Genomic DNA, 70,601 nt, shown 5'->3' on the forward strand with positions numbered 1-70,601 from the left:
CCTAGCAGTATGCCTAGCGCTGCCTGCTTGGGCCTTATCTGTATGAAGGGAAAGTCCTTTCAAGGAGGGGTAACCACTGTGCTACTCTACCTCAGTGGGTGCAGGTGTCTTACATGAAACAGTGGCACCTGACAGCGGCTTACAAAGCATGCCCTCAGCTTCCTCACCCTCACTACAAACCTCAGGGGTAAAGTCCGTTAGACAGCTTGGAAAAAGCGCCAGGGAAGGGCCTGTCCAATTTCATATGGAATTGGTGCACAAGCTGGTTCCAGAACATGGATCTCCTGGGACCCAGCTCTTTCTTCTCCATTGGAGGTGAAGGGGCTGTCACCATATCTGAAAATAATTGATGCCATCTCGATCAGTGGTTCTCACCTTGTGGTCCCTGAACAGCAGCATGAGCATCACCTGGGAATTTGGCAGGAAAGCAAATTCTCAGGCTCCACCCCAGACCTTCTGAATCAGCAACTCTGGGGGTGTGGTCCAGCCATCTGTGCTTAGCAAACCCGTTTGAGAACCTGAACCATTGGTCTAAAGCAATTATGCCTCTCTTTTTATTAAATAAACTTTTATTTGGGAATGATTTTCAATTTACAGAAAAGTTGCAAATATAGTACAGAGAGTTCCCATATACTCTGCACCCAGACTACCCCAATGTCAACATTTGTAAAATTATCTAAAATCCAGACCTCATTCAGATTTCCAGTTTTTCCATTAAGGTCCTTTTGTTGTTTTTCCAAGATCCAGTCCAGGATATCACACTGCATTTATGACTACATACCTTTTAAATTCCATTGGTCACCTCAGTCATCTTTCCCTGGGACCGAGAATGGGTGGGAAAGCTGTTGTCTTCATTACTGAGCAGGAGAAACTGAAGCTTGAAAACAGCAAGTGACCTAGTTCCCTTAGCAGGGCAGTGAGAGCAAGGCCCGCCTCACTCTGCACCCTTCCTCTATCTCTTCCCTTCCCCCCAGGACTCTAGGATTTCATTAGTCCCTTTGGAACGTCCCACCTGGCCTACCCATTCCCCCTAACCCACCAGTACAGATGATGAGAGATGCCCCTCCTAGAGTGGGCCCAGCCCTGGGAGAGACCACCCACTGCCCCATCACTTCCTTCCCTCTGCAGGGCCAGGACAGTGTCTAGTGTCTTAGTGACCTCAGCCTGGACAGAGCAAGGCTCTGTACAAGACAGAGAACAGTGAGAAAGAAACACTGTTATTTGCTTATCCAAAGTCATCTGTGATAGGTGGAAAAAAATGCCACGAATCCTGTGTAGTTTCTCTAAGAGGTTTAGTCTGTTTCCCCAGCCCTTGAATCTAAGCCAAACTTTTGATTTGCTCTGACCAGAAGGACTTAGCAGAAGTGACGTTGTACCAATTCTGACCTAAAACTCAAAAAAGCCTTGGAGCTTCTCCTCTCTCTTCCCCTTCCTCTTCCCCTCCCTCCACACACACACCTCCCTCCCTCTCCCTCTCTCTTTGAGCCCTGATGATATCATGAAAATAAGCCTGAACTAACCTGCTGGAGAGGACACATGGAGGAGAACCAAGTCACCCAGCCAATAGCCTACCTACTGCCAGACAAGTGAGTCAGGCTATCCGAGACCATCTAGCCCCATCTAGGGTGACAGCTGATTGCATACAACCCCATGAGTGACCCTAAGCAAGATCAGCAGAACTGCCCAGCTGAGCCCAGCCCAAATTGCCAAACCAAAGAATTTTAGGCAAATAAACAACTTGCTTTTAGCTGCCAAGTTCTGGAATGGTTTGTTGCACAGCAACGGCTAACTGATACACAATTCCTCACTTCTCTCTTGGTAATGGGATTCCAATATTACTTAGGAGGCAGTGTGCCAGTTCTAGGAGATGTGATATGATTGATTTACTAAACTGTGACAACTGTGTTCCTGCCGTCTTAGCTTTCTTTGCAGCTAGGGGTGGCAACTGTACCTGATTTGGGCCAAGGAGACCTAAGTAGAAATACACAGGGGAAGAGAGCAGGAAACAGACCTCTGAAAAAGGCCTGAATTTATGATAGAAGTTGACAGGTCCAGCTGGCTGGGCCCTTCCTCCTCCCCAACTCCGTTCTTCCTTGAACACAGTCATGATTGCTGGAGGTACAGCAGCCATCTTGTGACCATGAAGTGACTTGCAATGTGGGAAAGGCCGAAAGGATCACAGAGACGTGTGCCATAACCTTGCTGAGTTGTTAAACGAATACCATTAGCCGACTGTCTCCAGAATTCATGCTATGTGGAAAAACAAACTTCTCTTTGTTTAAGCCACTGGAACCTAGGCTTTCCTTTACTTGCAGATGAATGTATTCACATGATATGATATGTAGAGACAGAAATGCAAAAGGATCCTTGTCCTTGGGAATCTGGAGCCAGCAGCATGTGGCTCTCCAAACCCATCTCCTTTCTCATTTCACCCTCTCAATAATCCCTCAAGAGCAAACACACGACCCATTCTCCCCGAGGTGGGAAGTGGGGCTCCCACACTGTTCAGTCATGAGTCCAAGGTCTTACAGCTAAGAAAGAGGGTGCTTCAAGTTAGACCTGCCCCCCCAGGCACAAAGAGAATGCACTCCTGCTACACCTTTGCATGGCTCAGCCCACTGGAGGCCAGGTGTGTCTTCTGGGTTCGTGACAGTGGTGGTAGGTGCCAAGGAGGCTGTTACTGCAAGTCCGGCGTGGAAGCGCCCAGGTACACCCTTAGGTCCGAGAGGGTGGACTGGACAAGCTTGGCAGGGATGGTCTCTCGCTGCAGCTGCTGGTAGGCTGCATAGCGGTGGCAGCCCCCAAAGGAGTAGAAGTAGTCACCACCCTGAGCCCCTTTGATCCAGAGGACGTCGATGGGGGGCACGCTGTCTGGATCCTCCTGGAGAGAAGAGGGCGCAAGGTGAATGAGCGTGGCACAGTGCTGGACAGTTTGCAAAGCAGACTTTATTAACCTGGGCTGAGCTCCTCTAGGTGCTCACACTGGCTCGTGCTGGCTTGTGAGAGGCAACTGTTACACAGAGGCAACTGTGAGTTGGTTGACATCACCTTGGTAGCATGAAAATCAACCACGGTGAGAGTATTTACACCAGGGAAATGGGCAGATGCTACAAATCAGAGCTCCCCCATCCAGGTTGTTAACCATTTATCAGACCACATGTATATTATCTGTCACTGTTCTAGACTCTGGGAATAAGGTACAGACACAGCCCCTGCCTTCATGGGACTTTGGTCTAGTGGGGCAGATGGAATGGAGAAGTGAATGTTAGAGTGATAAATGCTATGAAGACAATAACACAGGTTGACGTGACAGGGATGGGGGTCCACAAGGCCTCTCAGAGGTGACAGTGGAGCAGAGACCTGAACACAGAGAAGTCCCCTAGGGAAGATAGAGAGGTGGAGTCATTTAAAGAAAGAGCCTGACTGCCAGGTTCAAATCTCAGGTCTGCCACTTAATTGCTCTGTGACCTTTGGCAATTCATATTTGTGCCTCAGTTGCCCGATCTATCAAACAGGGATAAAGATGACACACCCACCTCATAGAACTGTTGGGTTTAGTGAGTTAATAGACATAAACTGCTTCAAACAACACTTGGCACATGGAACGTGCTCAGTAATACACACTGTGTATTACCCGTGGGAAGGGCATTCCAGGCAGAGCGAACAGCAAATGCAAAAGGTCTGAGGCCAGAACAAGCTCACTGTATTGCAGGCATGGCAAGGAGGCCAGTGTGATCAGAGTGGACTCGGGGGATTGAGAAGTAGAAGAGGTCAGAAAGGTAGCAGGGGGTAGGCCCTGGAGCGTTTTATTTATCTTATTTTTTTCTTCTAGTTTTATTGAGATATAATCGACATACAGCACTGTATAAGCTTCAGGTGTACAACATAATGATGTGACTTACAAACATCATGAAGTGATGACTACAGTAAGTTTAGTGAACACCTGTCATCTCACATAGATACAAAATTAAAGAAATGGAAAAAAAATGTTTTCCTTGTGATGAAAACGCTTAGGATTTTACTCTCTTAACAACTTTCATATATAATGTACAGCGGTGTTCATTATGTTTATCATGTTGTACATTACATCCCTAATACTTATTTATCTTATAACAGAAGTTAGTACCTTTTGACCACCTTCATACACTTCTCCCTCTCCTTACCCACCTTCCGCCCCAGTCAATCACAAAGCTGGTCTCTTTTCCTAAGAGTTTGTTTGTTTATTTGTCTTTGAAATATAATTGACCTACAATATTATGTTAGTTCCTGGTACACAACACAGTGATTGGATATTTCTAAACATTTCAAAACAATCACCATGATTAAGTCTAGCTAATCCTGTCACTATACAAAGATACTACATAGTTATTGACTATATTCCCCACACTGTACATTTCATACCCATGACTCATTTACTTTATAACTGAAAGTTTATACCTCTTAGGCCCTGGAGTGTTTTAAACAGGGGAGGGTGACATGATCTGAAGAACATTCTAGAAAGTTGTCCTGGGCAAGCAGGCTTGATGAGTGGACAAAGGCAAAAGCAGGGAAGATAGAGGCGAGGCCTCAGCAGGTATTCACCAGAAGTGGCTGTCCTGGGTGAGGGCATGGAGGGGTCAGGGAGAGGTAGACAGGTTTGGGACATGTTTAGGGGGAAGATCCCAGGGGAGGGGTGAATGTGAGGAGAAGAGAAAGAGGAGAATATAAGTTGACTTCCTGTTACGGGCCTGAGCATCTAGACGGAGAATGGGTAGTCCTCTACATAGGGAAAGCCTGGGGCAGGGAGGGATGGGGTAGAGGGGAGACCGAATCAAGTGTGAGCTGCTAGAAGACCTCCCACCACTGGTTCTCGGGTGGTCTCTTACTGGGCTGCTTTGATGGATTCATTATTCCATTTATCCTAGAAATGATTAGTAAGCAGTAAGACCCAGCAGTTATAAGCTGGGGCTCTTGAACCAGGCACACCTGAATTTGAATCTCAGCTCCTACACAGAGCAGTGGGGCGGGGGGTGGGGGGAGTGTGGGCAGGGGTGGTAAGCAAGTGGCCTTGACACTGGGCATTGTTCCTCATCTGCAAAATGGGAACAGACACCCTACAGGCTGCTGATGAAGTCAGGGAGCTGATGCAAGTGAGGCGCAGAGCACAGCTTGCCCAGCAGTGGAGCAGCAAAGAGAGGCAGCTGTGCCAGGCAGGCCTTGTGCTGGGCACCAGGGGTGTGACGATGGGTGGGCAGAATAATGGCCCCCAAAGATGTCCATGTCCTAATCCCTGGGCCTGTGAATATGTTACTCACATGGCATAGGAGCTTTGCAGATGGAATTAAGTCAAGGATCTTGAGATGGGGAGATTATCCTGGGTCATCCAGACAGACCAAATGTAATCACCAGAGACCTTAAACGTGGAAGACAGAGGAACAAGAGGAGGTCTGATGTTGCTGGCTTTGAAGACGGAGGAGAGAGGTCATGAACCAAAAGTGTGGGTGGCCTCTAGAAGCTGGGAAAGACAAGGAAATGGATTCTCCCCTAGAGCCTCCAGAAAAGAATGCAGCCCCGCTGATACCTTGATTTTAGCCTAGCGAGACCCATTTTGGGCTTCTGAACTATAGAACTATAAAATAATAAAATCTGTCTTTGTTTTAAGCCACTAAGTTTCTGGTGTTCGTTACAGTAGCCACCAAAAACTAATACATAAGGTAACCAAAGAGAGGCCTGGTTTTTGCCTCACAGAGCATATCGTTCTGGCTTGGAAGACAGGTGTCTGAGGCCATTACAAGCCAGTAGGATCAGAGGTATGCTGGTGGGCATGCGGGTGGCTGGGGGCCCACAGGAGGCCCCTAACCCAGCAGGGGCTGTCAGGGAAGACACAGACACTGACAGAAAGAGCAAGAAGGAGTTAGAAACAGTAAAGAGATGAAAGAGTTTTACTGGCAGGGGAAAAGCTTGTGCAAAGGCCCAGGGTGGGAGAGTGCATCCCTGGCCAGATCCATCACAAACAGCCAGGCACCGTGCTAGTGTTATGGAAACAGTCAAGACAGGACAAAATCCTTGCTCCTGTGGAGTTCACATGAGAGGTGGAGGAGAGACAATAAAACACAAACAAATGTGTAATATAACTCAGGTGGACATAAGTGCTTCAAGGAGAAATACCTCAGGTTAGGGGGAGAGCTATAGAGGCCTGGGCTGATGGGAGGCGGGCACCTGACCCAAACGAGGGAGCAAGTCCTGTGGCTACCTGGCAAGCAGTTCCAGGCAGTGGGAACAGCAGTGTAAACTCTAGGACTGAAAGACAATCGGGCTAGCAGTAGAGGTGTTTGGTAGGTCACACATGGCCACCTTCCAAGGGTCTGGGGGAGGGGGACAAGATGCCATGCAGGCCTAACCTGACACACATGTCCCCTCCTTCCCCCAAATTTTCTGCCAGGATCACCCCAGCCTTCTTGAGCAAACAAGGCCCTCCCAGCAGACAGGACACCCCCAATCCCACTGCCACTGCCTGAAGTGACCACATAGGTTATCTCAGGATAAGGTGGTGGCCATGCATCTGGGCACTGGGGACAGGCTGTGCCACTTTCTAAAGTGCCTGACCTTGGACAAGTTGCTTGAATCCTCTTGTGTCTCATTTCCTCGTCTGTAAGAGAAACAGTAGTGGTATCCACCTCATAGGGTTGGCATGAAGAAGCTCAGGCACTTAAAACAGCTCCTGGCCACTTCAAGTACTATATAGGAGTCAGGATCGTTATTTTAATCATCTCCTCCAATCTCCTTGCTCAATGACTAAATCGAGGCCCAGAGAGGCCCAGCCACTTGCTCAAGGTCACACAGCAAATGCCGTGCTCCGGCTGAGGCTGAACCAGTCCCGTCTCGCGTCCAGCGCGACCTCCCTCCTTCGAAGCCCTCCCAGCGGCCGGCTTCCCCGGGGCCTCACCCGAATCGTGTCCACGAGGCTCTGCACCTTGGCTGGGTCCAGCACAGACGGCAGCGGCCGGATGAGCACGCTGAGAGGCACGTTGTGCACCGCGGTGATACAGCCCGAGTGGATGCTGCCGCCCTGCGCGCCGCCGCTCTGCCCAGCTCCCTCGGGCGCCCCCCGGCCAGCTCCGGCTCTGCCCAGAGCTCCTCCCGCGCGAAGACCCATCGCGCAGCCGCCGCCGCCTGCGCGGTCTCGCGACGCGCCGTCGCCTCTCAGGTCTTTAACACCGGTCGGGCCGTACCATTCCGCGCGGGCGGCGGGGGGCGCAGCCGCACAGAGCCTCTCTCCCCTGCCCCACAGTGGTCTGGCCCACCCCCGAGCGCCCCTGCGGGACCTTCGCTCGGTTCTCCCGGCGTTGCGGGACGCGTGCGGAGCTCCGGCTCTCCGCTGGGGGGCGCCTCGCCGCCTCCCCTCTGCCGCGCGGCGTCCCGGGAGTGGAAGCGCCCGGGGAGGCTGACTCAGGGTGAGTCTGCAGGTCGTGGGGCGGGAGGGGCGCGGGTGGCGCACAGTTCGGGGTTGACTCAGGGTCACGGGTGGGGGGGGCGGGGACACGGGTTGGAGGGTGCTGGACCTGACCAGCGAGGGTGAGTCGGCAAAACCTGGCTCTTGGCTGCCCAGCCTTTGGATCCCTAGTGGTAATAGTCGTGGTGATAATAATACCAATGACATTCGAAATACTACGAATCTGCTGAATCTGGTGCTGTGTCAGTCACTGTTCTAAACACTTTGCATGTACATTAACTTATTTAAACCTCAAAACAACCCTTCAAGCTAGGTATGATTATTATTCCCACTTTACAGATGAGAAAACTGAGGCACAGTGAATTTTTTTTTTAAGTGATTTGCCCAAGGTCATGGAGCTAGTAAGTGGCTGAACCAGGGTTCAAATCCAGGCAGTCAGGCTCCAGAGTGCTCTCTCTCTCTCTACCCACCGCTGGTTGCCTCGGTTCAGCAAAAGTAACTGTAACAAGGAGCCTTTTGGAATCATGTTGACAGTGTGTGGGCACTGCCCTGGAGTTCCACAATAATAGTCTCGTTGCATCCTCACAGCGCCACTAGGAAGTAGGTGTGATTGTTGAAGCACTTGTCCGAGATAGGGCCGCTGAAAATGAAAGTCAGATTATCTGAGCTCAGAGTCCCAGGCCACTGAACACCTGCTTACAGATGAGGACACCAAAGCTGCAAGGGGTGGTGGTGATGACTTAGGTCCAAACATGCTGACTACCACCCCCACTCTTCTGTTTAAAACTCTCCATCCCCTTGAGCCCAGGTTCAGCACCCAGTGTCCTCTGGAGCCAGAGGGAGGTAGGCTCCTGGTTTAAATCTCAGGTGTTTATCAGCATCTATGGCAACATTATGGCTTTGGCACAGATTGACCTGGGTTCAGATCCCATCTGGCCACTCACTAGCTGTGTGGTCTCAGGCAAGTTCCTTAACCTCTCTGAGCATCAGCCTTCTGTAAAATGGTTGTGAGGAGATTGTGAGGACACTCAGAGATAATGGCTGATAGAGAAGAGGGTTGGGGGTAAATCAGTGCTTACATAGTGGTAATCAAGGAAGGTGACTGGGGTACTTCCCTGGCCTTCCAGTGGTTAAGACTCTGCAGTTCCAATGCAAGGGGCGTGGTTCGATCCCTGGTCAGGCAACTAAGATCCTACATGCTGCACGGTGAGGCCAAAAAAAAAAAAAAAAAAAAAGGACGGTGACTGGTTTCATTACAGACACCCAGAGTGCTGAAGAAGAGGCTGTGTTGACTGAGAGCACCAGGAAATGTTCCCTGGAGGGGTGGTATTCACACTGGAAAATGGCTTGGTCCTGGAGAGTGAGAGGGAAGAAGCAGGTGATGGTTTAGGGTAGGATCTGGAATCACTTGAATGGCATGGATTTAAATCCTGGCTGCATCACCAACTAGCTGTGTGACGTGTGTGTGTGTGTGTGTGTGTGTGTGTGTGTGTGTGTGTGGTGGGGTACTCAACTTCTTTGTGCCTCGATTTCTCCTCTCAATTGCCAAGGAGAGTAAATGAGAATAACACATAAAGTGTTTAGAAAGGTACCTGGCATATAAAACGTGCTAAATAAAAGGTAGATAGGAGGGATATTCCAGCTAAACAGCTTGAGGAAAAGTGGGGAGGTGGCACAGCCCCAGACCTGGCTGAAGACAGGCAAGTCTGGTTTGGTGGTTCTTCTCACCCTGGTTGTCACGTGCATGGGGAATGCATACTCGCCTTCTCAGCTGGAGAAAAACCAGAGAAGTTATCCCTGGGGGCGGGCTGGGTGGCTGTTGTACTGGCCAGTTGCGGACACTTTCTGAAGCCTCTGCAAAATGGGGTAATGCTGCCCATCACTCAAAGTTGTTGAGTGTGATTTGGGAAGAAGCACATAATAAGTGCTCTGTGAATTGTGCAATACCCCATTTTGCTGTTGAAGATCATTCGTGTTGGGTTTTTAATCTCTTGCAAACCTTGGAATGCTGAGGTCATTATGAATTTGACTTGAACCTTTCTCTTTCTGCAGTTCCACAATATAACCCCTCTGAGCATCTAAACCATACTTTGTTTCAGGATGTAGAGCTAAGACCCACACCTCAGTCCCAGAATTATTGAGAATTAGAGAATTTCATCAAGAGGGAAATTGTCCCTCTTAGAACCACTTCCTAATTTCAGAAAGTAAGAAGAGGCAGGGGGAACAGCTTCTGGGATGGAAAAATGGAGATTTGTCCTGAATCTCTCATCATGGTATGCCCAGTGAGACCCCCACTCCTGGCAACAAATTCTGTATGTTGAGAGACCTATGATTCAACTCAAAATGGCTTAAGCATTAAGAAGACTTGTATTTTCACATAATTAAGATGTCTGGAGGTAGACATATCCAAGATTGGCGAAGAGGTAGTTGAACAATGTCAGGTTCTTCCCAGCTTTTTGTACCGTCATCCTCCATATTCTGGTTTTCATACTCAGCCTTGCCCCTCATGGTCTCAAGATGGTAGCTGTAGCTCCAAGCATCACATACAACAGCTTTCAAAGGTGGAAGTTAGGACATCGACATCCCTTTGTGCCTCTTTTTAAGAGTGAAGAAAGCTTTAGTAACCATCCCCTACCTCCCCATCCCCCTACCCAGGAGCCTTTTCTTCATGTCTCATTGGCAAGATTATATCACATTTCCATGCCTAAACCAATCCCTGGCAAGGGGAGTGGAATTACCCTGATTGGCTTAGCTTAATTGGCATTCACGTCTGTGCTCAAGAGGGTTTACCCTGCCCTGAAGTTCATGGCCTCTGATCCCTGAACAGAACTGGCAAGGCCTGGTGCTACAACCTAGTTTTCCTGTATGGTTCTTGGGCAGACCCCATGGAGGGGGAGAAGTGAAGGGAAAGAGGACCTGACCAATCAGGAGTTCTATTATATCGGCCCATTTGTCCCTAAACCAATGAGATGGAGACTTAAGCCTCGTGTTGGGATTAAGATGAGGTCCCTTCCACTGGGACTAATGTAAGCCTGGGACTGGAAGCTGGAGAAATTCTGGGATCTACACAATATCCTTTTGTTTTAGTTTGGATTCTCCTAAAAGTAGACCCTGAGACTAGGACTTGTGTGCAGGTAGTTATATTTGGGAGCTGCTCTAGTTATTATCACTGTAACATAAACTGATCCAAAATGTAGTGACATAAAACAACCATTTTATTATCCTCACAGATTCTGTGGGTCAGTTATTCAGACAGGGCACAGTGGGAACTGGTTGTCTCTTCTCTGAAATGTCTGGGCCATCAGCTGGGAGGTGACTCAGTAGCTGGGGGTGACTTGATGGCTGGGGCTGGAATCATCTGGAGGTGACTTCACTTACTCATGCATTGGACCATCCTGCCTATCAGCCAGAACACCTCCACGGGGCCTCTCCATGTGCCCTGGGCTTGCTCATAGCATGGCAGCTGGCTTCCAAGAATGAGTGTCACAAGAGAACCTGGCAGAAGCTTCATGGCCTTTTCCAGTCTAGTCTTGGAAGACATATTGGCATCATTTCTGTGGCATTCTGTTTGTGGGAGCTGTCACAACACCACCACTCCCCCCCACCAGGCTCAAGGGAAGGTACAGAGATTCCATCTCTTGATGGGAGGAGTAGCAAGGTTCTAAAAGAGCTTGTTTGCACCAGGGAGATACTGTTGTGACCATCTTTGGAAGACAGTCTGCTGTAGGAGGTGATCCCAGGAAGGACTGGGGAAGGGAGAAATGCCAATACAGGGGATTCTGATGAGCAGGTTAACATGGTGGTTAAGTGGGGCTTACTCTTGCTGGAGACTCTGAGAGGAAGCATCATGCATCAGAATCATCCCTCTGATTCACCCATGGTGATGTATTAGGAGTTTGTCAGTTTTTGTTGTTGAGTAATATCCCATTAGGAAAATGCCACCATTTGTTAATTCATTCTCCTGTAACAGACACCTGAGCTCTATTTTTTGGCTTGGAACATTCTTTATAGGTCTTTTTGTGAACATACGTTTTTAAATTTTTCTTGAATAAATAACTAGAGTTGGAACTGCTGGGCAAAAAAAAAAAAAAAAAAAAAAAGAATCATCCCTCTGACCGCCAGGGGGGGCTGTGTATTTTTATCCACTGACTCCTGTCCCTCACTGGTTGAGGGTGGCCTCAGGATGTTAAGCCATTGCCATTTATAGGCTGCTCTATACTCGGACTGAGCAAGCACCTGAGGACCTGGAGGAAGCTTCCTGCTTCAGAGGTGGCCCAAGGGAATAAGGGGCAGGACATCGATAAATGCTTTTTCTGTCCAAACCAGCCAGAGTCCATGTTTGTGGTTTGCAACCAAAGGCCCTAGTTACCTGCTCTCCCCGTCCTGCTCCTGGGCTCCCTACTCTTCCCCTTCCCTTTCATTTTTGACAAAGAATCTTATACATCAGGTAATCAGGTATGCAGAGGACTTTCCTGAGTGTTTGGAAAGAGGAAAGGATTTCTGTGCCACAAAAGGAACATTAAAGCTTATATTTCTCTACCCCTAAAATGCTCTTGTCCATTTCTACGGCTTGGCTTACAGAATTCTGCCATGTTGCTTGGTCCCATTCTTACTTTCTGTTTTCTCCTCCATCTCCTCTTTGTCCCCTCTACCAATCACTAAGTTCCTGTTCTTATTTTATGCAGAACGTTTGCCTTTTTCTTCTGCAGCTTTGGTACCTGCTGAGCATCTCCTTGGGGCCTTGAGGTGGCTTCACACTTTAACTGCTTCTCCTCATAGTCACAAGATGACTGCCAGTGCCAACTGGGGCAGCCTCCTTCTTTGTTCCTGTCAGTCAGCTCAGGCTGCTATAACAAACTACCTTAGACTGGCTGGCTTAAACAACAGACATTTATTTATCACAATTCTACAGGCTGGAAGTCTGAGATCAGGGTGCTGGCAGATTTGGTATCTGGAGAGAGCCCACTTCATGGTTCATAGATGGCCATCTTCTTGCTGTGTTCTCACACGGTGGAAGGGGTGAGAGAGCTCTCTGGGGTCTCTTCTTATAAGGGCACTGATCCTATTCATGAGAGCTCCATCCTTATGACCTAATCACCTCCCCAAAGTCCCACCTCCAAATGCCATCACGTTGGGTGTTAGTCTTCAACCTATGAATTTTAGGGGGACATAAACCTTCAGGCTATAGTAGTTCACATCCAGGAGAAGAGAGAGAGACCCTCTCCCATAGCGAGATGGAATTAAAGCTTTTCTCTTTGGTCTGATTGAGCTAGCTCGAATCACATGACTACCCGGGATTAATAATATTCTCCAGGAACATACCATGTGCCGAGCTGCTTAAGTATGGGTGCTGGAACCTGTCTCCCACTGGGATGACTGTGATTGGCTTGGAGGAGACCAATCAGCCACACCCCTGGGGTCAGCCTCCTTTGAGGCCCCGGATGGGTTAAGTGATAGGTGGATGTCTGAACAAATGTGAGCTTTGTCAATGAGGAAAGAGCAGAGCAAAGACCTGGGTGTCAGTGGCACAGCCCCTTGGCCCACCTTTGATTTCAACTGAAGTTGTTGTGGGAAGGCCCGTGCAAACCCAGACTCACCTAGCACCACTGGCTTCCCAGCTCAAGCTTGCAGTGTCTTCCATATTTTCCATCCCTGTGAGAGTCTCCCAGAGGTGTTGGCTGATGGGGACAGGAGCTGGTGGATAAAAGCCAGTCTTCCATTGTCATAGGTGGAAAATTGTGAGAAGCATGCCAGACCATTTGGACCTTTCTGGACCCTTCTCAGAGAATAGCAGTACCCAGCCCCATTGCTGCAGCAACAACCCCACTGACACACCCTCTGTCTCATTCTTCTTGCCCCCTCACTCCTGCTTCCTGGAATCACCTCCCAAATAAACCACTTGCACGCAAGCCTTTGCTACTGGGGAGCCAAAACTAAGGCAAAGGGGGAATTTCATGGGTCACCCCCAATAGTTCTGCACCTTGCCTGGGTTAAAATTACACACATCTTATTAGACATGTGACCTTGGGCCAGGCACCTGTCTGTGCCTTGGTTTCTTAACCTTCAAAATGGCCATGATAATGGCACCTAATTTGTAGAGTTGTTGAGAGAATGAAAAGAGGTGATGTAGGTAAAGTCCTTAGAACAGTGCCCAACACACTGTAAGTGCTCAATAAATATGACCTGTTTGATTACATTTTAAATTAATAATAGATCTCGAAGGTCTGTGTCTGCACTTCTAGACTAGTCTAAATGTATTTGCCCAGACCCTTGCTTGCAAGTGAAGAAAGCCAATGTGAATTAGCTTAATGAAAATGGAACACTTGGTTATGCCCTTGACTGTGGGGTGAAGGTGGGCCTCAGGGAAAAGTGGGTTCAGAGACTTTTTTCTGTTGCTTGGCGGAGGGATTACTTCCACATAACAGGAACGTGGCTGTCAACAGGGATTATATTTGGCTTTTAGTAAGAGAAGCCTGACAAGAGAGGCTTAAAACACCCTAATGTGTTTCCTCTCATGAAAGAGAAGCTGGAAGTAGGAAGTCCAGGGCTGGGGTGACTGCTCCACCGTCACTAGGGGCACGGGTCCTTTCTGTCAACTCCATCATTTTAGAGTAAGGTGTTTATTCTCAGCGTCACCTCCTGGTTCAAGACTGCTGCTGAAGTGCCAGCCTGGAAGAAGGTGGAGAAATGGAAAGGCAAAGGATATGACCTCCCTCCTTTTCAGGGTGCTGTCTCAGAAGTTCCACATAACACTTTCCCTTGCATGTCATTGACCAGAACTTGGTCACATGGCCACCACTGGCTGCAAGGGCAGCTGGGATATGTAGTCTTCATTCAATGTGGCAATGTGCTCAGCTAACAATGGAGTTCTCTTACTAAGGAGGGAGAGAATGTATGCTGATAAGTAGCTAGCAATCTGAGCCACAGCTCTCAAGTTACAGGTTTATGACTCAGAGAGAGGGAGAGAGGAAATTTCCAAGTTCTAGTCAGATGCTCACATCTGAACCAATCATCTATGGCTATGAGGGACAAAGACTTTTTTTTAAGCATAAGCCACTGTTATTATGACTTAAATGTGTGTAGTTCATTAAAAAAATAATTACTGGTTATCTGCTATTGGCTAGGTACTGCACTAGACCCAGGAAATTTAATGATAAGCAAAAAGACACTGTCAGTCCCTTTCTCATGAAGCTTGTAATCTAATGGGGGAGACAGAGAATAACCAAATAATCACACTGATTAAAGGGAAAGTGTGCATTGATGGTAAGTGCTGTGAACCAAGATCATGTGGTCCTTGGGGAAGTGATCATCCAGCTGAGAGATGAAGGATGAAAAGGCAATAACTAGTCAACAGTGGTGGTAATGGTAGTGCAAATGGAGTATGTTACTGGTGGTGAGAACAGCGTATGCAAAGCCCCTGTGGTAGGAGGGAGCAAAATTGCTAAACAGAGGTGGCTGGAACTCAAAGAGCAAAGGGGCTCATGGCTGAAGGTTCAGCTGGAGTGATGGAAAGAGTCAGATCAGTTAGGTCTTTGAAGGCTGGTTCCTCTCCCCCCTACCCCCACACACAGTGGGAAGTCATTGAAGCATTCAAACAAGGAAGAAGAATGGGAGTGACATGATCAGATCTGCATTTTTTAAAAGATCCCTGTGGTCACTGTGGAGAGAGGGAGGGAGGTGGTGGAGGTAGAATGGATCCAGAGAGACCAGTGAGAAGGCTGGTCCAGTTGTCCAGGTAAGAGATGATGGTAGCTATGGACTAGGGTGGAGACTGAGCAGACGAAGAGGAAAAATAAACAGAACCTGATGGATTGGATGGAAGGGTAGGGGAGACAGACGCAGGAGAGAACCAAATCATGGCTTCAGACTTGGGCTGGCCTATGGTACTTTTGGGATATCCATGTGGCAGTGGTTTGCAGGCAGATTTGCAGCTCAGAGAGGAGGTCAGAAATGAAAATGTAAATGTAAATTACATTACATTTATCACAAATGTAAATTTGCGAGTCACCTGCATGTGGGTGAAAACTGAAGCCATGGGTGTGATGAGATTGCCTCATGAGAATACACAGTGAGAAGAGGAGTCTGGGAGAGAACCCTGAGGAGCGCAAACCACGACAGAAGAAGGAACAGGAAGTGGGTTCCTGCCTTGGGCATAGGAAGGTGAGGCTGCAGAGATGCTGGATGGAGCAGCCAGACAGGGCAGAGGAGAGCCGGAGCTGCATCCTGGAGGGCTTCCTTTGAGAGGACTGTGAAAAGCAGACTGGACGATATGCTAATTGAGGTGCTCTGGGCTGCAGGTAACAGGGACACGGGTTTTCGTATCTGTGCTCTGCTGTCTAGGCTGTGGGCTTCATGCTAGAGCTGGTTCCCTTTAAGGTCACAAGATGACATATTAGATGTTTATAAAATGTTGATCTAGAGTGGGTTCTGTTCCCTGGACCTGAAACAAATGTAATTGATGCAACAGCCAATTAGGGGCAGCGTGTAGCTACGGAGAACTGCGGGTGGATGGCTAGGGAAGGCATCAGGTGCCTGGGCCCCTCAAACCCGCTTTGGAAACTTTGTAGGGGATTTCCACACTGCTGTCATTGCTGGAGACACCTGGCATATAGCTCAGGATGCAGCCAGCCTGTCCAGAGGTGTGTGAAAGGAAAGATGGACAGGTTCTAAAAGTGCAAGGAATTCCCTGGCAGTCCAGTGGTTAGGACTCTGTGCTCTCACCGTTGAGGGCCTGGGTTCGATCCCTGGTCTGGAACTAAGATCCCACAAGCCGTGCCGCGTGGCCAAAAAAAAAAAAAAAAAAAAGCTGAGTGCACTGCCTACAAAAGGAAGAAAACCGAAAGGTGGCCCAAGGGGAGATGGAGTTCCATCCTACACCCCCAAGCCCCCAGCCTGGCATCGGGCCCTCAAGGCACACAGCCCCCTACCCCCACCCCCTGAGTCTGTGCTGGGGGTTGGAGTTAAGCGGCATGGTGCTAGTAGTCCCCAGGGAAGTTTTTAGTAAGGCAAGGGCAGAATTCATATTTTGAAAGATCACCAAGCCAGCTGGCAAGGAGGATGGACTGGTTGTCCACTGTCTTCCTGAACAGTTTTGGTGACAGGTAGCTCACAGGCTCTAGGGGCAGCTCATTGTTTTGGGACAATGTTGCCTGCTGAGCCAAAGTCAACCTTTTTGCATGCATGCACTTGCTGCTTGTATGACCACTAGGGCTGGCCAGAACCCCCCCACCCAGAGCAGCAGAGGGGAAGTGGGGAAGGATGTAGGGGTTGTAAACTGGCTGTCAAGGGACAAATCTGACCCACGGTTGTATTTGTTTGGCAGGTGCAGTTAATTTGAATTGCAATTCTTTAAGGTGAGACACGCTGTTTCCTGTCAGTCACAGGCACAACCATCCCCTAATGTCTTAGGGCAACCTGCTTCATTCCCTTATGTTATTAATCTGGGTCTTGAACCCTTTCAGTTTGCATCCCCAGTATTTGAGGACTGTTAAGGACTGAGGATGCCTGGGACCTTGTGGATGTCAAGGGACCCCTGGAACTGTGTGACTGCTGGTGGCAGCTACAGGCTGGTCAGACTACAGGGAGGGAAATTGAGTGGAAAAAAATCTGGCTGCCTCTCAGATGCCCCCCACCCCAAACCCGTCCCCATCACAAGGTCTAGAGGCACTGGTGAGTGGCCAAAGTCCCTTTAATATCCCTGAATTGCCTTACAGGTAATACTGCTGGAGGCGAGGAAGGGATGGGGGTCTGGGGTAGGAGATGGGGGAGGAGGAGGGAGGGAGAGCGCCAAGCGCTCATACAAAATATGGCCAAAAGGCTTAGCATGCATGGAAAATTATTGCTGTCGGAAGTTCCTATTTACAGGATCAACACCCTCCGTAATTGATTCTGCAACCCCTCTCCCTTCCCGCATCCCTGCCGCCTCGCTTCCCCGGGTGGGCCTGGAGCGGAGAAGCCCTAGAGAAGTGCCCCTGCTCCAGGGGCCCCTCCAGCCTCCACCCTCCACCCTCCACCCTCCTTTGCGGCTCAGGGGAGAGGGGGAGGGTCGGAGAGTCCGAGACTCCTGCCCCGGAGCTGAGCGCCTAGAGATGGGGCAGAGGCGTGTGCTTAAAGCAGAGGGGGCCAGGGTCCGCGAGCGTGGAGGTGTGTGCTTCGGTCCTCGCCCGGGCATGCAAAAGCGCGGCGGGGGAGGTAGTGGCGGCCAATGCGGGGCAGCTGGCAGCCCCGGCCTCTCTGCCCGGGAGAGTTGCATAGACGTGGCCGGGAGGGAGCGCTCCTCCCGTGGAGCGGAGCGGGCCGGAGGCCCCAGCGGGTCCGGGGCTCAGTCGGTCCCTGGAACCTGGGGTCCCTCGAGAAGAGGCATAAATAGGAAACACATCGAGGAGGCTCCTCCCTCCGGTCTCCCTGGAGTGGAAACAGAAGGCTCAGGAGGATGGGGACCTGCCCCATGACTGGGCCTCTTGATGTCCCCCATCCCCCAGTTGAGGGTCATCAGGCTATCCCTCCCATTCTCGCACCCTCTTCCCCAGCAAGTTCAGGCTCTGATGAGGGTGGGGCTTCTCCCTCACTCCCTGAAACGGGGTGTGTTGGGGTGGCAGACAGCCCTCTATGGCCTTTGCTGTCCCTCTCCTTGCTTGGCTCCCTGACCTCCCAGTCCAGCTGGGAAAGCCAGACCATCCCTGGTGAGGCCAAGAGATTAAATAAGAGTAATAAATAGATAAATCAATAAATACACAAATAAATAAACTGGAGAGGCCCAGCCGGATGGGGAGAAGGGCATTTGTGAGGTGCCCCAGACCTCATCCCAACGAGTAAGGAGGGGTACCTGTAGTCCTGTGGGTGGGGAAAGTGCTCAGAGAATCTGGGGAGAGGCTGTCCTGGGGTGAAAGAGGGGCTGTCCCGGGGTGAGAGAAGGGCTACATTAGGGGGCAGGGCCCTGAACTGCCCCTCAAGTCTGCCCCAGGTCAGGTGAACTCAGAGGGGTGAGAGCTGCTAGTGGCATGAGGGGTCTGGAGAGAGTAGGGGTGGGAATGGCTGAGAAGGCCCCCCGAGGATGAGGAAGGTGGGGTGGTGGTGGTGTGTGAATGGCTGGACCTAAGGCCAAGGTGAGGAGGGGATCAGGGACAGAGTGGGGACTCCAAGAGGAGTGAAGATTAGATCCCTTAGGCCTGTGTCCTGGTGTGGATGGGGCATCCATTGCAGGTGTGAGAGTCAAAGGGGGGTTTAGGCCTTACACTGGGGGCTCCAGTAGAGAACCGGTCTGAGACTCAGCTCAGAAATGAGAGGAAAGGTCTGCAAGTTAGAAGGGGAGAGGTGCAGAGTCTAGGGTGGGGGAGGGGAGAAAATTCCGGCTCTAGGGCCCGGGAAAGGTGCGGACCTGGTGCCTGAGTTGGGAGCCTTGAGGGCGTGGACAAGGGGTCAAGGTCCGAATCTTGGTAGCCGGTAAGGACGATGTGGGTGGGGATGTACTGGGGAAGGCAGTGCCGGAAGCGAGTTCTGGGTTAGGGGCTGGAGAGAAAAGTTCCGGTCTGGGAGCGGGGTACCCACGAGGGGCGTGGGCAGGGGAACGCAGCTGGGGGACGCTGAGGGCGCAGGTGGGGGGCCCCGGGAACGGCGGGAGGCTCAGCTGGCGAGGCCGGCGGGGGGCGGCGGAGGCGGCTCGGCCCCCTTGACGCAGGCGGCCTCGCAGTGCTTGTGGAGGTAGGACTTGAGCGCGAAGGTCTTGTCGCACTGGCGGCAGCGGTAGTGCTTGAAGGCCGAGTGCGTCTGCATGTGCGCGCGCAGGTTGGAGCGGTCGGCGAAGGCCTTGCCGCAGTGCGCGCAGCCGAACGGCTTCTCGCCCGTGTGCGAGCGCATGTGGCCCTGCAGCAGCCAGGGCCGCGAGAAGGCCTTGCCGCACACGCCGCACTTGTGGCGCAGGTTGTGCGTGAGCACGTGCATGGCCAGCGCAGGCATGGACACGTACGCCTTGCCGCACGTCGGGCACTTGCGCGCCAGCTGGCTGTCCAGGCTGCGGTGCGTCTGCTTGTGGCGGCTCAGGTTCGACGACGTAGCGTACGTCTTGCCGCACTCGGCGCACGCGTGCCGGTGCCCACCGCCCGCCGGCGCCCCCGCGCGTCCCGCGCGTACCCCGGCGCTTCCGGCGTCCCCCGCGCCCCCGGCATCCCCACCGCCCCCGCCGCGCCGCCGCCGCGAGCGCCCGTCCGAGATGAAGAAGGCGTCCATGGAGTAGCTGTCGGTCACGGCCGCCTCCCCGCGGAAGTAGCGCGCCGACAGGCTGGACTGCGGGCTCTCGGGGTCGCTGTACTCCTCCGGCGCCGCCGGCGGGTACGCGGGCTCGGCCGGCGCCAGGTCCAGGCCCGGCTTCTGGTCCGCATCGTAGCTGCTGGGGGGCAGGCAGTGCGGGGCGTAACCTGGAGGGGGCGAGACGGGAGCGGGGAAGGTGAGGCGCCCGGGAGGCGTCCCCGTGGCCGCTGTAGGGAAGTGGCGGCTGCTTGTACAATAGCAGTCGCTGTCGTGCACCTGTGCTCTGGGGGTCAGGCTGCCCGAGTTCGGATCCTTCCTCCGTGGGCCGCAATAAAAATCACCCCACCCCGCCCTCGTGGAGCGCGGTGAGGTCAAGTTCTACTGGCTTTGTGTTGACTGTCAAGTGCTCACGGCCACGCAAGGAAGGTATTATTATTGCACCCACTTTACAGATAGAGAAACTGAGGCGTATAGTCTACGCCCACAGCTAGTAATTGATGGAGCCAGGATCCAAAGCTTGGCAGCCTGACGCTAAAGTCCAGGCTTTCTTTATTCCAGCAGCATTCTGCCAGTTCCAGTCCTAGGACTTACCTGAATCTCAGTTTCCTCATCTGCAAAATGGAGCTTATGATTGGACACTCCTTCCCAGGGTCTTTGGAAGGACTGAGTAAAGTGATGAGAAGAACGATGCATTAAGCACTTCTTGTGCGCCAAGCTCTGCCGCCATGCTTTACACATGTTAACTCATTTAATCATCACAGACCCTATGAAGTAGATCCTGTTATAATCCCCATTTTACATATAAGGAAATTGAGAGAGAGAGAGAACACACAGTAATTGCTATATAAATGTTAGCTATTATAATTATGCTTTTTACTTGCTTGAAAAAGCGACTTCACTGAAGATTATTTAATTGTCTGCTTCCCCCACCAGGCTGTGAGCTTCCCGGGTGGGATCTGTGTGCCTGGCTCAAAGGAGGTGTGCAAGGAATATATGTTGTATGAAAGAATCACAATCCTGTTAGACCCACCTCCCAGGGTTGCTGGGGGATTTAAAAGAGGTCACATATGTGGCATGTAATAGATGCTCCAAGAAGGGAACTTCCTTGTACTTGCTCCCAAGCCTGTTTTGCTCCCTGATCCACTAGAAGCCTTCTGGAGTCCCCCTGTGAGATTCATTTCCCGCCCCCCCCCCCAAGCCCCTCGCTCCTCTCTAGAGTTGGGCCAGAAATCCTTTCTATTTTGGGATCCAGTGACTGGTGGGTGAGGGGGCCAGGGCTCTCCCAGGGCACTCGACAGGGGCTTTCCAAGGGCAGGGGCCACCCTGATTTGTCTCTGCCTCCCTGGGCCTTGTGTGGTCCCAGCACCCTCCTTGAAGGGCCTGGGGCCTGGGCTCCCAGGAGAGTTTCTGTTGTAAGCAGGGAACTGGATTCAGAGCGTTCGTCCCCTTAAACAGCCTGCCTGATTCAGCCTTCGTGCTTTTGCCTCTCATATGGCATTTTGGGATGATCACAGGGTTAAGTCTGTGTGCAGACTGTCCCCCAACCTGGAAAGCAATGGTGTACCCTTTCTTTCCCTCTGTCTCTTCAGCTGCCCACACAGGGCCCTCTGAACACAGAAATGATTGGGGATTGTGGGGGTGGAGGACTCAGTAGGGAGGGGCACTGTAGTCAGATGCAGAGAGGGCACTGGTGGTGGCAGTTTTATAATGGGGGGTGTTCAGCCTCTCAGCACCCCATCTTCCCCTCCTGTCTGCCTTTGGTCTGGAGGTACCCCTACCTCCCACTCCAGGAATCAGGCCTGGTACTAAAGCCCCAAAATGTTCAGGGAGTATTGTTTCAGACTGAGTTAAATACCTGTTGGGCATGCCCAGACTCCCTCTTTCTCCTTCTGTATTTCTTCCCAGTGTAATTACTGATGATAATGATAATACTAGCTGATATTTACTGAGCACTTACTAAGTGCCAGGCTCTGTGCTAAGTGCTTCACTCCCATCACCTCGTTGAATCATCACAAAAATACCTGTTACAGGTAAGGAAACAGGTTCAGAGTGGTAGTGGTACTTGTTCCACCACTACCACTTACTCAAGTGGTAGTGGTGGAACAAGAGTTGGAACCCACTGCACTGCTCCCCTTGTTTTCCACATGCTGGGAGGTCCCTGAGGAAGGGGCCATGGCTGGGTTGTTCACCTCCTATCCCCAGTGCCCCAGCTAGTGGACACTTGATAAGTATTTGTGAAATGGGTGGTGAATGGGAGAAAAAGATTTGCCAGGCCAGCCTCAATCCCCGGCCCAGCAGGGTCTGCCACAGACCATTCTGTCCACTTGGTCTTGGGACAACTTGATCCCCGACACTGACTGTAGCTGGGTGACCTGGAGCAAGTCGTGCCTCTTTCTGCATCTCTGCTCCTTTCTCTGGGTATGGGGATAGTGTAGAATGCATTTGGAGGGGGTCACTGATCATGTGGCCAGTGCCTTGCATGTTCTGTTATTAAGGAAGGATGGCATATAGGTTAAGAGCACAATTTTGGCACCAGACTACCTGGATTGAGTTCCAGTTTTACTATTCCCAGTTGTGTGATCTTGGACAAACTGACCTCTCTGTGCCTCTGTTTCCCCAGCTGTGAAATGGAAAATAAAAGCACCTAACTCACACAGTTTGCAGTACAGAGTCCGTGAATAAGCAAACAATAAGTGAAAAGTGAACAAATAGTAACCAACACTCCTGGAGCACTTATATGTCAGATACTATTTAAAGGCTCTACACACGAATGCATCCCACCTTCATGACTCTGAGGTTGGTACCATCTTACAGATGAGGAAACTGAGGCATAAGGTAGTTAGGTAACATGCCCAAGGTTGCACAGCTAGTAACTTAGAGACAGGATTCCAACCCAGCTCCTGGCACATGTTGGCTGTTATTATGAATAATAATAACAATCTCCCCAGATGGGTTTCTGTGCTGCAATTTTCTCGGCATCTGCACAGACACATTTTGCAGCTCCAACCTGGGCCACTGTTTCCTCACCCAAGATGTGTAATTTCTGGCTCATGGTCTGGTGAGAAAAATTCTGGTGACCCACGTTGGTAGGAGCTCAATGGACCGGGCAGTCCTCGCTGCAGCAGGGCCCTCTTTCCGTGGTGCCCTCTGGTGGTGGCCTGCAGTACTGCAGCACCTTTCTCTTGTCGCTTGGGATCTCTATATATTGTAGAAATAGGGGCGCCTCAAACAAAGGCGCCTCCTCAGCTTAGGGACAGATGTGGAATTGCCTTCCAGACAGGAACTGTGGGGCCAGACATGATGGCCAGCAGCTGCGGAGTTTGGTATGGGTTGTGGGGTGGGAGTGGAGGGTTGTATGAGAATTTATGTGGTCATGTTGGCAGAGGTGGTTCTAACTTACTTTGTGACCTTGGTCAGGTTGCTTAACCTTTCTGGACTCTGCCTCTACCAGAAGAAGGTTGACTGGAATGCTCTAAAAACACTCTTTGCGTCGTGGCTGAATAGACCCCTCAATGATGCCCATTGTCCTGTCCCCCATCCCCCAACCCCCGTCAACTCCACCTCATTCTCAGATCCACAGACCTCTCCCTACCTATGTGACCTTGGGCAAGTTATTTAACCTTTTTGTGCCACATCTGTATAAAGGAACTCATAATAGGCTTGAATGAATTAATGGTGTAAAATACTTAGTACAATGCCTGGCACACAGTAGCCTCTCAAGCTGTTATTTTATTGTCATTATTATTGTCCCTACATCTCCTAGTGATATCCTTCTAAACTGCTAGAGAGTGAAGGGGACACACATGGGTATCTTAGGCTGCTGTGTGACCTTGGGCAAACCACCTCACCTCTCTGGACCTCAACCCTGGAGAATCCTTTAGGACACTATAGGCAATGCTCTTCTGACTCTGTGCATGGAACTCAGACAAGTTTTGGGTGCCTTCCTCTGCCTTACAGGTGACTGTAGAAGGCTGAGCTGCCTGTCCCCCAGCCAACGGGGTGAGAGAGGCCTCTCTTGTTTGGGTCCAGATAGAGGCAGGGAGGGCCAGGGACTCAGAAGAGACTTGGCTCTCATCCTGGCTCTTTTACTCATACTCCACCTGTGTGACCATGGGCATGTCACAAAGCCTCTCTGGGCTCCAGTGCCCCATTTGAGGGATAGGGAACAGAGCCACTCCTGCGATGTGGGACTATAGGGAAGGCTCAGAAACACTTTGGAGATGTAGAGATGTCATGTACATGTCACCTGAGAATGACTTTTGGTCTTCCCTGCTTAAGAGTCTTGATATTTTAGACTGAAGGTCCAGAATACATTTTAAAAAAATTCTGCAAGGGAAAAAAAAATCTGCAAGGGAATTTTATGAGAAATCAGGTGCTGGGTGCTTTGCAGACATTGTCTCTTCCAATTGTCTGATCCCTTGGGATGAGGGTGGGGGCATCTCTGAGAAGTACTTCTGCTCCTACTGCTTCCAGCTACCCCTGCGCCCTCTCCGTGTGCCAGGCACTGCACCAAGCCCAGAGGCTCAGAGAGGGCAGAGGAGTTGCCAAGGTCACTGGAGGAGGAGTAAGGCTGAAAACCCTCCAGAGTCTGTTTTTTTCCAAAACCCCTGAGCAGGCATGGAGACCTGCTAGGGGAGGGAAGATTTTCAGTTGGTGGGAGGAAAGGGTGGTGGGTTTCTTCAAATACTACCACCCAGCTGGCCTGTGTCTGATGGGATGATGGGGAATTGGGGGTGGGGAGAAGCTATTCTTCTAGAAAATGCACCAGCCCTTTGTAAATTTTTGTAAATGATCAATAAAAGTAATGACTAACACTTATTGAGCACTTACTGTGTACAAGGCACCCTGCTTGGTGCTTTATGCACATTAGCTTGTGTCTAAGGGAATGTGGTGGTCACTTGCTCCGGTGCCCTAGTTCTACAGAAGCTGAAGCCCAGAGAGGGGCCTTGACCAGATCATAAAGCAAGTTCACAACAGAGCTAGGCTGACCTCCTGACTCCCAGGCCAGTGTTCTTTTTCCCAGTCTCTCTCAGATTCCCAGTGTTGCAAACTTCCTCCAGGGAATTTCCAGCCCAAATCCCACTTCCCTGTCTCACGATGAGCAGAAGAAGAGAGGGGCCTAGTAATGGGCCAGCTTCCCAGGTGGCCCACTTTCCTGAGGAGGGCCAGGCCCTGCTAGGTGGGGGGGCTGGAGGGGCTGCTGCATGAGTATATTTAGAGCTGTGTCTTGCTGTGCCAGGGCCTCGGGCCTCGAGAATCAGCTCCAGCCAGCTGAGCAGAAAGCCAGGTCTGTCAGCAGCAAAGCAGGATAAAAATAGTTTCTCCTGTCTGCTCACAGAGCTGGGCAAAGGGGCTGGTACCTCCCCCTCCCCTTATTATAGCATCTTTGTTAGCGGTTCCCTGGGCACTGGACCAGAAATGACACCCACCTCCTCCAAGGGCCTGGCAGCTGGTACACCTGCCCACTGGGGAGGGGGGTGTCCCTGAGTCCAGATGAGTGGTGGGCAGAGTGAGGTCTGGCCCAACATAACCGGGGCTGTAGGGTGCGGGGCTCGTGCCCACTGACTCAGACCCAGGGAGTGTTGAGAGGATTCCAGGGCCCCTCCCCACCATCCCTCCCTCCTGAAATCCCCCATATTCTGGTTTTTCCTGACTGTGACCCAATTCCCGTGGCCCACAGGGAGGTCCACAGCTCTGTAGGAATCGATAGGAAAGGTTTTTCAAGGGGTTGTGGGGATAGGCATGGCGGCTGAGGGTCTGGAGTTGCCCAGCACTGGTTGGTGGAGCGGCCTCCTGCTCCCTCCAGGGTGTCCCTGGGGCCCTTTCTGGGCCTCCTCGAGACTGGCTGTCATGCATAATGCACATTGTCTCTCCAGGCCCGCTGCTTTTCTGCCCTACCCTCTCTGTGCCCCAGAAGGTGCCCATGCCAACTTCCCTTCCTAGCCAAAGGCCGGCAGCGGACGCTCCATCCCAGGGGAGACCACAGCTGGAAGGAGGCCAAGAGTTCTGGGGGGCTCATCTCTCTCAGCAGCGTCTCGCATGCCCCCCAGAGGGCCTCCAGGCTGTGGGGATCCCTGGAACATGTAGATGAAGCACCCACCAGGGAGGGGTGATGCGGTCTGCCATTTATGCCCTTATCATCTCGGGCAAGTAATCTCTCTGGCCTCAGGTTTGCCTCTGGCAGTTGAAGCTAACCTTCCTCAGCACTCTGCTCTTACTGCCATTTGCCCACTGTGTGTGTGTGTGTGAGAGATGGGGATGTATAAATTGCTGTGCTGCCGTAGGGACTTGATGTACTCTCCCATCCTCTCTCAGAAGCCACAAACTGAGAGTGTCGGAATAGTGGACACTCAGTCTGGGCCCCTCATGTACCCCTTATGACCCCAGGCTTTAAGGGGGACCAGGGGCCCCAGATTCAGTATCCCACATGGACCCAGTTGCTCCACATTCCCAGTGACTAATTCTTAGGAAAATCAGATTTTTGGGTCCCTAGAAGGTCAGAGCTGAAAGAGATCAAGTTTGACTGCTTTTTTTTGTAAGAGAGAAACTGAGGCTCGGGTAAGGGAAGATTAGTTCAGAGCCACAGAGAAAGCTGATGGTGGCTCTAAGACTTGAACCAGCCGGCCTTGAGAATAGACCTGGACATGACCTTGGACTAGAAATTGGATCTGGATCCTGATCCTGGAGCCTGAACATTGACCTGGACATGGATTGAAACTTGAACTTGGACATGGATTTGTTCTGAATTTTGGAGTGGACCTGTAACCTGGGACATTGACCTTGGACCTAGACTTCAGACCTTGTCCTAGACTTAAGGTTGGACATGGACATTGGACCTGGACATTGAACTGGAAGTTGGACATGGACTTTGAACCTGGACCTCTGACATGTCTCTGATCTTGACCTTGGACCTGGACCAAGACCAAGAAGCCCGGGGCAGAACACTCATATGGGCCTGCTGTGTGTCCTTGGGCACCTCCTCAGCCATCTCTGGGCTCCCTCTGCCAAGGGATTGGGGCTAGCCTTTTGCATCCCTGCTCCCCAAATGGGCTTTCTGAAGTGTGGGGTAGATGTGTGGCAATTGGGGACTTTCAGCCAGGTTCCCAGGCCTGGCCTGGAGAGACTCCCCGGCGCCATCAGAGGGGGGTAAGCAGAAGCGGGTGCTGGTATAATGTGGTCAACTAGATAAGCCTATGGGCAGAAGTAGGAGCGCTTCCTCAGCTGCTGGGGAGGCTTAATGTAGCTGCAGAGGGCAGACAAGTGTGTTATTGGATTGGCATTGATCCCTCATCTGCCTGGGTCAGATGCACTCTGAAGGAGTATGGGGGCAGGATGGGGTGGGGGTGCAGAGGAAGGAGGACCTGGCATCCAGCTGGACTTCAGAGTTAGGGTGTGAGGAGAGGTAGACGCGCCAGGGGCAGTGAAGATGTCCACCGGTCCACGGAGACCACTGCTATGCAGATGGACGGGCAGCGGCCTACCCTGAGATGGCTGAATCCCTAGCATTCCCCAGGATGGGGGCCTAGGCCTGTGAAGGGGTGGGCTTGGTAGAGTTGCAGGGCGAGGTTCTGAGGGGGTTAGGAGGATGTGAGTTGGCATCTCACCGAGAGACTGAATCTGTGCTCAGAATCACCCAGGGGAGAGGAGGGGAAGGGAAGGCTCCATGGAGGCAGAAAGCAGTGGAGGAGCAAAAGGAGCAGGAGGGAGAGAAAAGAGGCATCGCATTGGAGAGGATGGTGAAATTAGAGCTGCTCTCCCTTCTTTGGGGAGCTCTGCAGAGAGACCTGGAACTTTCCCCATTTGTGGGGCTTCTCCTTCCCTGTTTAGGGGTTCTGTGCATTCAGGGGGAGCCTGGAGCCCAGATGCACCTGCCACACCCTCTGGCCAGCCCATGGAGGCTGAGAAGGAAGGGAGTAAGAAAGCAAAGAAGAGCGTTGCTGGGGTGTGTGTGTGGGTGGGTGGAGGAGGAGGAGGAGGAGTTCTCCAGGAATTCTCCAGCACTCCCAGCCTTTCCCTGAGCTGGGGGTACACTCTTTAATTTGGGGTCCTGCATCTTCATCAGTTAGGAGCCTGTGGTTCCCCTGACCTCCACATTCATAGGCTCCTTCCCCAGATTCCCCTCCCACCAGTCTCATCCTGACCCTGCAGCCGTTGCTGCAGGAATGGCTTGTAAGAGGATCTTTCTAATAACTGGAACTATCTCCAGCCCCAGGCCCTCCCCCTTCCCTCCCTCCTTTCTCCTCCCCCCTCCTTCTCTCCCTCACTCTCCTCACCTCCCCCCCTCCTCTCTTTCTCCTTGTTTACCCAGCACACTTACACACGCTGAGAGAGAAAAACGTCAGCTCAGCAATTTTTCACACTTCCCTCAAATGCTCAGCAAGGTTATTTCCGGCAGAACGGAGACAACGGACCACTAGGAGCCGGCAGGCTCTCTGAGGACCTCCAGCACCCCTACCCACCCATGGAGTGAGGGAGCCTTCACTTCCCAATCTGGCCACACCCCAGGGGTGGAAGAGGCCCCCGATAACGGAACAAGGCAGACCCTGTGTTTCCTGGCCATACCAGAGCTTGAAGGGTCACACCCTGGTCTCCGACACTAACCATTTACTGCATACACTGCCAGGGCACCCAGGTCAGGGTGCCTGTCCTCAGCATGGGACAGCCTGCAGAGACTGAAGCCAAGAAAAACGCCTGGCCTCAGAAACTCTGCCACCCTCAGCCAGACATCAGATGGTAAATGGAGTGCTACAGAAACCCTGACAATGGCCCCCTGCATTCTTTTAGACCCTCATCTAGTCATCTCCACTGCCTCCCAACCCAAACTTGACCTTCACAGAAGCTGAGCTTGTCAAAGTTGGAAGCATACTTAGATCATGCCATCCAAACTCTTTCACTGCTGAGGAGGCGGAGGACCAGAGAAGGGAAGGCACTTGCCCAAGGTCACAGAGCAAGTCAGAGATCTAAAGCCCAGGCCTCCCAGAGTTCCAGACCAGATATCAGACTATCAGGACAGCCTCAGGATTCCCCAGAGGGAGCTGGTCTGGAGCCCTTTGGGGAAAGGGCCAAGGACAGGGATGGTTCTAGGGTATCAAAGCTGGTAGAACATCCCTGCTGATGGCTTTGCCCTTACCCTGCTTCCCACCATTCACTCGGGGGCTCCTTTCAAAGCTTTTTTGGACTGAATTCAAGGCAAGGCGTTCCTGCCTCCCTCCTGAGGAACAGTCTGCAGTTTTGGCTGTGCATGAGAAATTCTCTGGGCTTCTCTAGGTTTTCTCAGCTGGCCTGGGACAGGACCAAGGGGGACTCAGCGGGCAGAACCCCAGGGCTTTGTGTCAGTTCCCCAAGGGATCCACATCCCAGGCCTGCAGGCATTTCCATTTCTACCCAGGTCCCCAGCCCTGGCATGGCCCCAGGTCCACCCTCTGTCCTGCCAGCACTCAGATAAGCCCAGCCATATCCCTGGGCTTCAGTCCTCAACCCCAAGAGGTCCTGGGGTCAAGAAAAGAGGACAGTAGAATATGAGACATGTGGGCAAAGAAAAAGGGAGGTTGATTCTCTTGGGGATCTGGGGGATGCCAGGAGATGAGGGGCTGTAGCTGTATCCCTGATCACTCCCTAATTTCTTTGACCTTGATGAGGTCACAGAGACTTTTACCCAGCGCCCTCTTGCTACCTGGCTTGGCAGAGTGATGGAATGTGGGTGAAGTGCTTGGAAATCCCTGAGGCAGAAGCTCCCACCCTCCTGCCTTTGCCATCTCAGCTTCCCCCCTCTTCTTCAGTCCTTTCTTCTCTCCTTTTTCTCTCCTCTCCTCTCCCCTTCTCTCTCTCTCTCTCTCTCACACACACACACACACCCCAAAACTGATACCACATGTGATGTCAGATTTCTTACTGCCAAAGGGATGCCCCCGCTCCAGACACCTGTCCTGGTGGGGACCATCAGAGGAGAACCCCTTTGTGATCCCCTTCATGGGGGATGGGGTCCACAGAAGCAGTCTCTGATTTTTCTCCACACCCTCCAGAGATCACCCCCTTCTGGGCCTGAATGACCTCTCTTGTCCCCCAAACCCTTGTCCCTACAGGCACTTGCTCTGAAAAGAAATAGAGTGTTTTTGGGGGTAGGGGACTGACGAAAAACAGCAGGGCTAGCTCTGGAGGGGAGTGAGAAACTGGAGGGGGAGGGAGTGCAGCCCAGGAAACCAGGAGCCACTTTGGGGGAACCCCTCCTAGAAATTCCCTCTTCCTCTCAGTCCCCAGGACAGGCCCAGCCTTTGGCAGGCATGCGGCTGAGGGTAACAAAAGAGTTGCTGAGAGAGGGGGCCGAGAACACTTGTCTGGCATCGCCAGGGGGAGTAGGCTTGAAGGGAAAGAGGGTGCCCCCAGCTACCCCCAGGGAACCAACCCTATTTCCCCAGGGATTGGTAGTCCTGGCCGGTTTACCTTCCCCATCAAGGGAGCACTCTCGGGGAACCAGACTCCTTCCCTCAACCACGGAGAGGGGACCCTCAGATTGCCTTATGCATTAGCCCCCCAGCACTAGCCCTTCATGGGCACCTCTCTCTCTCCATTCTCTCACCACCCCTCACTCTGGCACCAATCTAGGGCCACAACTTTCAAAGTCCGGGCTGGCGCTCGATGGCGGGATGGGCCGACCCTGCGACTTTCCCTTTGTACGGACCTGGCCCTTGCCCCGCCCGCCCAGCCCTTGGGAAGCCCGGGAGGCGCACACGGCCAGGGTCATCTTCTCCCGGGGTTCCCTACCGCGCGCACCCCTCCTCGTGGCCCGAGTTGGGGAGGGCCCGAACTCCCCTGCCCTCTTCTCCCCCACCCCCCCCGCCGGGTCCCACTCACCGTTGTCCTCGGGCGGCCCCCGGGCGCCAGGCAGCACGTAGGCGGTCTCCAAGGGGTGATAGGTGGGGGCCGGCACCCCGCTGCACTGGAAGCCGTCCCCTTTGATCTTCTTTACCAGGAAGGAGCGGGGCATGGTGCGACTGGCAGGGGGCTCGGCGGGGGCACTAGCGAGGGGCCCCGGTGGGGGGAGGCGGCCAGCCGGGCGCGATTGGCTGGCTGTGCGGGGTTTCAGCACTGGACAGCTCCCAGCGGGCGGGAGGGCGGGCGGCCGAGCGGAGCCGGCACCGGTGGCGGCGGCCCCGGCTCTGGCTCTGGCTCCCGCTCGGGCTTGGCGGCGGCGGCGCGCAGACAGGCGATCGCTGGAGCTGTGCTCAGCACTCCGGCTGCCGGCTTTATATGGGACGCAGGCTGGAGGAGATCAGGTGGTCCCCTAGCAATGGAACTGTTCAGCGCTCTAATCCATCAAATGTCCCCCAGGACAATCGCTCCGCACACGTTCCCCTGAACCGGCGGCGGTGGGGGCAGGCCAGGCTCAGGGAGCAGCGGGCAGGCAGGAGGGGAGAAAGTGAGGGTGAGAAAGGCGCAGAGATATAGAGAGACGGAGAAAGGGGGGGAGGGAGACAAGGGGGAGAGAGAGAGAAGAGATACATAGAGAAAGACAGAGACATACAGAGAAAGAGAGACACACACACTGAAAGAGGTAGAAATAGGAGCAGAGAGACCAAGATAAGGACAAAAAGACACAAGAGAGAAACAGAGAGAGAGAAGAAAGGCAGAGATGGAGAGAAGTAGCAACACACACACCCACGGGAGAAAAAGAGAGCTCCAGATACACAAAAACAAAGCACCCCAGGGATGCAAAGAAAGGGAAAGAAAAGTGCAAGACAGAGAGAGAAAGAGAGGGGAGAGGAGGTAGAGTGGTCTGAGCAGGCGGGGTTCAGGCACATGGGGACAGGGAAGGGAATGCAAAGAAAAGAGTGTGAGCTCGCCAGCGGCGATCCTCCTGCCTCCAGCCCTCTCCCTGTCCCCCAATTTTGAAGGGGCTAGTTTGGACACTCAGCTGTTGACTAGGGGAAGTCATCCCCCCACCCCAGCTTGGCCTCCCACTGAAGCTCCCTGTTGGGTTTGGGGTTTAACTTTCTTCTTCCAGAACTGATGCGGGGAGCAAGTCCCCGATGCCGATGCCCAGCCCCGCTCAGCCAGTCCTGTTCCGGTGCCTAGCTCAGGCGCGCGCTGCAAGAGGAAGTGAAAATCGTCCAGTAATTAATTTCCCTGCTGCCCGTGGGGGGGGGGGGTGGTTTTGACACATCCGAGGCTGTGTCTTTCCCTGAAGCGGGGAGCAGACAATAGAGACACGTGGACTGGGAAGGGAGAGGGGGGAAGGGAGGGGGAGTGGGGCTCCTGCTGGAACTCTTCGCAGGTCAGCTCCTTTGTCTCCAGGAGGATCTGAGCAGACCCCCCCACCCCCACCCCAATCCAGCCAAAACCTAGGGGAGCTCCCATATCTGGGCAGGACCAAGGAGCAGTAGAATGCAACCCCCTGACCAGAGAGGCTGCTTGGCAAAGTGCCATGGTGGTGGGCCGGCTTCAGCAAGTATGGGATGTCCAGAGCACAAGAGTCCCGGAATCAGACTCCAGGAATGCCAAGATCTCATTGGTTAACAGCATTCTGCTAATGGGATGCCAGGCTGATGCAGTGGGTATGTGCTTTTGGGACTGGGTCATCCAATACCAGTTGGGAGACTAAGACCCATGGAGGCTAAGAGAGGCCATGGAGGTGCCCAAGGTCCCATAGTGAGTCAGCAAAAATTTCCAGAGACCCCCCCCCCGCCCCCCCCCGCCGGCTTTTGGGCCCTCACACAGTCTTTCAGGTGTCGCTTAGAAACCTCGGAATGAAATTTGGGCCCCTGATCTTGCCAAGGCCCTGAATGATCTGGGGGACCCTGCCCATCTTCTCAGCCATATTGCCCCATATTTTGCCCTCCGGGACTTTTTTTAACCTCAGTCACAGAGGGCTGAGGTGCTCACACCCCCTGATTCATGGCACACCCAGTATTCCCTACTCCAGCCACACAAGCTGGCTTCTAGTCTTGCAGGCGTCCTGCTCTCTCTTGGCCTCCACACTGGTTCCTCTGTTCAGAGGAACCCTCCATTTCACCCTAGTTCACCCCTACTTGTCCTCAGGGCATAGTTGAGGCATCAGTTCCTCTGTGAAGTGCCCCTGACTTCCTACATGGTAGGGCCAGCTTGCCCATTGGCCTCTGAGCTTTGTGACTCTGTCCTGTGTTTGGCTCAGCATACTCTTACAGGGTGCAGTAGGGTATCCCAGCTCCCCTACTTACTAGCCATGAGATCTTGGGCAAGTTGTTCAACTTCTTTGTGCCTCAGTTTCCCATTTTATAAAATGGGAATAATAATTGTTAGTTCAGGGGTTGTTGGGAGCATTACAAGAGTTGCTGTTTGCAGAAGGGCTTGGAATGGTGCCTGACATATAGTACATGCTCATTCCCTGTGGATGCTATATGTACAGTTGCACCTGGAGCACCCAGGGTTCATCTAACACATGTTTGTGGGGCTCTGTGGAATAAGTGGTGACCCAGACAGTCCTAGCCCCTCGTCTCCTTGGAGGTGACATTCAAGGGACATAAAACTGGGTGGGGATGGAGAGTGCTGGTACCTAGACAGGGTGGCCAGCAAGGGTCACCTGGAAGAGGTGACATCTAAGCAGAGACGTGAGTGATGAGATGGAGCCAGCCATGGGAGGAGCCAGGGAAAGAGTGCTTCAGGCAGAGGCTCCACAAGTTCAAAGGCTCTGAGGCAAAAATGAGCTTGGGCCAGTTCAGGAACAGCAAGGAGTGGAGGACATGAGGTCAGGAAGTTGACAGGGCCAGAACCCAGAAGGTGCTCAATAAATCATGAGTGAATGACTGTGGGGTGAGAGTCAGCCTTAAAAGGTGGACATATTGGTTGGAGAATTAACTTTTCACTGCTCACATAGAGGAAGTTGTTGATAGTTATTCATAGTGTAGTCATATTTTTGAGTTTGTTCTGGGTACTGGGATCTCTGTCCCCTAGGGGTGCCTAGTCCAGTGGGGTAAATAAGACAAGTCGGTGCCCATGAGCTCAACTCCTCTACCTGCTCGATGATTCTATCATTCCTACCTCTTCCATAAGAGATGGTAAAACTGGGCCCAGAGAGCTTCACAGGACACTGAGGGTCCACAGTGACTTAGGGACAGAACTGGGGCTGGACTCTCCTCACCAGGTGGGCAGGGTGGAGAGGTAATCCCCCCTTGAATTGACAGATGGAGGTGATGTATCCAAGGTCCCATAGCTCACTAGTGTCAGGTTGAAGATCAGATCCCAAGTCTCTGACCTCTAGCTGGTAGGTGGTATCAGCACCTTTAGCAGATAAGAAGAAACCCTCAGCCCAGAAGGTGAAGTTCAAAAATACCTACGGGGTCGGGTGTCCTTAAGCATGGATGAAATACACAACTTCTGGCATGGTTTCAGCACTAGGACACCATGGAGGGCCTTCTGTCTCCCAAACCTCCCCCAACACCGGCTCACTGGTTCAGAAAGTCCACTGTTAGGAATTCATTTTTCCAAGTCACATCAAATAAGGAAAGAATTTTTTTCCCAGGGATGCTTGCTGTACCATCATAGACTGGAATAAAACCTCCAAGTTGGAGGCAATGAGGAGGGGCTGTGAAGAAGACATCCCCTGGATGGAATATTCTGCAGCCATTAAAAATTATCATATGGGGAAGACCTCATGGAATTATATTCAGTGAAAGATGCAGAATCTTGAAATCTCTCACAGCATGTTTACAACTATGGACCAAAGTGAAAATAAACATGCACAGAAAAGTGAAAGAAGGGTGGTGGAACTACGGATGTTTCTCCACCTTCTTTTTGTGTTTTCCTAAAAACCATAAAATGTTTCAGTTCAAGAAACATTTATCTTGAGTACTTGCTAACGACTCCCTTACTTCTGAAGAGAAGAAATGATAAAGTTTCGTAAAACATGTCAGGATATTCATTCTTCTGACTTCTGGGAAGATAGCATTGCCGATGGCAAATTTCCCCAACGACAACAATAATTATTATTATATCAACAGTGGCTCCGAATGCCTGGCACTGTTCTAAACATCTACCCTTCACAGAAGCTGGCCTTGCCAGGGGCTTTCGATAGAGGGATTTGGAATCAGCCTGTTTTCAGTTCAAAACCATGCTCTGCCATTTCCCAGCTCTGTGATTCTCTGTGCCTCCCTTTCCTCGTCTGTAACATGGAGATTTTAATAGGAACTATCTCCAATGTTGCAGTGATGATTAAATGATAATGTACCTGTAAAGTGTTTAGAGCAGCGCCTGGCACAGAGTAACCTGACTTGATAATTGTTGACTATTTTTTGTTTACATTTCATCACTCACCTAAGCCTCACCATGACCTCATGGGAGAAAGCTCTGTTATCAGCCCGATCGACAGACGGCGGTGAAATGACTGGCTCAAGGCCATATGGTTTCTGTGCGGAGGAGCTGGGGAGGGTCTGACATCTATGTGGCCCACTGCCTGCCTCCCCAGGAGTCCCAGTCTTGGCATAATGGGTTTAGCTGGTGAGGGCTGCAGGCTCAGCCCTCCCTAGTCTGCTCTGATATCCCTCAGATTTCAACCCTGCCCTGCCCATCACTAAGGAGGGCAGCTACTAGTGTCTGGGTGTGAATCTCAGTGCTGTGTAACCCCAGGTGGTTGGCAGAGCTGCCCTGAACCTCACTCTGCATATCTGTAAAGAGGGGACCAGACATCACATTTGCAGGCTTCGCTCCATAGCGTTAGGAAGAAGCACCGCTCTGGGAGTCAGGAGACTGATTTTAGGCTCGCCTCTGCTATCTCTGCTCCCTCTTCTGGGCTCCAGCTTTCTGGTCTGTTGAATGGGCATGGGACAAGATGGTCCCTGAGCTGCTGTCCAGAGCCGATAATGGATTCTGTATGAATTCCAAGGAGGAGAGTGGCCACAAATGCATCCACTCCACACTGATGGGGCTCTTTCTCTGGTAAGCTTCACTTACTCTGCCTGTTTCTCCAGTGTATTTCCCCAGGCCCTCCTCTCTGAGCCAAAGGAAAGAGGGTAGGAAAAGCCTGAAACTGACTTTTCACGGCTCTGTACACCACGACTCAGAGACGACTTGCCCAAGGCCATGTGGGGGGCCTCTGGAATCTGACAGCTGCTGTGTTCTCTCTCTGGTCATTTTGGTCCTCGGAAGCAGATTTGAAAACAGAGATGGAAGTGCAGGAGATTTATTGGGGACAACATCTGCAAGAAAAAGAGGTGTGCCTTCAGACCAGGGTGCAGGTCTGACACCTGTGAAAGGAGAGGTGGGAGACAGGGAGATTGGGTAAGAGGAGCCCCAGGCCATGGTGCAGCTTGAAGGAGGACTGGCCAACCCCACAGGGAGCTCCAGCCCCAAGATCTCCTGCAGAGGAGTCTCATGCTGGGCAGAATGTCCAGGCCCTGGTTCCCCACTGTGCCCAGTCATCAGCGGGGCGTCCTGGAAGGGGGTGGCCTCAGCTCAGACACTGTGGCCGGTTGAGAGGGCGCTGCAGTGGGAGGCTGTCAGGGACTGCAGTCCGAGTGGCAGGCACCTCCCCACAGCCACCACATGTTTTTCTTTATTCATTTAATAAACACTTACAGCTCTGGGCTGCATGCCAGGTACTCATCTACACATCTTACAAATATCGCCTTAGTTAATCCTCACACTTGCCTTCTGACTCGTCAGTACTGTCAGCCCCATTTTCAGGAGAGGAAATTGATCCCAGAGAGGTTAAGAAACTTGTTCAAGGTTTTACAGCCAGTAGGTGGTGAGCCATGGGTCCAACCCAGACAGTCTGCGCCAGAGGCTGTGCTTTCACCACTCTGCCACCCTGCCTCCTCTCCAGCTGCAAGGGCCCTGGCCACGATTTCTGGGAACCGTTCTATGTTCATTCCTCATTGGCTCAGGAGCTTAGAGCCCCGACAGACTTCAGGAAGGGGTCAGTTGGGGGTGTGTCAGAGTCCCAGACCCTGCCGGAGCTTCTCCTCTGTTCCCTCAAAGCCTCCCACCTCAAGGCCTTGGCATATACTGTTCCTGCTGCCAAGAGCATGCTTTCCTTCCCTCTTTGCCTAGTTAACCCCTCCTCCCATCGCTCCCCTGCTTGACTCCAAGATCTAGCCCAGGACAGAGATGATATGTGGTGGGAAGGAGCATGTTCTAAAGTCTCAGATGAGGGACTTCTCTGGTGGTCCCATGGCAAAGAATCCGCCTTCCAATGCAGGGGATGCGGGTTCCATATCTGGTCAGGGAACTAAGATCCCATAGGCCACGGGGCAACTAAGCCCGTGCACCACAACTACTGAGTTTGCGCACCTCAACGAGAGAGCCTGCATGCCGCAAACTACAGAGCCCATGGAGCCTGCGCCACAACTAGAGAGAGGCCCAGGCGCCGCAAGGAAAAGATCCTGTGTGCCGCCACTAAGACCCGACACAGCCAAAAATAAAAATAAATAAATAAATAAATTAAAGTCCTAGATGATAATAATACTAGCTGACATTTACTGAGCACTCACTATGTGCCAGGAGCCAAATCCAACCCTTTATGTGGATTACCTCATTTAACCATCACAACAACCTTCGAGGTGGGGCCTGCTGCTATCCCCATTTTACAGATGAGGAAACCAAAGCTCAGAGAGGCAAGGTGACTTGCCCAAGGAGACCCAGCTAGGTGTCAGGATTCAAACCACGATCTTAAACCATATAATCCCTCTTTCTAAGAGGGGCAAAGGTGCCAAAGGGGGTCTCCCTCCCCTGCTCCCCCAGGGCTGAATGCCCCTTAAGTGGGGGGTGGGGGCCCATATCTGCTCCATTCACTGCCACACCTTATCACCTACACAGTGCTGGGCAAATAATAAGTGCTCAATAAATATATATCTTGAATGAATGAATAAACTAATGAGTGTAAAACCTCCTTGTGACTCCCCCCCCCACTCACCTTGGTCCCCTTTGGCCTGAGCTTAGGTTAATTTGTCAACTCTCAAGGTTTTCCTCTGCTTTGGGGGATAACTGAGTCCCTTCCCTGACTACCACAGTCCTTGACCTTCCCGCATTAAAGTGTCTTTCCTTCCAATTTCCTGAACCCTGACAAGGTCACCCCTTAAGCAGCTCCCTGAAACCTCTAGAAAGAACTGGTTGCAGGAATCTGATTACTGGGCTCCCTGCTGGGTCAGGGGGACTTGGGACAAGCCCCCAGCATGGGTCAGGGATGGAGTGGCTAAACAGCCTTTCACATTCAAGCAAGTGAGATAGTTCAGAGTTTGGGCCTGGGTCACCCTGAGCCAAGCTTTAATCCCAGCTGTGCCTCTTCAAGCTGTATAACTTCAGGCGAGTCACTTCATCTCTCTGTGCGTCTGTGTCACCTCTATAGACTGAGGCCAATGATAGCACCTACTAAATGGGGCTCTATGAGGCCTGGAGAATAATCAGCCCTCGATAAATAGAAGCTGTACTTGAACAGCCTTCAGCATATCAGCATTATTCCCTGCCCATCCCTGTTTGTCAGTTGGGGAAACTGAGGCACAGGACAGACAAGTGCCTTCTTTGGAATTTTCAGGCTCCTGCCTGCCAGATCAAGGCTGGCTCCCTCACCCCTCCGTGGCCTCTCCTGCCTCCCTCTCTTACCCACCAGCCAAGCTGAGAACCATCCCTGACAGATGCTGAGGTGGTTGTGGAAGCTGCAGAGTTGGCATTTCCCGGCTCCCAGGGCTCCTGGCGCAGAGGAATCAACCCCTCTCTGCACCCCCAGCTCTGCCTCCTGCTCCTGACTCTGCTCATATACCAGCTGGAACCCATCAGACTCAGGAAAAAGCCAAGAGGTGGCCCAGGTGCCTGGAAGCAGGAGGTTGTCAATATTGACCTGTGCCTGACCCCAGACTAGTGGACAAACTCCTGAGGAGTCAGAACACCCACATGCCCCCAGTGCACACCTTCCCAGCCTCCCCTCTTTCTCACCCCAGCTGTAGAGGGGCAGGGGAGCAGAGGGGTTAAAAGCATGGACGGCCTGGGTTCAGATCCCTCCTCTGCTACTTACTGATGAGTTATCTACCCTGGGCAACTTACCTATCTTCTTTGTACCTCATTGTCTTCAGTTGTCAAATGGGGATGCCGATACTAATGGTACCTCCCTCGCAGAGCAGGTGGGAATTGAGTGAGGTGTTTAGGACGCCAGTTCACACACAGTTTGTGCTCAGTAACATCAGCCATTTTGAGCTTGGAGTCCACTTTCTTCCCATTGATCTCTTGGACCTTTCAGCCCAAAGGAGCGTCTCCTCTGTGATTCCTATTGCTCTAACGGTCAAGGCTCTGCCGTGAAATCCCACTGGCCTGGTGTATAGTAGGGGCTCATTAAAAGGTCTGCTTGGCTGTGATACGGCATGAACTCATGGAATCTTCATGACCACTTTTGGAGGTAGACAGTATGATGATACCCATTTTATAAAGGACCACATGGGCACAGAGAAGTTAAGAAATTGCCCCAAGGCTCACAACCAGTAAGTCTGCAGATACTTACTGAGCACCTACTCTGTGCCAGGCACTGTGCTCAGAGCTGGGGACGCAGCAGTGAACAGGGCAAAGACCTGCTGTCATGCAGCTCACGTCCATCCTACTGTGCCGACAGATAATAACAAATACATAGATAGGCCAGCTTCCTGTCTACAAAATGCCAGGGAGACAAGTGACATGGGGCAGAGATAGAATGGGGTGGGGCTGTTTTAGTTGTGGTGGTTAAGGAAGACCTCTCTGAGGAGATGACGTTTGTATAGAGTCCAGGATGCAGCAGATGCTTGGTTGGGACACACGGAATCCACGCTAGCGTTGCCGTGGCAGGTGCAGTCTGGAATCCTAGAGATCCCAGGACTGGTGGAACTTAGATCCCACTTGCCCAGGTCGGCTTCGAAGTGGATAATGATTACCCCTGCCCCAGCTGGCCCACCTCTGTGAAGCAGTTAAAAGAACAAGGCAAATGACTTGGATTCTCTGAGGCTCACTTTTCTTATCTGTAAAATGGGCACTGACAAGCACAGCACACACTCAGGAGAGAGGAGATGCTTAACAGAGACAATCCAAGGAAAGCGCCAAGCATAGAGCCAGACGCAGAAGAAGCACCCGGTCCTTGGTGGCTGGAGTGGACAGGTGACCTTCCTTTCAACTGCCCAGAACCTTCCAACACCCTTGCCTGATGAGTCCCCTTCTCCCACAACAGGGTCCATACTGATCTCCCACTTCCTCTGCAGCTGGGGCAGTCATGTGGCCCAGCCTAGCCCCATGCCGCGCTGGCTAGAGTGTGGCAGCCTCTACACTGAGTGTCCAAAAGCAGCAGGGACAAAGGTCCAGGTGTCAGCATCCAGGGTTGGTGTCGGCAGCATGAGCTCTGGCCTTGGGGCCCCATTAGCAGGGATGTCTCCCTCTGGCCAGGCCTTTGACCTAATTTTTTGTTTTCTTTTGTTTTTGCATATGAAGCCTCCATCCTGAGGTCTGAGCCTCTCGGAGATTCTTCAAGCATGTTTGCTGCCGTGGATCCTTGATGACTCAGCAGCCCATGCCATTGTCTGGAAACTCCAGTAGTAATATTTTTCTCAGACTGAGTGGAATACCACAGATTCCAACCTTCTGGTGCAGGATGGCCCCTCGGGGGTATGCAGACACCCAGTTCTCTCCACTGTCCTCACTCCAAGGGCAGGGGCCTGGGGCTGCTCACGCTGGTGTTCCCAACTCCTAGCACAACGTGACTCAGGGGAAAGTCTCAGTAACATGTTCATGGTCTGAACAGATAAGTGGTACAGGATATGGTTTCCACACCTGCGCATTCGTGGTTACTTCCCCGAACCATGTTCCAGTTTTCTGATGTTTTTCTGAAAGTGTAGGACCCAGAATGGAGCACAGAACTCCAGAAATATATGAGCAGAGCTGAGCAGAAAGGGACTGTCACCTCTTCACTCTAGATATTGGACTTCTAATAACTTGTCCAGACATTTCATAAGTTTTTTGGTGACTGTTTGCCCTGGTGACATACATTAAGCTATGATCAAGTGTTCTGTTTTTATCCCCCTTCCCTGTACTGTTGCTAAACCTCATTTTACTACCCCTTCTCCCTTAATCTCATTCTGACGATGGCATTGTCCCCTTCCCCGCCCCCAGGAATGGCAAGTTGATTACAGCTCAAGAGCCCACTTTGGTTGGTAGCCATAGCCCAAAGCATAGCGTTGAGATAGATTCTAGAACTGAGTTTGGGCTCAGTGTGAAAGACTGCTGTAATTGATTAGTGATGTCTGCCAGGATATAGGAAGGGAAGTGCTAATTTATTTGAGATGTACTTGTCATTCCCCATCACAGGTGCTTCTAACCTGGGGACCATAGAAAGAATTCAGGAGGCCCACCATTAACTTGGATAGGAAAAGGATTGCGCCTTTAATTTCACTAGCCTCTTTCTGAAATTTATCACTCCTTCAATGATGAATGCAGGCCACAGACCATAGTGGCATTAGCAGGACCTGTAAATTGTCACTAATAGAAATCACAGATATTTTCTTGTCACATTACAGATGTTCCAGATATCTTGAAATACCGTATATGCTCATAATGACTTGAAGACTACAACAGTTATTTGCTAAATCTTGTGTTATAATATATAATAAAGAAGCACATGTATTACTGTAATGCAGATTTGTTTTTAATATTTTGATAATTGTTTCAATATAATTGGTTTCCTTTGTCATACTATATATTTTATTTTATTAATTTAAAAACATTATTCTGAGAAAGGGTCCATAGGCTTCATCAGATATCAAAGGGTTCTATGAACTCTGGCCCATCAGGTTTTAGGAGCTCCCTGCCTGCCACCTTTCCAAGTTCCCTCCCGTATCCTGGGTCTGCAAGGGGAGCAGGAGGGTGAGATGAAGTCCTTCAGGCCAGGAGAAGCTGACCGCACAGCCAGCTCCTGGGTCATCTGCCCTCAGGTGCTGCAGGAGGTGAAGGACCAGTAGAGGTGGTGGGAGGTGATGTAGGAAGTGAAGGAGAAAAGGTGGTGCCGCTGACTTCTGGGCCAAGGCTGGGCTACCTTGTGACAGAGCGGAGAAGTTGGTGTTTCCCACGGTGATGCGAGGGAAGGGGTCTGAGCCAGACCTCCTAGAGGTTGGAGGGAAGTTTTAGCCACAGAGAGGTCCCAGATCATCCTCCCTTATGAGTTCAGAGGCCCTGGACTGCAGGAGCCAACAGCCTGGGAGGTAGGAGGCCTGTGACACAGGGGAAAGGGGGCCCAAACCCCTTCATCCAGCACAGGCAGCTTACCAGTCGTCACCTCATTCATTCACTTATTCATTCATTCACTCACTCACGTTTACTTAGTGCCTAGTAAGTGGCCTGGTAATGTGCCAGGACCTGGGCTGGGCAGTAGGCAAAGGGATGTGTGTGAGGCTCAGTCCTCCCTTCACAAGACACAAGCAAAGACAATGACAACGTAAAGGCTTGATGCTTTGATGGGAGAAAGTCCATGAGGTCCCTCACCCAGCCCGGAGGGATCAGGGAAGTCTCTCCGGAGGAAGTGATCTCTCAGATGAGCAGGAATTAACAAGGTCTGTGGGTGCTCAGGAAGGGAGGAGGCAGCAAATGCAAAGGAGCTGGGAAAGAAAGAGGACACAGGGGACTTGCCAGGCATTCAGTGTGGAGGTGGAAGTGGTGAGAGATGGCTGGAAGGTTCATGCAGGAAGCCTGGAAGCCGTGCTTGGACAGTTCCCTGGCTGTGGTGAGGAAGGGGTGAGGGCCCCTGCTGCCCCATCTGTCAGTGGCACTGAGCTGTGACTTCAGTGGCCTGGAGAAGTTCAAGGTCACCGTCTGGGGTGGGGGAGGTGGAGGAGGTAGGGACCCTCTCACCAGGGCTGGCAAAGGCCAACTGGGAAGCTGGGGCCGATGCCTTCCCCTCACGGCAGCCTCCACGAAGGTCCTTCTGCTGCGAAGGCCTGAGCGGGCCCTGTTCCTTTATTTACGGGCTGTGTGAGCAATTTGTTCCTTGCTGGCCGGCTGGCTGGGTGTGTGATGTGGGGATTACTCATGCCCCAGTTGTGGTCCGGCCTCTGCAGGCTGCGGGGTAATGAGTGAGGTAATTAAGTGTAAAAGACAGGAGCGGGCAGGGGAGGGCTGAGGGGGCCGAGCAGTCACTGGTTCTTTTCAGGAGCAGGGGAGTGAGATAATGTAGGATAATAGCTCAGCCAGGCCCTGCCCAGGCAGCCCGGCCTGTGCCGAGAGGTGCCCCCAAATGGCCAAGATAATTCAGCTTTTTCAGGGAAAATGGGGGGGCTTGGGCAGGGCCTGGCTCCCGGGGACAGCTGTATGGAAATGACAGCGCCTCTCCTTGGTCCTGTCCTGTGTTGGCTGAGGGTGGGGAGCCAGCGCCTTTGGCTGGGGGCGAGGCTGAGAAGAAGAGGCTAGGACCAGGAAGGTAGATGAGTCAAGATGAAGGGGCCACGTGGCGCTGGAAGACTGAGTTGTGTGCGGGGAGAGAAGAGATGTATTGAGAGCAGCAGGTGAGGCTGTTGGTGGCTCCAGCGTCTGACTAACTCACTGGGTAGGAACTGTGGCTTTGTCATTGGCTAGCTGTGTGACCAGCCTCGTTATGTTCCCTCTCTGGGCCTCAAGGCTCTCATCTGTAAAGTGGGGGCGTCCAAACAGTCTCTACCTCACAGGGGAGTTTGGAGCATTGGCAAGATGACGCACAGCACCTAGCACACAGTGAGTGGTCCGTGCATGCTTGAGACAGTCAAGTCCACAACCAGAGGGCATTGGTCATTCATTCACTTATTGAACACATATGTATTGAGTGCCTAACATAGTCTGATGGTTCCTGGTGCTGGGAAAATAGCAGTGAATAGAACAGAGTCCGTTTCCTCTGGGAGCTGCCATTCTAAGAGGGGAGATATACCATTAATCATTAAACACATAAACATATAAGGTCATACCAATGATCCCACTTCTGAAAACTTATTCTATGGATGTGTTTGGACACATGTGAAATGAATACATTCAAGGTTACTTATTGCAGTCTTGTTCAGCCTAACAAAACCTCAGATGCAATCTAAATGTCTATTATATGTGAACTGATTAAATAAAGTATAGAATAGCCAGAGGAAGACTATACAGCCACAAAAAGGGTGAGGTCGCTTTTTATGTACTGATACAGAAAGATCTCCAAGATGTATTGACAAATAAGAAAAGGAATGTGAGGAATACTTGGAGCAAAAGAGAGGGAAATAAAAATATTTTAATATTGGCTTGTGATAACAAACAAATAATACTTGTTACCTGTGGACAGGAGCAGGATTGGAATGAGAGGGGTGGGAGGGAGCCTTTTCATTATGCACTTTTCTATAGTTTTAATTTTTGTACTGGTTCAAGAATTTTTTAAACATTCAGCTTTCTCTTTCCTCCCTCCTCCTTTTCTTTTCCAGTATTTGTTGGAGGTGGTGGGCAGGGCGTGGGACCAAGCAGGGAAGGCAGCTGAGTGAGCATGGGTCAGAGTAGGGAATTACAGATATGAAAATGGGAAAGACTAGTGTGAACCCTGTGGTACTGTGATGGAGTTGGAGGGATCAGTGTGAACTCATGGCTTTTGACATGTATAGATAGGTAAGCATAGATGTAAGTGTGTGTGTGTGTGTGTGTGTGCGCACGCGTGCGTGCCATACAGGTGTTTCTCAGCTCTGTCCACAAAGAGAAGCTAGGAGCCCTAATACTCATGTAGCAATGAGTACTCCTAACACAAAATCTGGATTTCTAAATGTAGCATCCTCCACCGAAAGGAACCAGGAGTCCTTGGGAAAATGACTGACTAGAGGGCTGGGCCAGGGAAAGTACACAGTGAGCCTGGAACATCTACTTGTGCTGTAAAATAAGTAGAAGTGTTTAAGTAATGCTGGGGACACGTCAAAAGAGTCTAGGAGCTACTGGCCAAATCTGGGACAATTTGAGCATCAGAATAAATGATGACAGTAACAGATTACAACACACTGAATAAAAATAGGGCTCTATGAACCTACACTGATATACATACATATACTTATATATACATACACACATATATAGCATGCATGGAGGAAGAGAAAGCTCTTTCTTACAGTAGATCATCCAATAATAAATATAGAAGGAAGGATGGAAACATTATGGTAATAATTGAGAGGTAACATTTTTACCAAACTCAGGTTCGGCTGCTCCTCACTCAAGAATCCAATACTGTGGGCTTCCCTGGTGGCGCAGTGGTTGAGAATCTGCCTGCCATTGCAGGGGACGCGGGTTCAAGCCCTGTTCTGGGAAGATCCCACATGCCGCGGAGCAACTGGGCCCGTGAGCCACAACTACTGAGCCTGCGCGTCTGGAGCCTCTGCTCTGCAACAAGGGAGGCCGTGACAGTGAGAGGCCCGCGAACCGCGATGAAGAGTGGCCCCCGCTTGCCGCAACTAGAGAAAGCCCTTGCACAGAAACGAAGACCCAACACAGCCAGAAATAAATAAATAAATAAATAAAAATTAAAAAAAAAAATTCCCTCTTTAAAAAAAAAAAAAGAATCCAATACTGAGACAAGTGTTGGGTAAATGGAAAGATAGCTTTACTGAGGAAGCCGGCAACTCTGGGGAGAATGTGGACTCATGTCCCAAAGAACCAACTTCCCGTTGCTGATCAAGAGCTTTTAAAGGGGAGTTTCAGGGGTGCACAGGAAGTGGGGGGGGTGGCTACATGCAGAACAGCACAGTCAACTGCCACAGTCATCTTGAAATTGGTCACGCAGTGGTCTGATTAAGGTCATCTTGATTGTTTTAAGTGCAGTTAATCTTCAGCTCCAGGGTTGTTGTTCCCATTTCCTTGAAGCCAGTGCTTGGAGTTGTGCGAGATGGAGCAGCTTATGTTATGGCTGCAGTCTGGTCATCACGTAGTTAACTTCTTCCGCCTGGTGGGGGTTTCAGTATGTGCAAAATAGCTCAGTGGATATGGCCCAGAATATTATCTACAGCCCTTGAGGAGGAACTAAAGGTCCTTGACTTCGTTTAATGGCTAAACTATCATTATTTTGTCTTGTTTGACTACTTCCTTTGCTTCTGCATTTTCTCATTTCTCTGACTAAATTTATTCTTTGGCTAAAGTTTTTCTACAGACAAGAGGCAGGCGGAGGACACCGGTGGGAGGTGCTGTCCTGGGAAGGCCCCATAGCGTCCTGCTCTGTTACCACATCACCTGTCATGGGACAAACTGGTAGGATGCACAGAGCACAGACTCACTTCTGGGATGTTCTTACCAAAGATGCAAAACCTAAATCTAATCGTGAGGAGCCATTGGATAAACTCCAGCTGAGGAACATTCTACAAAATAACTGGCCTGTAATCTTGGTAAATGTCAAGATAATGAAAGACAAGAAAAAACTGAGGGACTGTTCCAGATGAAAGGAGATGAAAGAGATAAGACAACTAAGTACAATAAGTATTTCTGGATGGATCTTTTTGTTTATTGTAAAAGATTATTATTGGGACAATTGACAATATTTGACCTGGGTCTGAAGATGGATGGTAGTAATGTATCAGTGTCAGTATCCTGGTTTTGATGATTTTATTGTGATGCTGTAGGAGAATTTCCTTGTTTGTAGGAAATGCAGACTAAAATATTTGGGGGTAAAGGGGAATCGGGTCAGCAACCGACTGTCAAATGGTTCAGAAAAAAATCTCTCTATATAAAGAGAGAATGATAAAAGCAAACGTGTTTAAATGCCAACATTTGGGGATTCTGGGTGAAGGATGTATGGACATTCTTGGTACAATGTTTCCAACTCTTCCATAAGTTTAAAATTATTTCAAAGTAATAAGTTTTTTTTTTTGTAATTTTTTTTAAGATTAATACATTTATTTATTTATTTTTAGCACCTTTATTTATTTATTTATTTATTTATTTTTTGGGCTGTGTTGGGTCTTCGTTTCTGTGCGAGGGCTTCCTCTAGCTGCGGCAAGCGGCGGCCACTCTTCATCGCGGTGCGCGGGCCTCTCACTATCGTGGCCTCTCTTGTTGTGGAGCACAGGCTCCAGACACGCAGGCTCAGCAGTTGTGGCTCATGGGCCCAGTTGCTCCGCGGCCTGTGGGATCTTCCCAGACCAGGGCTCGAACCCGTGTCCCCTGCATTAGCAGGCAGATTCTCAACCACTGCGCCACCAGGGAAGCCCATAAGTTTTTTTTTAAAAGTCATTCAGGTGAAGTGGAAACCATATATCAGGTAGTGATAAGTGACCTATAGAAAAATTAAATGGGCAGGGGAATAGCAAATGGAGAGGCGGTGCTATTCTAGATCCGTGGTCAGTCAGGCCTCTCTAAGAAGGGACTTCTGAGCAGAGATCTGAGTGAAGGGAGGGAGAGAGCCCTGTGGATATGGGGGACAGCCTTCCGGGCTGAGGAACCCATCAGAGAAAAGGCACAGAGTGGAGCCAGTTTGGCATGTGTATTGGTTTCTGTTACCATGTAACAACCACAAACTTAGTGGCTTAAAACAGTTCTGTGAGTCACAAGTCTGGCACAGTCAACTATGCCATATAACCTAACTTAATCACGGGAGTGAACTCCATCATAGCCACAGGCCAGGGCATTATCCTGGATATGCACACCTTGGGGGCCTGGAAATCGTGAGCGCCATCTTAGAATTCTTCCTACCATAGTGGGGGTTGAGGAACAAGGAAGCCAGTGGGGCTGTACAAGAGTGAGCAAGGGGGTGAGGGGTAGGAGAGAGCAGAGTATCTCAGGCAGAGAGACACAAGTATACCATACAGCCCAATGGGAGACTGAGGTCCAGAAACTGCCCTTGTGCATTTTTGCTCCTGAGTAAGGGGAGGGCAGTACCAATTCCCCATGGAAATAAAGAGCAGCTCTGGGGTAGAACCCAACAGATGATTTCAATCAAAGGAATATGCCTAGTGTAGCCCTTGGGGAATCAGTGTGCTTCTGGGTATGGGTGATAAAGAGCTCTGCTCTATGCCTTTGACCTGGCAGGCGCAATGCAAGGAGCCACAGGGTCCTGAAACCGAAAAAAGTTTGGAAAAGGCTGGAAAAATATTTTTTAAAACTTTCCAAAATTCAAAGCAATAAGGTTTAATTAAGTGTCTACAAAGTAGCATAATGTCAACTGGTGATCAACCACAGATTCAAATCACCTAACAGTTATATATGTGTTATATTTAACATGACTACATTTTGTTTCCATTTTTAAATTACTGTATTTATTTTCCCATAGGATCACATGCAGTGTACACAATAAAAAGGTACAGAAGGGGATGGAGTGAAAAGGAAGTCTCTCTCCTACCCATGACCCCTGGCCACCCCTCCTCTTCCCCCTGAGGCCAGTTTCCTGGGCTCAGAGGTATTTTCTGCACACAAGTGAATACACATACATATACTTTACAAGGGTAGCTGCTCTGCCTGCTTTCTTCCCCTTGGCAGTGTGTCTTAGAGATGCTCCCGATGACCTCGTATGGAGCTGCCCATTCTTTTGTACAGCAACTGGGCAGTCTGTTATTTGGATGAACATTGGCTGTGAGCCAGTTCTGCCTGCAAGCCTACCAGTTCTTCTCCCAGCACCCTAAGCACTCTTGGCCTCTCCCTGGCCCCTGGGAGGGTCACTGAAACTCCAGCTCATCCTACTACTTCCACTCAGATGATGAGTGTGGGATCTGCTTGCCCAGTTGCTGCCCAACAAGGCTGGGTCACACCACCCAGAAGTGCGTAAGAGTTAAGGCCCCAGCCCCAGGGCAAATGTTGTCCAAAGAAAGTCAGAAGGCAGGGTGGAAGGGAGAAGAATTTATCAGGTGCCCAAGGGCAGGAGGCTGAGGGCTCAGTCCTGCCAATCTGAACATCATTGCCCACCTCTCCTATGCACAGTTTCTCTAGAATGTCTCCAGGAATGGGATTGCTGGGTTGTAGAATATGCAAAATAATGCCAAGTTGTTCTCCAAATTTGTTGTACAAATTGACTCCCCTAAAACCAGTGTGAAGGAGTTTTCCTTATTCCACATAAGTGATCATATTTGGATTGGTCCAGCTTTTTAAGTTTTGCCAGTCTAGTGGACATGAATTGAGCTTTTACTTTGGATTTCCCTAATTACTAAGAGGTTGAGTATCTTTTCATATGCTTACTGGCTGTTCATGTTTTCTATTTTCTATGTCTGTTCAAATCTTCGGCCTACTTTTCTTTTTGACTGTTTGTCTTTGTCTTGTTGATTTGTAGGAACTCTTTATATATTTTGGATACTAATCTTTTTTTTTATAAATTTATTTATTTATTTTTGGCTGGGTTGGGTCTTCGTTGCTGCACGTGGGCTTTCTCTAGTTGCGGCGAGAGGGGGTTACTCTTCGTTGAGGTGTGCGGGCTTCTCATTGCGGTGGCTTCTCTTTGTTGTGGAGCATGGGCTCTAGGTGCACGGGCTTCAGTAGTTGTGGCACACGGGCTCAGTAGTTGTGGCGCACGGCTTAGTTGCTCCATGACATGTGGGATCTTCCCAGACCAGGGCTCGAACCCATGTCCCCTGCATTGGCAGGCAGATTCTTATCCACTGTGCCACCAGGGAAGTCCCTTGGATACTAATCTTTGTCAGGTTGTTACAGACATTTCCCAGTTTGTGTCTTATCTTTACAGTTTTTTATGGTGAACTTTGAACAGAGGCTTAATTCTAATGTAGATTAGTTTATTAATATTTGCCTTTTATGGTTTGGACTTTGGTTTCTTGTTTAAGACATCTTTTATCCCCCAGTATTTATTTATTTATTTATTTGGCTGCGTTGGATCTTAGTTGCGGCCCGCGGGATCTTTTAGTTGCAGCATGCGGACTCTTTGTTGCAGCATGTGAATTCTTAGTTGCGGCATGTGGGATCTAGTTCCCTGACCAGGGATCGAACCGGGCCCCCTGCATTGGGTGCGTGGAGTCTTAGCCACTGGACCACCAGGGAAGTCCATGTTTAAGAAATATTCTCTAACCTAAATCCATCCCAGTCTTTCTGCAGTGCATATGTACATATATTAAAAATGAGACATATTGTATGTCCTATTTTGTAGCTACTTTTCTACTTAACAATATAGTGTGAACATTTTCCCATGTCTAAAATTCTACAGTGGTTGTTGGTAAATGGTTGCATAGTTTTCTATTGTATGGGATATACTATGTTATTTACTGAATCCCCTGTGCATGAACATTTACATTTTCAACTTTTCAGTATTATCAACAAAGTTGCCAAGAACATCCTGCAGCTGTTGTGGTCCACATTCATGATGATTTCTTGTAGATACAGTCCTAGTAGAGAAATTGTCCATTCAATTAAAGGTTTCTGATCCATTGTACCAAATTTGACAGAGGTCTCACTTTTGATTCCCTTCCCAGAAACAACATGACATTGTATTAAACTGCCTTTCCCAGGAGTCTAGAAGCAGCTAAGTGGATGAATGGCACCGGGTAGGGGGTCCTGGAGACTGCGTTTTGAGCAGGAGCAGTTAGTAGGCGTGCTCAGTTGTGGGCATGGAGAGGGTCCCTCTGGGGGAATTTTACCCCCTCTCTTTCTTCCCACTCCCCCACAGTAAGACGCCTTTATTAGGTGGTGTTGAGCAAAAAGGGCCAAGAAATGCCTAGTGAGACCGGCTTGGGTGATGATTCTCTGCTAACTAATTGTATTTTTTTTTTTTTTTTTTTTGGCCGAGCTGCGCTGCGTGCGGGATCTTAATTCCCCCACCAGGGATCGAACCCGCGCCCCCTGCAGTGGAAGCGCAGAGTCCTAACCACTGGACTGCCAGGGAATTCCGTAACTAATTGTATTTTGAACGGTGTGAGGGGCTGCCTCAACTAGCCCCTCTGTGTGTAGAGGACTGGAAACAGTGTCTATTACAGCTACTGCCACCGTGGCAGGGCAAGCAAGGTTCTCCTGAAATGTTTGTCCAGTGAACGAAGGAATAAAAAAATGTCCCCCAGAGAACTCTCAGCTTGAGATCTTGAAAACCTTAGATCAGAACTCCAATCTTGCTGGGAGTATCAAACTTTTAATAGTTAACTATTTATTTTAGCAAATATCAACATATATTTTTTAAAAAACACTAATTGATACTAATTTTTGTTTATGGCGGTGGTGTAAAGTTTCCCATTAGCATGAATTGGCTTTATTTTTTTAAAAAATGAGGCAACTTAGAGAAAAATATTAAGTAAATTGTATGAAATATGGGGACATCCCTGGTGGTCCAGTGGTTGAGACTTCACCTTCCAATGCAGGGGGTGCAGGTTCGATCCCTGGTCGGGGAGCTAAGATCCCACGTGCCTTGCAGCCAAGAAACCAAAAACCATAAAAGAGAAGCAATAATGTAACAAATTCAATAAAGGCTTTACAAAAATTTTTTAAAAAATTGTATGAAATACAGACAGAGTGCAAATGGGGAGGTGCAAAGGCGGGGGAGGTGGTATGATTATGTCAAAACTTTGAGAAACTCTGCCTTAATGGAAACCCTTTCCTTCAAAGACGTCTAAGACATGGCTGGGTTGCGTCGGCGAATAGCAGGGCCTCAGGATTCTAGGGATGGCTCTGGGCAGATCCAGGAGATGCAGACATCCCATTTGGGGGAGGGGCGAGCCATTCTTCAAGGTATTGAAAGTGTATTTAGGCACTAAAAAAGTATCTTTCCCTCTTTATGTCACTTGACACTTGTAGCAACTTTGTGCAGTTTCAGGCTATGGAGGAGGTTACCCCATCACTTTACAGAGAGAAACTGAGGCCTGGAGGGAAGCAGCAATCTGCTTGTGCTCATGGGGTGAGTAAACGGGAGAGGAGGACTAGGCCCCAGTGGCGGGTTTGGAATTTGTGAAGAAGTGTGGCAGGACTTGGACCTCTGGGACCAGGACACCCACAGCCCTTTTATGATAACAGTAACAACAACAACCATCAGCATTTATTTTTATTTTATTTTATTTTTTTAAAGGATGAATCTAAGGTAGAAGTCCTTAAGCTTGTATGTGCATTAGAATCACCTGAAGAGCTGGTAAAGAGATTCCCAGATAATACCCTTTGAGGCTCTGATTTTGAAAGGATGGGGAAAGGACAGAAATCTACTTTTTTTTTTTTTAATTACTTAATTTATTTATTTATGGCTGTGTTGTGTCTTCGTTTCTCTGCGAGGGCTTTCTCTAGTTGTGGCAAGCGGGGGCCACTCTTCATCGCGGCGCGCGGGCCTCTCACTATCGCGGCCTCTCTTGTTGCGGAGCACAGGCTCCAGACGCGCAGGCTCAGTAGTTGTGGTGCACGGGCTTCGTTGCTCCGCGGCATGTGGGATCTTCCCAGACCAGGGCTCGAACCCGTGTCCCCTGCATTGGCAGGCAGATTCTCAACCACTGTGCCACCAGGGAAGCCCCCAGCATTTATTGAGTGCCTGTTGTGTGCTGGCTCTCTGCTAAGCAACCTTGGCCATCTCCATGAATTCTTTTTTTTTTCTCTGACTCAAACATTTTTATTCAGGTTAAACCAGGTTAATTAAGTAATTCTACAATATGTTATACGTTGATCACACATGACTAACTCATGTCCTTCTTAGCCTCATAAAGAGCCTCCCAACTCCTTCCTGCATAGTCTTTCTGAGCTCTTGTTTCCTTCCCCTATCACAATCCCTCCATTCACATTCACACACATATGCATCCTCACACATACACAGGGCTCAAGACAACTTCCTTATACTACAAAGATCGCTCTGACCATAAACATCCCAGGAGTGATAAACATTTATCTACACAAAGAGTGAGTGAGTAGATAAATGTTTGGTTGAAGGCAGAGCATGGTCTAGTCCAAGCTCCATTTTCTTATCTTTATCTTAATTTGATGTGATTTCATGTGATGTTACTTCTTGAAAGGCCTGCTTTTGGCTTCCATGTTTCTATGTTCTCCTGGTTTTCCATCTATCTCACACTCTTCCTCTGCCTGCCTTTTAAGTGTAGGTATTCCCCAATGTTCCATTCTCGACCTTTCTGCCACCATACATGAATTCTTTACATTCACCCTATGGCATGGGATCTGTCATCTCCCAGAAAGTGTTGAGGGAGAAGTTATCAATTCGTGGCGCCTACTCTTGTAGAAACTTGAATTCCAAGAAGGGAAAGGGAGACAGAAAATAACCACAGAAAGACATAAATGAATGAGATAACGTCACGTAACGATAACTGCTATGAAGAAAATCAACAGGGCAATGTGATATGGTCTCTGGAGGTAGGGAAGGCACTGTTCCATATGAGGCCATGAGGGGAGGCTTCTCTGAGGAGGTGACATGAAAGCTGGAGCCAGGAATGTACTGGATTGGAACCCGGGCCATTGGAGAGTCCTATTCATGACCTCAAACCTATGCCACCTCTGTCTCGTGTGGATTGCAGATGCTTCTGCCGTAGAGGCCTCGCTCCCTTGTTAAATGTCCTGGAGTCGTGGCTTATGGGTGGGAGTGTCTGGGACCTAGGAATGGAAGGATGATAAGACACCTGACCCGAAAGAGCTCGTACCCATGGGGCCGCCCTGTCCAGTTCCAAGGGCTCTATGTTCTCAGCCTCAGAGGAGCTGTACAACACCTGAAGGTCTCTCTAGATGATCCTTCTGGCCAGAGGGGTGACCAAGTCCCAAAGAGGAGATGGGCCCTGCTTACAGTTGTGCAACTGCTGGGCTCAACGGTGCCCAGTTGGGAGCTAAGAGGCTGCCTTACACCAGAAAGAGGGGGTACCCGTTTCTAATTCACACAAAGGAATGCTGTGGGTTAGTGGCAGCCCTGAGCCCTGTGAGCTATGATGGTAGAGATTGGCCTCCATGTCGCCTGCCCTTCTCCTCTCTGCTTTGAGGCTTTGTCCCTGCCAACCCAGGAGGACAGTGGGTAGGACATCATCACTATTTGAGGATTGCAGTCCTTGATTACAGTGAGGGGGGCCTTCGCAGGCCCATCACAGGCCTTGTGGGGCAGTGAAGAGGAAGGGCTAAGACTCTCTGGGGTCTTTGTGGAGCTGACAGGCTGAGGAGTGGGCCTGGGGTGGGGGTAGCCCAGAAGGGCCTTATCTCCTCTGGGCCAGTGTCAGCTCATGTCCCCAGCCTGCGGTGCAGGCTGGAGCTGCCAGCCTGAGACTAGGGACCCCAGTGAATTTGCATTTATATTGGAGACTTCTGTTTCCAGGGCCTGGGGGGAGGAGGGTGGCCACCGTGGTCGGCTGAGCAAGAGGCGGAGAGGAGGGGCCTCCAGCCAGGGGCACGGGAAGTGGCTGGTGGGCTGGGCCCGCCTGGCCGAGGAACAGTGGCACAGAAGGTTCTCTGGGCACAAGGCCGGCCCCGACAGCCTGCTGGTCCACCCTCCCAGCCGCTTGCCAACGTCAGCTGGGAGTTGGCTCCGCCCCATGGGCCTGGGAGAAAGGTCAGAGGCCTGTGCCAGCAAGGGACTGGGCGAGGCAGAGGCACTCCTGGGGCTGGGCGCAACTGTGTCGTCCTGTCCCACCCTCTTCTCAGCCTGTGAAGTGGTTTCAGCCAAGAAAACCGGGGCTCAGAGGTGCTGAACAATTAGCCCAAGGTGATCCGGCCTGTAATCCGGTGCCCCATGAAGCTGCCTCCTAGTAACACGCACGATACTCATGTGCTCTGGGAGACACCCTCTGACTCTGGGGCAGAGAGGAGTTGACACCCCTGTTGTATCTGATTTTTGGAGAGTTGAAGGAACTCATCACAGACTTATGACACCCTTAGGACTGGCTTCGTGATGGCTCGGGAGTCATGTTTCACTTTATGAAGAAGTCCATGGTCATGACCAGGTTCAGACCAGGTTGACCCCTGACTTTGGGGGATGTAGCTTCTCCCTGTGAGATTTCATAATGGGGAAGGAATGACAGGAAGGAGAGAAGGAGGGAGGGAAGAAGAGAGGAAGAGAGGGAAGCATGGAAGGAAGGCATGAAAGAAGGGACAGAAGGAAAGAAGGAAGAATGGAAGGAGGGGTAGATGGAAATAAGGAGGGAAGGAGGGAAAAAAGAGTAGTTGAGAAGAGAACAAAGTCAAGGCCAGAGGGCACTGGGGAGAGCCGTCTCAGCCCCGGCAGTGTGCTGTTGCCCTTATGGACCCAGAGCTGCGGCAAGTCCCCTCCCCATCCTCCTGCTCCTTCTGCTACAGCGGAGGCCTCCTGACTGCCGGTGGCAGGCTGCGTCCTGCTCCAGGCGGGGGACCAGTGACCGCCTGCTGGGTGCTCCAGGGAGCAGAGGTCAGGGCCCTGCTGTGATCTTGGGGCTCAGCTCTGGTGACCCAGGCTTTACCTTCATCCATTAGTGCTTTGCTGCCTCTGGACGGGGGTTCTGCCTTGCTCTTTGGGCTCTCTTCTCTCCCTCCCTCCCCCATCCCTCCAGACGGAGGTCTTGGCCCCATTCCCCCAGCCTGTGACTGTGGGCTTGCAGCTGACAAACCTCCTGGTCCTGGCTCTCCATCCAGCAGCACGAGCCCTCCCTGTCTGTCACCAAACAGTCAGGATGGCCTCTTCCACCTGGCAGGCTGGCTATTGCCCAGCTTCGTCTTGGGAAATGAGGACCAGCTCTGACAACCTGCTGCCTAGGTTCAAATCCTGGCTGTGCCTCTTTCTAGCTGTGTGGTCTTGGGCAAGACCCTTTGCTTTTCTGAGCCTCTGGCTGCTCGTCAATAAATGGGCGTAATGCTAGGAACTGCCTCTTAGACCACTGTGTGGATTATATAAGATCATGCATGGAAAGTGCTTGGCTCTGTGCCTGGCATCTCGTAAGCACTCAATACCTATTAGCTCTTATTATCTAAACTCTATCTTTCAGCCTAGTGGGGATGTTGGGTTCCAGGGACCTCTTCCTGTGCCTCCTCCATTAACCTTTTTTATGTCTAGTGTCACATGACTGTTTCAACACATATAGGATTGAACCCTGCCACTTTCATACTACTGCCACTTTTCCCAGCTAACATTTAATGAGTGCTTATTACGCATTGTTCAAGCATTTTAAAATATGGCTCCAAATTCCTTGACACTCCTCCTATCAAGTGGTGGGGTCTATGTGCCCTCCTGTGATAGTTTCTAGAAATAAAATGTGGCAGAAGTGACACTGTGTGACTTCTGAGGATAGGTCAGATGTGGCCTATCACTTGTGCTTGGGTCTCAGGGGACGCTCTCAGAACCCAGCTGCTATGCTGTGAGGAAGCCCTGGACCCAAGGAGAGGCCACACGTAGCTATTCTGGCCAATAGCCTCGGCTGAGCTAGGCTTGGCTGCCAGACATGTAAGGGAAGACACCTTTAGATGATTCCAGTGCCCGGCCTTCAACTCTTTCCAGCTGAGGCTCCAGATATTGTAGAATGGCAGGAAGCCATCTCTAATGTGCTCTGTCTGAATTCTTGAGCCATAATAATCTGTGAGCTTAAGAAACTGGTTAACAACACTGTGTTTGGGGTGGGTTGTTACTCAACAGTGAATAACTGGAATCCCTGCACTGACTCAGGAAATAGTTGTTATAATCATCTCCATTTCATAGAGGAGGAAACTAAGACCTGAGATGCTTTAGCGAGTTGCCCAAAGTCACAGAGCAGATAAGAGAGGGGATTTGTCCTCATGAGTCTGACTCAAAGCTGCGCACCATCCTCCAGGATGTGGGCCAGAGAGGGGACTGGATGTCAGTTTGAGGGCCCAGTGGGGCCACAGGAGGGCACTGTGGTAGAATTTGTGAGATCGGGAAAGGGCACTAAGAGGCTCTCTTGGGTGCCACGTGGAGAGGGGTGAGAAGGGGCTGGAGGTGGCCATCAGGATGGGCAATGCCATCCTGCCATTGTCCACTGTCCGCTCTCTGCCCTGCCTCTCAGAGCTGTGAAAACCGCAGTAGGAGCCCTGGTCTTAGGCCTTCATGAGCTCTGCACCTGTCAGAGCTTGGCCCAGCCAGGGATGCCCACTAATTGGGCTGACCTGGGCTGTGCCTTCAGACAGGCAGAGCTGGGCAGCAAAGGCCAGGGGCTTCAGGGCCAGTATGAGCAGAAAAAAGACCCAGGTGAGTCCTCTGCCCTGTACACCTCAAGATGGGCTACAGCGCTCCAAGATTACCTGTGCCAACTGCATCCGTTTTGGAGCTGGCTGTGAGTGACAGAGAGCTCCAAAGAAGAGTGACTTAAAGAAGAAAAACACCGATTTCTCTTTCTTATAAACAGTCTGGAGGCAGGCAGTCCTAAGCTAGCAAGATGGCACTTTGATCCCCAGGAACCCAGGCTCCTTCTGTCTTATTGTTCTACACTCCTCAACACCTCCTGGCCCAGAATCGCTGCTCATTCTCCAGCCATCGTGTTTACATTCCAGCCAGAGGGAAGGGGGAAGAGGCAAAGAATGCTCCCCCTCTCTTTAAGGACCTCTCCCAGAAATTGCACGTGGTACTCTAATTCCTCTTGGCCAGGATGGAGACACATGGCCACACGTTAACTGCAAGAGGCTAGGAAGTATGATCTCTATTCTGGTGTCCATGTGTCCAGCTATGTCTAGGGGTTCTAATACTAAGGGAAAGGGAGATAATGGACATGGGGAACCACCAGCAATGCCAGACATACCTGGCAACCTGGCAGCTAGAGTGAGTGTTTTTAAAGTCAGATCAGATCATTTTATTCCCCTGTTTAAACCATCCTGTAGCTCCCACTGCTCCCACTATAAAGGCTAACTTCCCATCTAGCCCTCAGGGCTGCCTGATCTCATTCTGACCCACCTCTGCTGCCTCACTCTCCCCAACCCACCCCCAACACGGAACTCAAACCACACCCACACCCACCCTCACTCTGAGTCTCCTTTGTGCTCTGATTATTTGGAAAAGTCCCTACTATGTGCCAGGTACATACATAACATTTTCTCATCTTAATCCTCGCAATTGCCCTGTGAGGTTGGTACTATTAGGACCCCCTTTTACAGATGAAAAATACAGAAACGTGCTGGGTGGAGCCGTGTCGTGATCTCCTTGCTGCACTGCCTTGCTGACGAGAAATGACATCTCATCTGTGGGCACAGCACACAACACTCTCCCTTCCATCGTCTTGTGCAGTCCTCACAGCTACTGTGTCCCTTTTGCAAATGAGGAAATGGAGGCTCAGAGAGGGACAGTGACTCCTCCAAGGTCACACAGCCAGGTGGTAGCCATGTCCTGATTGGAATCCAGGTTTGCCTGCCCCTTGCCTCCTGGCAGCTGCCCCATCTGCCTCCCTGGGGAGGAGTGAGGACGGACCACACTCTGCCCACCATGATCCTGGTGAAAGTGGCAGGGATTCCGAAGTCCAGCCTTTGGATGAGGAAACTGAAGCCCCCAGAGGGAAGGAACTTGCCCCGGGTCCTACACACCATCAAGGGCATTGCTGGCAAGGGACCCAGGTCCCCTGACTTCCAGTGCAGGGATCTTACACACTTAGCTCATTCATTCACAAATATTTATTGAGCACCTACTCTGTGCCTGGCACTGTGCTAGCCTCTGGGAATCACAGCAAAGAAGAAAACAGGCATAAATCCCTGCCCCCCATGGAGCTGACATTCTAGGGCAGAGTTGGGGAGGGGGAGACCGAAAACAACCAAATAAATCTTCAGCAGCAACTGTCTTCCCCCTTTATTTCTTTCCTTCAACAAATATTTATTGAGAACCATATTTCTATAAGACAGACACGGTCCTGACTCTCCTGGAGTGACAGTCTAGTGGTGGAGACAGGCACTAAATAAGGAGGCACATAAATAAACAAGATAAATTCAGATTGTAATAATGGTGGAGAAGACATCAAGGTTAAGTGCTAGGGAGTGAGTGGGGGTAGGTAGTGAGAGCTTTAGAGGGTGTGGTCAGAGAAGGCCTCTCCGAGGAAGCTACTGGAGCTGGGACCTGAAGGGTGTGAAGCAGCCAAGCAGGGTGTTCCAGGTGGAGGGAACAGCAAGTGCAGAGGTGCGGAGGTAGGACTGAGCTTGGGGGTGTGCGAGGAGCTGAGAGAAGGCCAGGGTGGCTGGAGCAAGGTGAGAGGAGGCAGGTCAGACGGGGAGGTTGGCAGGAGGGAGGGCACTTCAGAAGGGCCAGGGTGCCATCCAGCGGCCCTGAATAGAGAGAGGGATGACTAGATCCCCAGGGGGCACCGCTCAGGGAAGCCAGTCATCCCTACATCTGGGAGTTTCCCAGCCAGACCCCTGAGGGGTGGGGGCCGAGCACCTGCTGGCCTGGTACTGCCTGCCTCTGCAGAGATAAAGACCCCCAGCCCCCTGCAGTGGAGCCCCCTGGGCAGTTCCTCCACCTGCACAGCCAGCCAGGGCACTGTGTGCTGGCTCTGATGGGCACACCTGGTGCTCTCACTAGCCTGCCGTCTGTCCTGATTTAGGGGCTCATCCTGGCTGGTTTCAGGGCCTGTTCCCTGAGGTCCACCAGCTGGGACGAGGCTGGCTGAGGAGGAGGAAGCAGGCTCTGGTAGTGGCCAGGGTAGGAAGCATGCCTCAACCTGGCAAGCCCATTGGACCAAGAGAGAAGGAGTCCTGAGCATCTTTGAAACCCCAGACCTCCCTTCTCTGTTCATCCTTCCCCAGATGGCAAAGAGCCTGGGGCTTGGGCAGGAAGCAAGGTTCAAGTGCCAGTTTAGCTGTGATGCTTAGAAGTTCTTAATCTCCCTCTCTGGGCCTCAGTATCCTCATCTGTATAATGGAAGGGTTGACTTGGCTAAATTCATGGTGTGGACTCTAGAGCCAGACTGTCTGAATCTTCACTTTACCATGTAGTTGCTGTTTGAACCTAGCTAAGTTACTTTCAGTACCTCAGTTTACCCATCTATAAAATGGGGGTATAATAATAGCACCTATTTCAAGGGTTGTTTGAAGATTGAGTTATGTGTGCCTGGTGCTTAGAATCGTGCTTGTCCCATGGTAAGTGCTATATTTAACTCTGATTGTTACTATTATTCAGATCTTTAGAGAACGTTGTAGTGGAAAGACTCAGTGGAGATAACTGAGTGCGTTTGTTTGCAAACTTTTTGGTCTTTGTTTTTAACAAGAAGCTCTGCATTGCTCAAGTGAAATTTTACTCAGAGGCCCAGCTGTTCAAGGGGATAGAGGGAGGGGGCGCCTGCCCCACCTGCTCCCCCCGTCTCTGTGTCTGCAGCCCCCAAGGGGACTACTGGAGCATAATATGAAAACTCCTGCTCAGTTTTTCTCCTTCAGCTCACAGGCAGGGAAACTGAGACTCAGGAGAGGGACAGGGACCAGCCCAGGCCCCACAGGGAGTGAGTGGCTCAGCCTAGCCTAGAACCCAGATCTCCTGGTTTTCTCAACGCAAGACAAGGGGCAGGGGCTGGGAGAAAAGCAAAGACCAGAAGCCACTTCGGGGACTGGGTGCATTGTGGCGTCAAGTCATTAGCATGCAAATGAATGCAAATGGATGCAAAACAGCATGTTTTATGCTAATATGTAGAGTCGAGAGCTACGACATTTTTGGTAATAGGGCAGCAGCCCTGGTCCCTGGGCATTGCCCAACACGCATCCCTTTTTTCTTTCTTTCTTTCATTATTATGATCAGGCCCATAAATCTTGGTTTGGCTGTAATCCCGCCCCTTCTCGCCTGCAAGCCTGGCTCTTGTCACCCTCAACGGCTTCCTCCCCAGTCCCCTGGCACAGCCTGGGCCCAGAGACAGGCCTGGGCAGTGGGTCAGAGAACAAGAACTCAGGAGCCATCAGTCAGCTCCAGGGGGTGAGCCCGTCCTAGAAGCTGCTTCTTGAGGAGGGGGTCTTGGTAGGAGTCTGATGGGGCTTGGGGCCATGGCCGCCACTTCTCTGTGCCAACTGGCCTGTGGGCACCTGGGACATGTCTGCCAGGCCTTCCCACAGCCGGCCCTAACCCCAAGTTTGGCACTTCCCCTGAGCTCCCATGGTCACTGCAGCTTCCGTGCCATTGTCTGTTTGGGCTGGCTGGCCTTGCAGGATGAGCCACTCCAGGAGGGCAGGGCCTGCTCCTTTTCTTGTCAGGATGCCCAGGTTCTGGATGTGTTTGGTGTTTGAGGACTGAAGCAATACACAGAGATCTGGCTGTGCACCTGGGTGAGCTCGTAGTTTCTGAAACCATGCAGCTTGAATTCAAATCCTGATACCTCTGCTTTCTGAGAAAATACTAGCACTCATAGCTAACAGTAATGATGCACCTACTATGTTCCAGGTGCTTTGCTTTGTGCTTACTGTTTATGCTCTCACTGATAATAGTATCCTATAAGATGGGTATTATTATGGCTCCCACTGTATGGAGGAGAGGTCAAATGACTTGCCCACGGTCACAACCCCAGGGGACTGACTAAAGGGGCATTTCTACTTACTGAGGATGAGCGCCTCACAAGGCAGTGGCTCTAAGCCACTCAGCAGAGCTGCTGTTAAAGGAAACCAGAGCTTCTACCTGTGCCATCCATCAGCCAACCTTTTGACAGTGTTAAACTTTACCTGCGCCCTATGCTCTTAGAAACATGAATGGTTAAGAAATCCCCCCAAACTTTTGTTTTTTGCAATCCCTCTACCCTTTTGTGTTCCGGTAAATGGCTCACCGCAAGCCACCACCTTCCCCATAAGACTTAGGTAAGACTCTGTCCATATTTCTCATGGCTCCCATAAGACTGGAGATGACTCCCTTGTTTGTCTTTGACTTTTCCCCTTTTGCCTGAACCTGCTAAGGCCAGACAAAGACCCCCCACCTTCCCATTCTTTGTCTCATGGTTGATTAGCTGAGATTAGAACTGTTTGCGCCATCTGAAACTAGACACAAAGATAAACATTTCCTGTTCAGCTGATTGAGGCGACTTCCCCTGATTGTAAAACAATCTCAACTCTAAATCCCCCCACCTGTAACCTGTCTACTCCACCCTATAAAAGTCTAAGGCAGACCGGTTCTGCCCAGACAGTGTGGTCTTGGGATTGCAAGAGCTTGAAACAAATCATCTCTCCCATTGTCCGGTGTATTTTGTATTTGACACTTTCCACCGTGCAATTTTTCACCCAAGGTTCCGGGCCTTTTTAGGGCACTGTGTGTGACCTTGGATCACTTCCCGAGCATCTCCATGCGGCTCCTCTGCTGCAAAACCGGGATGCTCACCGTTCCTATCTCCTCAGGTTGAGACAGGAGATCACGCCAGGAAACGCTTGGCGCAGAGCCCGGCCCAGAGTGAACGCTCCAGAAATGTCAACCATTGTGCGTGCAGGAGAGGCGAGCGGCGCTTGGGAGACTGGACGGGACCTGCCTGGGGACACTCGGCGGGCGGAAGTGGTTGTCGAACGAACGTCTGAAGACCTCTACCCCCCGCTCACGCGCTGGGGGTGTCCTGTGTCCCCTCACCCGGCGCCCCCCAGATCGCAGGCAGGGGAGGCGGGCACATTCCCCACTCCCGCCCTCCCCGCCGCCCGCCTTTGATTGTGGCGAGCAGCGAGTCGCGGAGCAAATTAACTTTTTGCACACTTCATTATGCGCCGCCCCGCGTCCCCCGGGGCCGCGGCCCCGCCCCCGCCCCGCGCCCACAACTTGATTGGGCAATTAATCTTCGAGCCCCCCGCACCCCCGCATCCCCCCGCCCAGCCCGAGCCTTTGTGCGTCTGTATTCGGGCCGCGGGCGCCAGCCCGGTCGCCGGGTCTGCTCGCGCTGATAAGGCGCCCGCGCTGCCCGGCCCCCGCCTTTGTCAGGGCGCAGGGAGGCGCGGCCGCCGTTGCTGTCTCGCACCCCGTCAGCGCGCCCCCGCCCCCTCGGCTCGGTCCATCTGTTTGAGCTTCACAATCCTCCAGCGGCCGGGCGGGGGGAGGGGTCTCGGTCTCGGGCCGGGAGCCAGCACCCCCTCCACCCGGCCGCCCCATGTGTAAGAGTGACCCCCCCCCCCCGCCCCGGCTCCCGACACACACACACACACACACACACACACACACACACACGCACGCACGGGGCGCCCAATTAAGCAGCGCGGTAGTAATTAAGAAGGGGGGCGAGAGGCACATCAGCAGTCTAAGGGTTGGGGGGGGCTTCCGAGCAGTGTCCAAAAAAGAGGGAGCCCTGCCCCCCATCATGTACCCAAGGTGTGTAATGTCTGGTTCCAGGCTTGGGGCTCTACAGGCTCCAGTGACCGCGGTTGGGGTAGGGGGAAAGAGGGAGAGTCCCTGGGAATTTGCCTGATAAATCGTGCTGCTTTGTGCATTTTTCTGGGGTTTTGCCAGCAGTTGACCCAGCCTAAAAAACGCAGCCTGTGATTCAAGAATGTTGAGAACCCGGGTCCTAAATGGAGGCTAAATGCAGGGCTATTGTAGAGGCCAATAGCAAAGTGGTTCAGAAAGGGCTCCCCACTCACTGTGGGAGGTTATGTCTCAGGTAGCGGCTTTGTGCCCAGGGATGGTGGAGGCCACGGCCTGAGACCATGTGGGCACAGCGCTGGGCACCCAGCATGTGCTCACAAGTGTTGGTTCTTGGTATTTTCTCTGGTCTTCCCTGGACAGCACAGGACTGATGGGTGAAAGACGGTGCTGGAAACAGGCCCTTGAGTTTCATCCCACACCAGGGCCAGTGGGGTAGAGAGTGGTGCCTGGGCATGGGCGCAAAACTTGTCTGTGCAGAGCTTAGGGCTGGTGAGTGTGTGTGTGTGTGTGTGTGTGTGTGTGTTCCTTGTTAAGTGTCTGTACCAGCATGTGAGGGGTGCGAGATTTGTTTGGATAGAGGATTCACAGCCTTCACTAGTTCTCATAAGCAGGGTGTGACCCAATGTGCACAGAATCCCTGTGTACAGGGCTGGCAAAGCAGCTTCATCCTTGCAATCCACCAGCAACACTGACTGAACATTCACTGTTTGCAGAGTCCACAAGAGCACCCCTAGGTGCTAGGACAGCATGAGCAAAGCAGAGCTGTTGGCTGCCTTCATGGACTCACAATCTAGTTTGGGAGATGGATGAGAAAGAAGATAAACACATGAGTCATGAGGTTCAGTGGGTGATAAGAGCTGTAGATAAAAACAAAGGAGGACAACTGATTTAGTGTGTGGGCCCCACTTGCTGGACACCCCTACCCCCACCAGGGTGCCCCATTGCCGGGGCAGTGAAGACTACACTCCTGGACCTAGAGACCTACGCCGCCCTGACCCCATGCAGCCTATCTCTCCACTCCCTAGGGCTCAGCCTCCCCAGCCAGTTCTGTGGTGGGGGAGCAGGGTCCCTGGGATGATGGGCAGACCTCAGGCTGCTGTGGCCTCCCCCCTTATTCCTGTGCAGGTGGTGGTGGTGGTTCCCTCTGATAATGACAGCCTCTAGTCTTGCATGACTGAAAGGCCTCACGGGTTTATAGTCCAGAAGGGGCCCTGTGAGCAGGAGCTCTATTAAAATGGAGAAAGACAGCCTCTCTCCCCCCTTCACCACTCCCCTCGTTCTACATCCCCTGAGGCCATGGGTGAATAGTTTCTCAGTCCCTTTGCCTTGCTAAGCTGAGTTAGTGCGCTGCAGATACACCTCCCTATGGGTACTAAAGTTAGGGGACACCCAGAACTAGCAAGTAGAATAAAAGAATGTACTGTTTGACTCTGAATGCGCCACCCCCTCCTCCCCATACACACTAGCTTTAGATTGCTTGTCAACTCTGGTCCCTGATTCTGATGTTCTGGCTCTAAACATTCCAGAATTCTAACATTGTAGACTCTGACTTTCTAGAATATTAACATCCTATGCATCTTACATGAACATTCTGGATTTCTGTGATTTCTGCCCTTATGTTCTAGAATTTTGGGACTCCAAGATTGATTTTGTTGGGGTCTACTCATTGAAATAACAATAGAGAAAGACTACAAGCAGAGTCACATGATACTAGTCATAATAGCAGTTAACAGTCTTTCAATCATGTTTTTATTCAACAGTTTTTTTTTTTTTGTTGTTGTTGTTTTAAGAATGTTCTAAGTGCCAGACACTGTGCTAGGATTATACAAATAAATAAATTTCAATACATACATACATACATATTTTGTTAGAAGGTGACGATGTGTACAGGAGAGAGGGGTAGGGAGTGAGGGGGCACAATTAAAATGGATGGTCAAGGTAGGGCACACTAAGAAGGTAAAATTTGATTTTCTATTTGTTTTTTCATTTATTGAGATTTGAAATCTCAGTTTATAACTGTGGATTTATTTCTCCTTGGAGGTCTACCAGTTTTTGCTTTATATATTTTGGATCTCTGCCATTAAGGGGATAAACATTTAAAATTGTTATATGCTTTTGATTAATTGACCTCTTACTCATTATGAAATGACCTTATCTATCCCTGGTAAGATTCTTTGCTCTAAAATAAACTTTGTCTGATATTAAACTAACCACTCTAGTGTTCTTTTGATTAGTGTTAGTATGGTATATCTTTTTCCATCATTGTACTTTCAACTATGTCTTTATATTTGAAGTGTGTATGTGTGTTTTTGTTTTAGTTTTTGTTTTGGTGGGTGGCACATATTTGGGTCTTTATAAAAATCCAATCTGACAATCTCTGCTTTTTAACTGGGAGTGTTTAGACCATTTACATTTAATGTGATCATTGATATGATTAAAGTCTATCATCTTGCTATTTGTTTTCTCTCTTTTTATAATTTAGCTCTTTAAAACCTCAGATTTCTTAACTTTCAAATGAAATGATACATGAAAGTGTGTAGCACAGCATTGCCAAATAATAATTTCTCAATAAATTTTAGTTACAATTTTTATAATATATCAAACATAGCAAAGAAATACTTTATTTTTTATTGGAGTAAAATTGCTTTACAATGTTGTGTTAGATTCTGCTGTACAATGAAGTGAATCAGCTATATGTATACCTATATCCCCTCCCTCTTGGACCTCCCTCCCACCCCCGCCATCCCACCCATCTAGGTCGTTTCAGAGCACTGAGCTGGGCTCCCTGTGCTATACAGCAGGTTCCCGCTAGCTATCTATTTTACACATGGTAGTGTATTTATGTCAAACCTAATCTCCCAATTCGTCCCACTCCCAATTGGGAGTGTTGAGACCATTTACATTTAATGTGATTATTGATATGATTAGATTTAAGTCTATCAATCATCTTGCTTTTTGTTTTCTCTTTGTCCCATCTGCTTTTTCTCCTTTTTCTGCTTCATTTCTGATTAAATGAGCATTTTTCATTATTATTTTTCATTATTCCATTTTACCTCCTTTATTGGTTTATTAGCTATAATTCCTCATTTTGTTATTTCAGTGGTTGCATTGGAATTTATAGTATATATCTTGAACTTATCACAGTCTATTGTCAAGTGATATTATACAACTTCATATGTAGTGTAAGAACCTTTCAATAGTATACTTCCATTTCTCTCTTCTGACTTTAATGCTGTTATTGTCACACATTTTACTTACGTAGATGTTACAAACTCCACAAAATATTATTATTTTTATTTAAACAGTAAATTACCTTTTAAGGACATCTAAATGATAATACAAAATCTTATATATTTACTCATGTAGTTAACATTTTTGGTGCTCTTTATTCCTTTGCATAGATCCAGATTTCCATCTGGTATCATTTTTCTTCTGCCTGAAAAATTTCATTTATCATTTCTTATAGTGCAGATCTGTTGGTGAAGAATTCTTTCAGCTTTTGTATGTCTGAAAGCATCTTATTTCACTTTCATTTTTGAAAGATATATTAACAGGGAACAAATCTATGTTGACACATTTATTTTTCTTTCAGTAAGTTAAGGTGTTGCTCTACTATTTTCTCCCTTCCATTATGTCCAATAAGAAAGTTGCCATTATCATTATTTTTTGGCCATTATTATTTATCATGCCTTTTTTCTCTGATTGTTTATTTAAATACTTTCCTCTTTGTCACCAGTTTTGAGCAATTTGATCATAATGGGTCATTTTCTTCCTGTTTCTTGTGCTTGAGGTTTGTTAAGCTTCTTGCATCTGTGAGTTTATAGTTTACATAAGATTTGGAACATTTTCAGCCATTCTTTAGCCAGTCTTTTGCAAAGTGTCCTTTCCTTGGGGGAACTCAATTACGCATAGACTGTTTGAAGTTGTTCCACATTTCTTGATACTTTTCTTGTTTTTATTTAAAAAAATGTTTCCCCTCTGTGTTCCATTTTGGATAGTTTCTCTTTGCTATGTCTTCAAATTCACTAATCTTTTCTTCTGCTGTGTTTAGTCAGCCATTAATCCCAGCATATTTTTCATTTCAGACATTGTAGTTTTCATTTCTAGAAGTTTAATTTGGATCTTTTTATATCTTCCATGTGTCTCTTTAACTTTGGAGTATATAGAATACAGTTTTTTTAAGCTTATTATTATTTTATTATTTATTTTGGTTGCACTGGGTCTTAGTTGTGGCCGGCGGGCTCCTTAGTTGCGGCTCATGGGCTCCTTAGTTGTGGCATGCGAATTCTTAGTCACGGCATGCATGTGGAATCTAGTTCCCTGACCAGGGTTTGAACCTGCGTCCCCTGCATTGGAAGGTGGATTCTTAACCACTGCACCACCAGGGAAGTCCCTAGAATACAGATTTAATAATTGTTTTAGTATTTTTATCCACTACTTCTGTGTCAGTTCTGGGTCAATTTCAACTGATTCATTATTCTCCTCATTATGGGCCATGTTTTCTTGCTTCTTTGCATGACTGAAATCTTTCTTTTTTTTTGCATGCCTGTAATTTTTGTTTGGATACCAGACGTTGTGAATTTTACCTTTATTGGATGCTGTATATTTTTATATTTCTTTATATCTTTTTGAGTTTTGCTCTGAGATTCAGTTAGGTTACTTGGAAATACTTTGATCCTTTCAAGTCTTGCTTTTATGATTTGTTGAATGTGTCCAGAGCAGTGCTCTGTTAAGGGCTAATTCTTTACAAATACTGAGAGAAGACCTTCCTGAGTACTCTAACCATCTCCCCATGAATTATGACTTTTTTCTATTTGGCACTATATTTGATCCTGTGTGACTGCTAGGCACTGCTCTCTAATCTTTACGCATGTTTTTCCCAGCCCAGAGTAGTTTTGTCACAGAAAAGCACCAACCAGTGCTCAGCCTAATATTCTAGGGGAACTTCCTGCAGATCTCTGGAATTCTCTTTTTGTGCAGCTCTCTCCTCTCTGATACTCTGTCCTGCAAACTCTGCTCTCCTTGGTATTCCTGGACTCTCAGCTGCATTTCCTTAACTCAAAGTGTCTGTTGGGCTTCACCACCTCCCTGCGCTAGGATCTGGAAACTCCTCCCAGGCAGTAAACCTGGGCAATCATGGGGCTTACACTGTTTGCTTCCCATTACACAGGGATCACTATTCTTCATTGCCTGATACCCAGTGTCTTGAAACTGTCATTTCATATATTTTGCCTGGTTTTTGTTTGTTTGTTTGTTTGCTTTTTGTTGCTGTTGTTGTTTCAAGTGAGAGAGTAAATTCAGTTCCTGTTACTCCATCTTGGGTGGGAGCAGACATCAGAAGGGAACCTTTGAACACAGATTTGAAGGAGGTGATGGAGTGAACCATGGGGATATGGGGGTGGGGGGACGAAGAGGATTCCAGGTAATGGCAACAGCCAAGTACAACGGTCCTGTGTATGTGTGTCTGAGTGTTTGAGGAACAGAAAGGACTCAGTGAGGCTGGAGCAGGGGATGCTGAGGGAAGGGAGAGGGAGAGAGGGGTTGAGGTGCCAGCTTGTATAGGACCTTGCAGGCTATGGTAAGAGCTTTGGCTTTTATGCCAAGTGAAATGGGAGCTATGGGAGGGTTTGGGCAGAGGAGGAACATCTTTTGACTTACACTTTACACGATCTCTGAACTGACTGAATTGACTGAATTAACTGAAAGGGGCAAGAGTGAAAGCTTGAGATAGCCAGTAACTGGTGCACTGAAACAGGTGAAAGATGATGGTGACTCAGACACATAAGAGGACAAGGGGGTATTAACTAGAAGGGGGTTAGAGGGAGGCTTCTGGGATGCTGTTAGTGTTCTGTATCTTGATCTGGGTGGAGGTTACATCATGTGCTTACTGTGTGAAGATTCATTGAGCCAGATATACATCTCTGGTTGTGTTCTCGTCCACATGAATGCAATACCTCAATGAAAAAATAGAATAGAGAGATAAGGGTGGTTTGGACCAGGCTGTTATCAGTGGATGGGGCGAGATGTGGGGAGATTCTGGATCTCTTTTATAGGTAAATCCTACAAGATTTGAGGATAGGGACTTCCCTGGCAGTCCAGTGGTTAAGACTTCACCTTCCAATGCAGGGGGTGTGGGTTTGATCCCTGGCTGGGGAGCTAAGATCCCACATGCCTCGGGGCCAAAAAACCAAAACATAAAAAAAAGAAGCAATATTGTAACAAATTCAGTTAAGACTTAAAAAAAAAAAGATTTGAGGATAGATCTAATGTTAGATGTGAGGGAAAGAAAAGGGCCCAGGATAATGCCATGAGTGGGTTTGAGAATCTATTTTTACATTAGGAGTGTAGTATGTGTGATGGATTCTGGAGCTACTGGTGGCCACCCTTGCCTCCATGAGGTTAGAAACTCCATGAGAGTGGAAATAACAATGAAGAAATCAAAGTCAAGATAGCGAGAGAGACACGGTCCTCACAATAACTTGTCAGCACCTGGATCCAGCCATACCTGAAGTCAGTGCTCTGGGTTTCTCAGTTATATAAATCAATAATTCCTTTCTTTTTCTTCCTTTCATTTGTAACTGAGGAGTCCAGACTGATACAACCTTTTCACTTGCTTTCCTCTGTCTGTCTACACCATCCCAGAGACTCTGTATAGAAGTTATATCCTTTCCTTACCATTTTCAACACCTGCTCTGCACTTTCTTTCCTCTGGACCTTTGTTCCTGTGGGTCCCTCTTCCCAGAATGACCTTCTTTCCCTTGCTTCCTTCATTCACATCAAAACTGTCCTCCTGTTCAAATCTATCCTGACTCCACCAGCTGAAATTTGGAGCTGGCAGGGCCCTTAGACACCAACTCTTTACCCCCACTCCCATTTTGTGGATGGGAATACTGAGGTCACTCTGTTAGATATGGGCAGATTTGGGACTTCAGTATCCTGACTCCCTCAGGCGTGTTTCATGATCCTCCTTGTTCAGCCTTTTCTGTCCCCACCCTTGCTCAGGACTGAACCGAACTCTTCACAATGGTTTACACTCTCTTTCACACTGCTGGCCTTTACCCATGCTCTTTCCTCAATCTGGGAAGCATTATGCACCCCGTCCTTCTGGAAAAGTTCCCACTTGAACTTGAAGACTCAACTCAAGGATCAGACTTCTGGAAGCCTCCTTTTATTCCCAGGGTGGGTCAGCGTCCTGCCAGGTACTGCCACAGCTGCCTCTGGTACCTCCATGAACCTATTCATCCCTCAGTATTGTGGGCGTCTGTTTCCTGTCTGCCTTACCTTTTGGGCAGGTTGTTCTGACATAGAAGGTTCCCAGCCAGTGTTTGTTAATCAACAGACATGGAGTGAGAAAGAGCACTGCTGGGGAGGAGAACCAGCACTGGCTTTGGAGGCAGGAGGTCTGAGCCGCTGTCCAGCCGCCCCCTCCTCCCCACTCTCTACCTCTGTGGCCTCAGGCAAGTCATGTCCTCTCTTTGAGCCTCGGGTTTTTCAGCTGTAAAAAGGACGGGACATCATAGTGGTTAAAACCTCAGGCAGCCTGAATTTGAATCCTGGCTGTGTGACTTTGGGCAGATGACTTAAATTCTCTGGCCTTAGTTTCCTCTTTTGTAAAATCAGGATAATAAATGCACCCACCTTGTAGAGTATTTGTGAACATTAAATTAGTGAATATAAAGTTTTCAGAATTATATTGGCACATCATATAAAAATCCCCAAATGATAACCATTAAGCAAAAGAAACCCTTGTCTTCCTGAGCGGGGATGAGAGCTTGGCAACCATCAAGTGCTGTATGAGTGGGCTAGGATTACTCTCATTAGGTAAGCTGCCTGGGAAAGCCTGGTCCTGACACTACTAAC

The 70,601-nt window shown here is 50.1% G+C and overlaps 2 protein-coding genes and 1 long non-coding RNA gene across 4 annotated transcripts; 1 reads left to right on the plus strand and 2 right to left on the minus strand.

Moving 5' to 3' along the window:
• Nucleotides 1–549: 549 nt before the first annotated feature.
• SRXN1 (sulfiredoxin 1) lies at nucleotides 550–7,262 on the minus strand. The gene is made up of 2 exons (XM_082429806.1): nucleotides 6,926–7,262; nucleotides 550–2,881 (listed from the first exon to the last, which is right to left on the minus strand). The coding sequence occupies exons 1-2, from the start codon at nucleotides 7,133–7,135 to the stop codon at nucleotides 2,678–2,680; spliced, it is 414 nt and encodes a 137-aa protein (XP_082285932.1). The 5' UTR covers nucleotides 7,136–7,262; the 3' UTR covers nucleotides 550–2,677.
• A 58-nt stretch (nucleotides 7,263–7,320) lies between these two features.
• Nucleotides 7,321–41,281, plus strand: LOC309645146. Of its 2 annotated transcripts, XR_014254769.1 has the most exons (3): nucleotides 7,321–7,433; nucleotides 35,617–35,859; nucleotides 40,085–41,281. It is a non-coding gene; the product is annotated as an uncharacterized lncRNA (long non-coding RNA). The 2 variants fall into 2 exon arrangements; XR_014254768.1 differs by having other exon boundaries at nucleotides 35,617–41,281.
• On the minus strand, nucleotides 17,103–30,662 carry SCRT2 (scratch family transcriptional repressor 2; the record flags this gene model as incomplete). The annotated part of the gene is made up of 2 exons (XM_082429207.1): nucleotides 17,103–19,845; nucleotides 30,530–30,662. The coding sequence occupies 2 exons, from the start codon at nucleotides 30,660–30,662 to the stop codon at nucleotides 19,055–19,057; spliced, it is 924 nt and encodes a 307-aa protein (XP_082285333.1). The 3' UTR covers nucleotides 17,103–19,054.
• Nucleotides 41,282–70,601: the final 29,320 nt, after the last annotated feature.

Source organism: Balaenoptera physalus, assembly GCF_965194825.1.
Source record: "Balaenoptera physalus genome assembly, chromosome: 16".
Taxonomy (NCBI): Eukaryota; Metazoa; Chordata; class Mammalia; order Artiodactyla; family Balaenopteridae; genus Balaenoptera; species Balaenoptera physalus.

What these genes read in the sequence shown, in the direction of transcription:
- SRXN1 (XM_082429806.1), bottom strand. Translation starts at nt 7,135, where the DNA reads ATGGGTCTTCGCGCGGGAGGAGCTCTGGGCAGAGCCGGAGCTGGCCGG. An exon ending in GCCTCGTGGACACGATTCGG is followed by an intron (nt 2,882 to 6,925) that starts GTGAGGCCCCGG and finishes TCTTCTCTCCAG; the next exon opens with GAGGATCCAGACAGCGTGCC.